Source organism: Coenobita brevimanus, chromosome 23 (genome assembly GCF_032717465.1).
Source record: "Coenobita brevimanus isolate Jiangsu-jjx chromosome 23, ASM3271746v2, whole genome shotgun sequence".
Classification (NCBI taxonomy): domain Eukaryota; kingdom Metazoa; phylum Arthropoda; class Malacostraca; order Decapoda; family Coenobitidae; genus Coenobita; species Coenobita brevimanus.
The window spans coordinates 19,369-91,457 of NC_136976.1; the positions used below are offsets into that span (position 1 = coordinate 19,369).

A 72,089-nucleotide genomic window follows, 5' to 3' on the forward strand; every position below is an offset into this window, starting at 1 on the left:
CTCCTTTCTTCTCCTTTGTCTTCCTTCCATCTCTTCCTCCTCCGTGAAAAGCACTCTTCCTCCTGTTCCTCTCCCTCCTTACATCCTCCCTTCCCTCCACCCCCACTAGTTCCCCCCCCCATCTTTCCTCCACCTCTCCTTTCTTTTTCATTTTTTCTTTCCTTCCTCTCTCCTCCTTCTCTCTCCATCTCTTGTCATCAATCTTCCTTCCCTCTTCCTCCTCCTTGAAAAACACTTCTCCTCCATCCCCCCTTACCTCCTCTCTCCCCTCCATCCCCCCCTTTCCTCCCCCTCCTTTCTCATTAGACACACACACACAAAGTAAAAAATAAAATACAATCCATTACGGACAAGGGAATCACCTATACACAAGAACATAAGGAGAGGATAACTGCAGTAGGCCGGTTGGCCCATGCTAGGCAGCTCCTAGAAGAGTAACTGAACTACTAGAATGAGATAAGGATAGCAAAGAAGAAGGCTCTCCCCCGCCCTCCAAGCCCTCCAGCCGAAGCCGGCAGTAAAAAGTCAGAAAGAACACCACGCCGTATAGAAAAACTGGCGTGGACATTTTACAGGAAAGTGTGAAAGGAAAGAAGGATATTTGTGAAGCACTAAAGAATTATACACTATATCAACCAACTCCAAGTCTCCATAAAGGCACCAGATACTAATAAATATACAGACATGATAATTACCGTAAAAATAAGCGAAGAAACACCATAAATAAATAATAATAAATGCAGTCATCGCTCACCTTCATCATCCCCAGCAGCTCCGTCTCATCTCCCACAATGCTCCTGTGACGTCACCCTCCACCCGTAAAATTATATACTTTTCAATGGCAAATTTTATGCACAGAAGCTCTTGAATATATTATCAGCTGTTCAAATAATAATTATTGTGCAAACTTTGTAATGAAGGAAATAGGAAGAGGTCTACAAAGCTTCCCAGGCCACGTAGATTCAGTTTCACCCGATGACGTAGCAATGTCCAAGGATGTTTCTTATCCTTGACTGGAACGCTGGGATAAACACTGTCTTGGGTGTTGGCTGGTTTGAGGATGGAGTATGGCTAGGGGTGTGACAGTGTGTGGGGGTGGCGATGGTCAGAGAGAAAAGGTGATGGTGGGAAAGGGAGTGAGTGGAGGGGTGGTAAAGTGAGGCAGAAAGGGGGGGGGGGAGAAAGGCTGCTGCTGGTGGAGGGAGTGTGAGAGGAAGCGGTTGGTGTTCTGGCAGAGGTAGACAGAGGCCCTTTAGACGAACCAGTCGCCACCTGAAAACACCACCACAACAACAACGTACTGATGGCTTTATCATCGATTTCCTGGACAAGGGCAGCTGAATTCGCCCTTATAGAGAAATTGAGGCAGTTCCGCGTGTACCAGTTTGTAAACAAAAGTTGCTTCTCCTTATTCTTTACCGAGTCAGCGACAGCGATCACTGTCCACAGTCGCGAGACGGGGCTCTGGCAAGTGTGAGAAGCATGTCCTTTGCCGAGGATACGAGGAACATGTGTGATAGCGTCCAAGTTTTGTTCCACTTATATCTTCCTCGGCCGTTCCTGGTACGAGGTACCGTGTGATAGGGCCTTAATGCGGAGATTGGGGTGTTGCCTCCATTGGTGTTATCCGGGACACTCAGAAGCACCAAGCTGTTCTCATAAAAGAGAAAAATTAACATGCAGTACTGTCTTGTTATAAGGATTCTGTTATTATTATTTTTTATTATTACTGCAACTCCGAGGCCCCATGATACACTTCGTTAATCTCTTCCTACCGACAGATTAAGTTTATCCCCCAACTCCAGACAGATATCTAACTGAAGGAGATGATGATGGCTATTCATTACCCCTCCAATTGGAAAAGTATGAATATATCAGGAAAGAGAAGAGTACAGTAGAAGAGAAACAAAGAGAGGGGAGGGGCATCCAGTAGAGGAAAGGAGAGGGAAAAACAGAAAAGTAGACAGAAGAGAAAACAGTATGGTACAAGAGAGAAGAAAAAAGGAAAGCACAAAGCAGAAGCAAGGAGACGAGAAAAATGTGTCATGCTTGTGATCATAACTGACCTCATTTGTTGCACTGCATCCTCACCAAATGGTGGAAGACCAGGATGGAAGGACCGTCAGAGCAGAATACCACTTTCTGTCCAGGCTCACTTACATACTGTGGCTGTGCTCCTTCACCGATATCTGGTGAAAACAACACAGAGTCTTTGTTATATGCTACCACTTTTTTTTCCCTCCCTAGATTAAAGCCAAAGCAAGACATGGAAAAGTTACCCCCTAAAATTTCATTGCTATCGCTACAGCTGATTTACTAGCACCTCCCAATGAACAGTATCAAATATATGGAAAAAAGATGTGATATTCTGAACTATCACTAGCCTTAAATTAGAACTTATGACCATTTTTCCCATCCACAGTTGGGTCTAGAAACAATTATGGTATGAAAGTAGGAGAATTATCAACTGCATACCCAGTGAAAAGACCCACACAATAATCCAAGCCCACAGAATCCTGGCACCATCTCAAATGTCTATCATCAGTACCAATACAATCAACACCATCATCCTATATCCTGACAACAATGATCACTATGCCTAGAGAGTCAGGATGTTGATGATGTGTCACTGCAAAAATATGGGTAAAATAAGTAGTGTGTACGTGTACAGTTGGTCCTATTCATGGGGATGCATCATCATACATTATATTCAACTTGTTTAAAACACATACTAGCAGTAGTTGCAATCCCAGGCTCATCTGAATGTGCACCCATTGGACTGTGACCTAAGCTGTCCACCTCCTTCACTCCACCATCCTCCTTTCAAGAGATGTGGAAGTTACATAGGGACATTTGTATAACCTAGCAGTGGAGATGCCTGGTTAAGGCAGTCACCATACGAAGGCAGTCTCCAGCACCAGCATACAATGAAATGGTTTAACAGCTCCATCCCAACACACAGCTTTTAACAATTGTGTTCAAGGTTGGTTAATTAACCTGTGAATACCCAAACATGTAAATACAGTGCTGTACTTACACACCACCCACCCACACCCACACAAAACTTACTTGTCTGGCATATGACAGGGTTGCTACCACCAACGGGGTGAAGGAGGGAGTAGAGGGTGTGCAAAGCAGCATCTGTGGTATGGCCCAGTCTTATTGCGTTGCCTCCAACCTGTCTCTCCACAACTCTAGTAATGAAGACGTGCTATGACGGCCAAAAAGTTGCAGTATCATCTTATTTTCCACTAACAGCTACATGACATAAGCAGCAAAAGGACATAAACCTTGACCACGTTATATGTCCGTCAAGACGAATGATACTAGAGATCAGTGGTAGAGACCCTATAGGTTCTTCAGGCCTGATTAGGTTAGGCTGGGTTGGATCAGGTTAGGAAAGAAGGAATAATGAAGAATTAGCACCATGCCAAAATATGGCTATATGGCACTGTAGTAGAAAGAAAATATAAGCTGGAAGAAACAGAAATCTAAAGAAGAGAAATAGGAAAGAAGAACAGTAAGGAGAGACTGGAGACAAAAAAGTTCCCATTTAGTCGCTTCTTACGACAAGCAGGGATACTGGGGAAGTATTCTTTCCCCCCCTCCCCAGGGGAAGTTGGATCTGGTTAGGTTGTTGTTCCATGTTGGATAGGATTAGCTTTGTTCAGATTAGTTTGCTTTTAGTTTAATTTGACTGTTAAATAGGATAATAGAGCACAGCACCAAGACTGTGTTGTTTTGGAAACAATCATGGTACACGTGATCTATGCACACCAGTGGAAAGCTTCTGAAAAATGTAATGTGTGTTACTTAGGTGACTTTTCAGAATTATCTACCATATTGCTAAACATGAAAAAAAGAAAGAAAGAAAAAAAAGGCTTGGATTTGTGGGGGACATATGCCTCCCTTTATTTCTGACAGACCAACACTTATTTGTAATAAAAGAACAATGCTATTAACCAAAATATATGCAATAAATATCTTGTAGCACTTGCTGTTGCCCATATTAACATACTCCTATGTCTAAAAGAAGCTATTGTTGTTGTGCTATCCAAATCTGTTTGACCAAGCAAACCCATCAACTGCAGGCAAACCAACCGCCCAAGCAGGGCTGTGCCGTGCTGTAAAACTGTGTTCTGTTATGGTTGACACCACCTCACCACAGCAAGGTGTGGGGATTACTGTGGATGTCTGGTTCCTGGGTGAATGCTGCACTTGTCTCTCCCCCCTTCCCCACTTAACAGGGGCGCCGTAGCTGGCTCCACATCACCCTGTTATATAGCTATAAGGTTAATTTTGTGAGGAATCATACCTCATCTTTTCCAAAGTGATGGGTCTAGTTCTGCACATAACTTGCATGTATCATTCTGTAACCTGGTGTTTCTTAACAGTGATCATTAGTTGCTCATGCCTGACCCTTAGTGCACTGAAAGAGTTACTGTGATGCAAGATTTTTATCAATATTAAGCATGAAAAGAGAAGGGGTATTGACAATCGCCTCGGACCACCATTGCCTTACACATCCATTAATACAGCGACAGTTTCACTTAATTATGCTAAGGATGATCTGTGCATTATACTACAGAACTAAAAGGTACTTCATATTGCCTTATTCAAGTCAAAACTTGTGAAAGACAATTATGTCAAACAATGTGGGCCCTGGCATGGCAACCTACATATACTGTAAATATGTTTCCAGCATCACCTTTCACATGTGGTAAAAAAAATTGTGACAGACTATGCTAAAGATAATGTGTACCTGATAAATTACTTTCAGGCAAATGCTAAGTCAGAATTTCTAATCTCACATTTTCTCTTTATTTTTTTGACACCCTCATCTCTATTATTATTAATTTCCACAAGAAATGGTATGAGGGAAATTTATTGCTACAGATGAAAGGAACCCCTGGAAAAAACATAGAACTGTGGATGCTGTATTTGCCCCTTAAAAAAAAATAATGATAATTAAAAAAAAAAAAAAAAAACTAAGATGGTGCTGCAGACAATAACATTACCTTTGCAATATAACTTTAACATGATGGCAGTGAAGGGCCCTTCGCCATCAAATGAGTGCCAGGCCTGGCTCAGTTAATCTAGTCATCAATCATCAAGAAGTCCTTGGAGATAAAGGCAGCAGCTCACCAACACTCACATCACCAGGAAGAGAGATCCAGTCATGGACAGGATGGAGGGGTTGCTCCAGCTCTGAATAGAACTCCAAATCCAGTGTCATGTGCCCAATTCACAACCATAATCATAGAAAAAGCTGCCAATTTGCTGAGGGTGGACCTGCAGCAGTGGAAGGAAGCAGCCGGTGACTGGCCCGGAATTGCTCCTATTGGTTTAACACTGGTGCAGGGTGGTTTGGGAGACTCTAAGACAAGACCATCTGCATATCCTAAAACCTGAAAGGGGAAGCAACAGGTACTGATGAACAGTGCCCAAAACTTTCATGGTGTGCTCTGGAAAGTGGTGAAGACAAAGGGATACAGCCCTGAGCAGATCATCTTTGATGAAACTGGCTAGTTCTAGAAAAAGATGCCTCCGAGAAACGTCATTGCCAAGGAAGAAATGCATATGCTGGGCTTCAAGGCAGCCAATGACTGGCTCATCCTGATTTTGAAGGCCAACACTGAGGATGATTTGATACTAAAACCACTGCTTGTGTATGACACACAAAACTCCCATGCACACCTCAGTTGCATTAAACAGTTCCTGAAAGTTATTTGGCATTATAATACGAAAGCCTGGATTATAACAATATTGCGTCACAAATACTTTGCTGGTTATCTCTCTTCTCAACTAACTGGATATGTCCCAGACAGCAACCTTGACGGTTGGTTTCCATCACTTGTGATAACGTATCTGAACATCCAACCATGATGGATGAGTGGGTTGGGAATACAGTACTGGGATTTAGTTCCTCCTACCCAACACCATCTCACTCATCCATGGGTTAATCACCACATTTGAGGCATATTATCTCTGACATGTGATGGCAGATATTCTAAGGGATACTGATGGGAAGCACAAGTTAACCATCAGAGGTTTGGCACAGTTAAATTGTCATGAATTATATGGACCACACTGTTACTGTGAGAATAAACGCACAAATGATTCTGAATGGTGTTTGGCACAAGTGGCTGGAGTGTGTGCACTCCTTCAAAGAGTTTTATTCCATACTAGATGTTCACCATGACACTGTTGATCTATTGAGGCAAGTTGGCTTTGCTGGGGTTAATCAGGACAGTGTGCAGGATTTTCTTCACAATCACAATGAGGAGCTTAGCAGTGATGATCAGAGCAACCTGGAACAAGAGAGGGAACTACACTTAGACACAGAATGAGACAGGAGACCAAGTCCCTCAAAGCTCTTATGGAAAACTTTTTCTAAAATAACAGAACAGAAGATGGAAAAAAGTGAATAAAAAAAATAATCCATACACCAAATTACTGACATCTTCCATTCATAAAAAATCTGTAACAGTTGGACTTGAACAGCTGAAGGTTGAAGTCTGGGGGGAAACAACTCCGGGGAAGCGAGTTCCAGAGCTATGCAGTTCGGGGAATAAAAGAATTTATGATAGGCAGAAGTTCTACAATAAGGATGTGTGACATTCAAGTCATGAGCGCTACCAGATGTCCATGTAGCATGAGGGAAGGCACGGAGAGGCGGCACAATGGACGCAACTTCATCTGAGCATCTGCCATAAAAGTATCTGTAAAATAATGCAAGCGAGGCAACATTCCTTCTTACTTGTTGGGGACGTAGTTTATTCGTAATTGCTGGATTATCAATTATTCCAACAGTTTTGTTCTGAATTTTGTCTAGTTGTTTTAGTGCAACCTCTCCATATCCATTCCACAAGAGTGAGCAATATTTGAGCTGAGAGTACACATGACTTAACTGCTTGTCAGTGAAGAAGTTAAGGACTATGTACAATAATCCAAATTTCTTTGAGGCAGTTTTAGTGAGTGATCTGACATGAGAGGTCCAGCTGAGGCCATTGTTAAGTGAAACACCAATAATTTCAATACTTTTAGAGATGGGAATATTAGTAGCATTGAGGGCTACGAGTTTCTCCATGCTGGTCATTTGACTGACGGCTCGTATGAGTCAGGAGACTGAGTATCTCAATGGTGGATCTTTTGTGATGAAAAGCATACTGTTTATCACTAATTAAGTTGTTGGATTCAACGTGTTTAACTATGTGCTTATTAATTACATTTTCAAATACTTTACCAAGAGAAGACGTGATAGCTATTTGTCTGTAATCAGGGGGGTCAGAGGAACTTCCTTTCTGATCTAATAATGAGCACTGATAATGATGGATGAAGCTGCTTGTCTCTTGCCAGAGAATGACCCAACTCCTAAAAGGAGTGTCATGGTGAAGTATTAAATGTTTGTAGTTACTGAGATTTCTACATCAAGGAAAACAGTCAGCAAATAACTGACTATCAGAAGCTTCTTTAAGTTGAATTTGGAGGCTAGGCCTACTCCTTATGACAGACAGACAACCTTGTCCTATGCATCCACCTCTTCCTCTGCCACAGTCGTCAGCTGTGGACACTGAATAACTCATGTCATGTGATACCCACAGAAACCTTCATGCCATATCCTTGAATCTGCTAATCCATGCTTTCATGTGTGTGGTGTGTCAAGGAGAGCAGGTGAAGATTGTCAGGGGTCAAAGGACTGAACTTGCTTGTGAGTCTCTTGAGTGTGTGGAAGAGTCTTGTTATTTGGAAGACATGTTATCTGCTGGAGGTGGGGCTGGAGCTAGCTCTGTGGTTAGAGTGAGGAGTGATTGGAAGATGTTCAGGGTGCTGTTGCCTCTCCTGACATTGAGAGGGCTCTCCCTTCGTGCTAAGGGATTTCTGTATGCAGCATTAGTCAGAAGTGTAATGCTGTATGGTTGTATGACTTGGACAGTAAAAGAAGAGGATATTCGCAGGTTCAAATGTACACAAATGACAATGATTAGGTGGATGTACAGTGTGTCCCTGAGTGTAAGGTCTGGGGAAGCTAGGTTAATGATGGAAGAGTTGAGGGGTAGGATGGGACTAGAGTGTATTGGTGTTGTGATGAGAAGAGGTAGACTGAGATGGTCTGAGCATATTGAAAGCATGGGGAATGAAGTGAGAAGTGTTAATGTTAGGGGCAGTGTTGCAAGAGGTAGACCGAACAGACACAAGGTCATTGAGTGTGACCACAGGGATAAGGGACTGAACAGGGAAGCTGCCAAAGATCGTGCAGCACGGAGAGCCGCCATTAGATGACCATGGCTGATGCATGCAAGCATGCTGAAGCCTTCAAAAATGAACGAACAAACGAAGAGTCCCCTCAAGCTGAACCAGAATTGTGAAATTTCTCTCCTGGTCTAAGTGGCAATGGTGACAGAAGAGCAAATGTGTGAGCAACCACCCCAACCTCAGGGAGGACAATGACAACATGGCCTGTTATCTGGTCTTGATGAATGTTGACAATACATGTATTAAGATTTCACTATGTTTTATGACTGATAATTTACATAAAATGGATTCTGGTGGCAGAATGTGGTGATGCAGGTACCTATGAACCATACTGATGCTGCTTTTGGACTAGTCATGGGTGAAAGTACCCCTAGCAGCAATGTATGTTCACTGAACTAGTCATGGGTGAAAGTACCCTCCAGCAGCAATCTATGTTCACTGAACCCATGTTATAACACCTTTGTTTAATGAAAAATCACCTAACATTGCAGTTTTGGGCAAAAGACCTCACTAACATCAATGAAGTGTATGCTATCTATCTATCTATCTATTGCCAGATGCCTCAATCCCGTTTGGGTTGGCCACAAACAAATCGCCTCCACGTCGCCCTGTCCCCGCCATTTCACTGCCCCGCTCCCAACTCACACCCCCCTCTCTCATATACCTCTCCACCCCATCACTCCATCTCATCCTCGGCCTCCCCTTCCCTCTTCCCCCCTCCACCCCACTCACATACACTCTCTTCGTCAGTTTTTCACCCTCCATCCTCTCCACATGGCATTTAACATTATATTACATGATGGTCTGACTGGCTTTGATGGCATAAGTGCCAGTAACACTTTTATTTGCACCAAAGTATGGCTTGACAGTTATGCTTAGATTATACTTATGCCATATCAGGGTTATTCCTATCAAGTGTAGGAAATGAACTGGTGGTTGTATGAAAGCTAATTTGATGAAAGAAGAGATGAAAAGAAGAAATGTATGAAAGGATGAAGAAGACAGATATACTTAGAAATGGTAGAATGAAAAGATGGGGGAATGCGATGTTTTGGTGGAGGAAGGATCACTACTGTTTTTTTCTGACTCAGGGCAAAGACTAGACATTCTGCACACTGCTAAAGCCCATCAGTCCTCCTATGTATCACACCTTCACAAATACCATTCAGGACAAGCTAAACATAGCTTGAATGAGTATAACAAAGTGTTTATCCATGTCAAGCATGTGCAAGACAGCCACTACAATACATACAGTTCATTTCACAGTGTGTGAACAAAGTTTCTTTCTTTCTTTCTTTCTTTTTTTTTCTATCTTTCAAAGGACACAGCACTGAGCATATATACAACAGACAGGTAGACTGTCATGTGACTGCAATTAGATTTTTGTCCCAGACAAGTGCATCCCAGAACTCACCTAGTCCAAGGATAATTCATGACTTAAAGTCAGATTTCAGTTTGTAACTCTCAAGGATTTGGACCCAAATGCATTTCCCATGTGCTTCATTCTTCCTCACCAGGAAAAATGAATAGATGCCAACCTACTGGTCTTTGGAAGATTTCCCTTAGATAAACAAAATATAGTAGTTTGTTATTAGCAAAAATATCTTCTAGTATTTGTTACAATAGTTATCTGCCATTAGTTAAATCAAAATGATTCAGCTGTTGTTGTTGTACCCCCAGGCTCATCTGGATGTGAATCCGGTGGAATGCAGGATGAAGTCGCCCTTTTTCAGATGTCCACCATTCTGCTTTCAGGGGACAGGGAGTCCAGGGGTATTCTACAACTGGGTGGTGGAGTTGTTTGGCTACATCTGTGTTACCATGTAAACACTTCCCTCAGAAGTGCACGACCACAAGCTAAAGGAGCATCATGAGTATGAGTAGCAGTCTGATGTTTACTAGGATGGTACCATACAATATTTTTACAACTTTGCAGTCTGTTCTTGCCTTAGATAGACACAAGTACAGTATAACACTGACTGACAACAATAAAACACACGTCTAAGTGTAAGTACAGACAGTGAATACATCTATTATAACATACAGACATCAGTTCATTCTGTTTCTAAACACTCAGAAGCTTCAACAGGACAGGACAGTCTACTACTTGCTATGAGTTCTACAAGAGACATGGGAAGAAATATGTTTGAAGGAAAATGTGATAATCAGGCTAAATGTGAAAGTGAACAGTTAGATCAATATTACATGTAGCACCATCAAAATAATGATAAAATTACAGCCAACTCCAACACTACAGTATGTATGCTTTTGAACTTAGGACAAACTCTGTTATGGAGCTGGTTTAGAAGCTAGCTTGATAATGCCCAGTCAAAGAACAATACACTTGCTGGGCCTCAGCATGGCTTAAAATTAAGTATCCTCATTGATCACTCCAGTTCAAAGGCAGAGTACAGCATTCCATTATGATGACAGTCTTCATCAATTTGCTGATGATCATCAGTCACATGCAGTCTCTTCAAACTTACATGATAAATGATGTATTGGTAACTCATTTCTATATTTCCATGATGTTATATCCTCTCATATTCAAATTAATACCATCACTGCTCAGAATGGGAGAATGCACATTCATTCCTGCCTTTTCTGAGTGCGAAAATTTATACATGAATGTAACTAGATGAAATGTGGTGTCTCATTACAAGTCATACCATGGTGATATAGCTTTTGATGAAGACCTGACAGTTCATCCACTGCAAAAAATTTTAATTAATTCATAAAAGAAAAACAACACGAAGTTCTGCTTATACTTTAGTGAGATTTTGGAATATACTGCATGTTAATACGGATAAGATAAATTTGAAGCACAGCAGTTTTCATGTACCGGTCTTCTACATGCTCAAACACTTGAACAAACAGGCAGTGGCTGGTATCTGTGCTTTAGAGTGTTCTTCATTTATGCAGGCTACTCCATGACACTAACACGAAACCATTATTTCTAATACATAGCTAAAGTTCAGTATCTCAGTCTGTCCATGGTTTGTGCTAAGGAACATGCAGAGTAGCATGTTAACTTTCTTACACGACACTTGAAAGGAAGATAATCACGTATTTCTATTTCTGAACACTGAGTAACTTTTCACCACTGTTCATAGTACAAATAGTATCAGTATTAAACAGTTAACTATTCAACTTTACGAAAATAAAGATAACAGCATTTTTTCTTAATTTAAATGTATGTTGTCAAAGAAAATGAGACTGTCTAAATGATATGGCTTTGCTCAACAGCCTCAGTTAAACAATGCATTTATCTCACATTCTCAGTTTTACCATTATTTTTTTCTTCTTCACACTGCAGTATCATTGCTTAAAGATGTTCATGATTGTAAGTCTGAAAATTGCAATCAGTCACCTTTCCTCTTCCATTTTCTAGTGTTTGCACCTTTGCATCATATATTAGCTGGTAGGTACACCAACAGTATTTCATGATCTAGCTATGGTAATTAATGAGGTATGTATGATGAGTAAAACTATATCAAAGTGAATTACAAAGGAGGACATGGTGAAAAGTAGTTTTCTACAAGTTATCACTAATAACAATATGTATGGGAACAAGAATAAACAAACCTAAAACTACTGAGAAAAATATTCACCTACTACGATACTTCTTTACCTGTACATCTAATAGTTTTGCTGCAAATTTCCTTTGGTATGATTGTTTGTAAACTTCATCTATTTTGCACTGAACACAATGGAACTGCAGGACAAACTAAATCCTCACTTAGCATTTACAGCACTTGAAACTAATGTATAGATGAACATAGTACTGTAATAAACTTCTGTTTTTACACTAGCCAGTCTGTCTTACTAGCAAGCTCTCCATATGCAAGATTACTTACAGGTATGTAAAAAGTTTCATCACTGCTGTGAACTAAGATACAGTTCACTTGGAATCATAATTTCATGAAAAATTTAGGTAACTTGAGCAGTGCTGAGATTCTGTTTTCATACAGTCTGGGTCAATCCAGATGTAAATTGTTACCAGACAGCTGTGACTCCCTGTGACTCATGAAGGTTGGTGATCCATGTCTTGTTAAACACTGCTACAGGTGCGGCAGCAGAGCTTGTTGTAGTACCTGAGGCGGCAAAGGCGGGCACGGAACACCAGGTGGCAGTTTTTTATGCGGTCAATGCAGGCTGTGAAAAAAAAAAAGCATACATTAGAAACATATGAAAATAATTTTCATATACATTATCAAAAAAAAATCCATGACTCCTGTGTCTGCATAGGAAAATCATAAATATCTGTATAGACAAACTAAGATGATAAGCAACTGCAGCATCATTCATTCATTCATTGCCAAATGCCATGTATCCCAAAAACGGGGTGGCCAAGGCTTAGAGTTGATTGTTTTACAGGGAGGGGCACTAATCCTCCACCAACCCCACTTAATATGTAGGGAGAACTGCAGTATCATATGAAAATAATTTTCACATACATTATAAAAAAAATGTCCATGACTGCATTGTCTACATACAAAAATCATAAATATAGACAAACTAAGCAACTGCAGTATCAGTACTCAAGTATGTGAACACAGTACTGTACTGATATACTATAATACAGTATACTTTGTGTACTGATTTCAACCAACTAGTAACTAATTTGAACTGAGCTGCTTGAACTTACAAATTTTTTCAGTGTTAGGCGCCTCTGTCTTAGAGATCTCAGTTGAATTATTCAAAACCTGCCTATCACGGTCTTTCTGACGATCCTTCTTTCTCTTTCTTTTCTTTTTCTTCTTCTCCTCCTCCTCTCTGTCATGGGTTTCCTCTTCGTCATGACCATTTTCATTGCTTGCAACTGACTCATCTCCCTGAGCATCCTTGTCTGGAATAACATTAAGTCCACTCCCTGTTGTCTCTTCCACCACCAGCTCATTCTCTAGCTCCAATCCTTCCTCCCTTCCTTCTTCTTCAGTGCTAACCTCAATCTGGGATGAAAATAAAGAATAACAGAAAATGAATGTAAAGAGTTAACAGTAAGTACAGTACACTCAACCCTCGGCTATCACGGGTTCCTCTATAGCGTATCTCTCTATCACGCCTATATAAAAAACTACCCAAATACCTTTATCATGCACTAAATGCCTGCTATCGCGCACCGCAAATGTTCGAAAATTTCAAAAAGCCCAGGCTCCAGTGCTCCGCCCAGCCAACAAAAGCTTCACTCCGTGATTGGTCGTGTGACGTCAGCACCAGCCGAGCGCTGATTGGCCGCCTGACCGAGTCTCCTGCCCGCCAAAACATTCAAATGCGCGCCCTCAGACAGTGAACAGTAATAGCGAGAACAATAACCCTTTTTATGATGTGACCATGGCCAACGTACCCCCTCCCTGTCCCCCTACCATCACCCAACATAATGCTGCGGCACCTGGCAGGGAAATAAAGAAGAGGAAGAACCTAAGTTATGCAGATAAACTGGAAATGTGAAACTTATAGAGGATGGTGAGACCAAACGAAGTGTGGGGAAGAAATATAACATCAATGAATCAACTGTGAGGTGTATTTATAAGAATCGTGATCACATCATAAAACATGCTCATTTTTAGACTATTATATATTAATATGTGGTACAAAAAGGGTATCTTAGGGGTAAATATTGAGGTCATGGCACCAATTAGAATTATTACCATAAGTTCTTCAATTCGGCTATCACGGTTTCAGCTATAGCGCAGCCATAGCGGGACCAATTGGGAGTGATAGCTGAGGGTTGAGTGTACTGAAAACAATAACTATAACATGTAAAATGCAGGATGACTGAACTAAAGAGAACAAGCTATGATGAAGTTTTGATTAATGCCCTGTGACTGGCAAGGAAAGCACCCAAAATATTGTGAGGTTTGTTGCCAATTCAGAAGGAAGCCCAGGGACAGAAGATGAATCAGTTAGCCTATCTATCTATTTATTGCCAGATGCCTCAGTCCCATAAGGGGTGGCCAAACAAATCACCCCCACGTCGCCATGTCCAACGCCATTTCACTGCCCTGCTCCCAGCTCACACACCCCTCTCTCTTATACCGCTCCACTCCATCCCTCCATCTCTTCCTCAGCCTCCCCCTCCTTCTCCCCCCTCCACCTCACTCACATATACTCTCCTCATTAGTCTCTCACTCTCCATCCTCTCCACATGGCCAAACCAATTCAATGTATTTCTTTCTATTACATCCACATCCACACCACAATGCTCCTTCACTTCCTCATTTGTCAGTCTCACCACATAACTCCACATACTCATCTCAAATAACTCATTTCCATTCCTCTCACTCTTAACCTGTGTCCTTTCAACAAGGTCCAAGCTTCACTTCCATACATTAGGCATGGTATCACAATACTGTCACACAGTGACTTTTTTACTTCCATGCTCACTTCCCTGTTCCTTATTCATCATCATCATCCGACCCTCCTTTCCCACCTTAGGGCAGAGTGAGGAGTAGCAATGTCCAGACACCCCAAATCTGCCCAATCTAATGGGCCATGCTTCCATTCACTTTCAAAGAACCAGCAACCTTTCTTCCCTGTTGTACCCTTTCAAGCACTTCATCCTCTAAACTTCCATCCTAACTCATCACACAACCCAAGTGCTTAAACAGACTCACATTTTCCATTTCCTCCTCATCCAGTCTCACTGTACATTCAGTGGCTTCATTTCTCTTGAAGACCATAACTTTACTCTTCCCTACATTTACCTTTTCTTTAGATTCCGATTCTTACACACTCCCTAACTCATTCACCTAACCTTGCAGCTCCCCTTTGTTTTCACTTAACAATACAGTATCATGCAAACAACAGTGCAGGAAGTGAATTTCAGGAATGGGAACAAATGTTGGAGCTTATCAAAACATACAATGGCTTCCTTTTTTTGGGTAAGGGCCAATCACAAACACACACAGGTACAACCATAGCAGGCAAGAAAAGCATCCAAAAAACACCAGCCCAGACTATGATATACAATCAGCACTGACAAAGAGCCTACACATGATGGCACCGTACACCCTGGATGGAGAAGCTGTGACATAGATACAAGAGCCAAACCTCATCATATTTCCCTGAACCTTGCTACAGATGGAGTGGCTGAGATATCCATATGGGAGCCAAACCTCATCATATTTCCACTTTGCCATGGAAACAAATTTGTTGTTATCATGGCCCTAGGTTCATCTACCTGTGAGCCTGGTGGACTGCAAACTGAAGCTGCCCTTCTTCTGCAGTCCACCAACCTCCTTTTGGGGGACAGGAATGGAAATGAGGGATAACTGTATAGCCCACCAACTCCATCCCTGATTTCGCTGATGCTACCACCAATGTAAAGAGAATATGCTTATTGGAGTGAGTGGTTCTGAAGTAATCTACAATGAGTTAAATGGACTACAGTACGATTCCTGTAACTGGGCTGGGATGGATGTGAAAGGCAGGACTGTGCCTGAGGTGGTCTGAATTGACATGAATAAACCAGTACTGGTATACCTGAGCTGGAATGGATGTGGGCTTTGATAAAACAGGCTTACATTACAACTAACAGGTCAGACTGGAGAAATTCAGATGTCTTTTTTTCTATAGCGAACTATGGTTAACCAGTACTTTGACTGATGACAATGATGATGATGCATTACAACTAACAGGTAAGACTGGAGAAATTTAAGTGTCTTTTTTCTGCAATGAACCATGGCTGACTAGTACTTTGATTGATGAGACTGATGACGATGATGGTGATGATGTTTGTAATGGTAATGATTATATCAAACACACCTCATCTGTGCTGATGCCTGTGTCTTGGCTCTCTGTAACCTGTAAACTGTCATCTCTGGTTCCTTGTAGACCTGCATCTTCTGTATCATCTGTGGCTGAAAGCAAACATGAAAATACATCTAGAGATATTACAGAAATCTGACGTACCATCATGTTCAAAATACATGCACTGCCCTTTACCACTACATTTCATGAAAAATATTCTGCATGTGTGCAGTACATAGCTGGAGGGTAACCATCATGCTTCAGGGGAAAGCACTACCTGATACATAAAGCAAAATCAAGAAGACCAGTTTAACTTGGGTGTCATGGCTGGTTTCAGACTTAACATGACATCAAAATAAAACCCAACAAGATTACAGTTATGGTTATTTGTTGGTACTGACAAGTATACATATCAGTCACTAAACAGTACATGGTTTTCACCAACAGCCTGTCTGCTTAAGATATAATGAATATTAATCAGACTGAGTATTCCCATTACATAAAAAATATGTAAATAACATCATATTCCTGATTCCTGAAACAGTTCATCAGCATGTAATGGCTTAACTTCCACGATCTCTCCTACAGCAACACTCAGAATTCATATTTCATGTTTCACACTCATTCCAATCAATTAGCAATTTAATTATAAACTGATGAATATTGTAATCAGGTACTCTATCCTTACTGGATGCCCTTCACCATTTCCCAGCTTGTATCAGCAGTTACCAACAGCCAGGATGTACATCGAAAACAGTAGAGATATTTCACTGAATGCATTACGGTATCTTAACCCCTCAATGGCCACCGGTGTCAACTGACGTTTAGCCGATAAATGGCCGCAGGTGTCGTTTGAGCGCAGCCTATAAAAACTGCAAAAATTTTTGGGAAGTGAACAAACACTCTGAATGTCTTCAAACTGACCTGTAATATGTACATGTACACCATGGGATTGATTTGGTTAATACATCCAGCTGTCCCCACCAGACTCTAATAATTCCCCAGTGATCAGTTTTTGCATATAGATAAAACACCAAGTACTGTATTTAGATTTCCACCAAATCACACAAATGCTCTTTTGAACTGTAATCATACTGACAAGCACCAAATATTACTGACCCTGTTCACAGGATATGCCCTTATGACTGGACTACACACTTCTTCTATCCATCTATCCATCATCCAATTCTTTATTGCCTGATTGGGAGCATATGGGCCCAGAACTAGGCTACTCTCTCCAGGCTGAGTGACCAGTTGCAGGCCTTTGAGTGGCATTATGTGAGCAGTAAACCCCAACCACTCTGAAATTACTCGTACACCAGTAGGGCAAATCCAGCTGAAATGCTGTAACTCACTACACCACCAGGCATCTATTTGCTGGCTATATGGTTACCATCAAAGTATTTCTGGTTTCCTGGATTCCTAGCAACCATCTGGCTTGTCATTCAGTGAAAGCAACTCTAATGAATGAATGGTGAGTGCCTCCAACCACTGTACCACTTACTGCCCATTTACTAACAGAGTGTAAAGTTAGCACAAGTTCAATTCACTGTTCTTTAGTTTTTCTATTGCACATATATCACTCACAGCAATTCCACAACACTTACTTAGCAGCTGCTATGCCACTGCTACTCCACAACAATGAACTATAACTTACTCTAACATACTGTATTAACTCTTTCTGTATGATGATGTCTGTTTCATTTCTTTGTTTGTTATCTCCAAATTATTTGATTAAGCTCAGGAGTGAAAGACTTTTTGAGATGGAAGGCCTAGCTATAGTCTTTGTTAGTACAGTACATTATTTCTACGGTGCTCTCTTAAGAAGAATAAATTATTCTGGTAGCAGAAAGAATATGATGAAAATGAAATTTCCACACTGAAGGGGTTAATGAGTGCTTCATACTGGTTCACACCTTGATGGTCATTATCTTCGATGAGTGTGGGTGATGCAGACTGTGAGAGAGCAGGCTGGGAGGTACAGGAGTGGAGATGACAGGACTGGCGGGCAGCAGGTCTTGTAGTATTGAGGCAGTCTGGTGAGGCACGAAAGGAAGTGTCCAAGCACGTCACTTCACGCTGCATCACACCACCATCACATGACACTGAACACTAAAAGGAGAAAGCAGACATACCAACTGTTAGTTTTCTTCTTTTAATTTCTAGGTACATGGTGTAAGATTTCACTGTTGCTAAAATTATTGCCAGTAAATTTCACTTAATCATAGTACTAATGTATGATCTGTAAGTCTTAAAATAATTTTTGTTTTGTGATGCATGCTATGCAGTAATTACAAATACATTACTTACTGATAATGTTTCATTTCTAAACTGAAGTCTTTGCAGAACAAGTTAAATCTTCTGACTCATCTGTTCAATATTATCTGCATAACTTACATGTCAATACTGTATTAACTGAAAGTGGTGGGGCAAAACTTGAGGCAAAATTCAGTTTAAAAATAAAATCACACTTTCAAGGATATAATGCAAACATATTCTATGAATATTTCTACTACAAGCTTGAGAACTAGAAGGGGATGTCTTCATCTGCTGGTACTGATGGACAAGGTGGATCTGTTGCCTGAGTACTGTACACTGTATAGATGTCCCACAACTTTCTTATCCCTAAAAGAAGGATGCTAGACTGCAGGAGAAAGGCAGCTTTAGCCTCCAAGTCACTGGGTTTACATTCAGATAAGCCTGGGACAACAACAACAATTCAGCAGAAAGCAGTTATTGTACCTGAGACCAGTCTGAGGTGAACCACTGAGGTGTACATGGATGGAGATTACAGTCCCGAGAGTCTTGGGGTCTGTCCTGGACATTACAGTTTACTTCCTGAGTGACCCGCCAGCGCCCACGGATTGATACCATACATGCCACTCCTCTTGTCTCTTGACCACCCCCACATGGCTCGCTGCACTCGCTCCAAACACCTGCATCACCAACACCAGTCACAGAAGAGTGTTTTGATACAAACATACACATACACACTCATGTAAATTCAATGTCAATAGTATTGTTGATGAACAGAATGACTTCTTCACCAATAACATCAACATCATTTGGTTCCTGCATCTTTCAGCCCATTGAAACATTCCATGGGGATATCCTTTAATATTCAACAATGCAATACTCAGTCCTCCATCTTCTCTAAACATCTTTGGAGACTCTTCTTCTCAGGACTTATCACAGAAAAACAATAATATTACTGCTTTTGCAAAATCCACTTCCAAGAGATTACATGTGTTATGCCAACTCAATGCTTTCTTCACCATGGCATTGCTGCTGACTTTGTACTGAGGTCTCATTCTCCTGCGCAGAGTACAACTTGCATGTGTGAAGGGGCTCCCCATATACAGCTCTTCTAAACAGAGTAGAGCTAATGGCAGCTAAGGCTATAGTGCATGTGGATAGTGAACTGAGTGGCTTTTCTACCTGAATGTTGGATTGAAAAAGGGATGTGTCATGTCTCCACAGTTGTTCAACCTGTATATGGATGGGGTTATAAAAGTGATACAAGGTAGGGCAGTGGATGTTGGAGTTACCATAATGCATGAGGGCAGCCTTTGGAAACTTCCTGTACTGTTGTTAGCAGATGATACTTTATTGTCAAGTGAAGATGAAGGGGGACTGCATGGCTTGGTGAATGAGTCTGGGAGACTGTGTAAGAAATGGAACCTAAAGGTGAATGCAGGGAAGAGTAATGTTATGGTCTTTGAGAGAAATGAAGTCACTGAATGTACAGTGAGGTTGGATAATGAGGAAATGGAAAATGTTATTGCATTTAAGTACAGTACTGTACTTAGTGTAATGAGTAAGAATGGAAGTTTGGAGGAAAGGGTACAACAAGGAAGAGAGATTGCTAGTTTGTTGAAAGCAATGATAACTAGAGAGAACTCAGAGAGCGCATACCTCCGCCAGTGCCATTAAAATGAATCTGGATCTCAAATTTAATAAATTCTTTCTTGGCCCATGGCCCACCCTTCCACAAAATTTCACTGAAATTCATTGAGAACTTTTGGGGAAGTCATCTGGACAAGAAGACAGACAGAGAGACAAACAGAGGTGATTATATAACCTCCAACTTTGTTGGCAGAGGTAAAGAAATAGGGACATGAGCATGGAAACAACAAGGCTGCTGCATGACAGTATCGTGATACCAACTCTAACGTATGGAAGTGAAGCTTGAACCTTGTTGCACTGACACAAGTCAGAGTGAGAGCAGTGGATATGAGTTACCTGAAAGGAGCATGTGGAATTACATGGAGAGACAGACTGACAAATAACAAATAAGGAAGTGAAGGAATGTTGTGGTGTGGAAGTAATAAAAAGTGTTAGGAGAAATACACTGAGGTGGTTTGGCCTTATGGAGAGGATGGAGAGTGACAGACTAAAAAGGAAAGTGAGTGAGGTGGAGGGAGGGCGAGAGAGGGGGAGACCAAGGATATAAGGGGATGGAGTGGAGAGGTATATGAATGATGGAGGTGTGAACTGGGGGCGAGGGCAGTGAAATGGCAGGGTAAAGGGCAACATGGAGGCAATTTGTTTGTGGCCACCTCTTACGGGATTAAGGCGTCTGAAAATAGAAAGATAGATCGACAGAACTCACCTCCTCTCACTGACTCCCAGCAACCTCCCTCTCTTTCCTGCTGTGTTGCATTTTTATGTCTTTACTATTACTGCTTCACTGGCCACTGCTCTTCTGAGCTGTCCATTTGCATCCCTCCTCCATTCCAGCAAGCATGTAGCATCTGTCTGGCAATAAACTCTCACCTTTCTTCGGTCCAATTCTCGAATGTAAGCGTTAGCCAATATTCTCAATCATGTATACAACAGGTCAGCTATGGAGCTGTCCCTTTCAATCTGCATTTTCCTCTGTGATGCCAATCTTTAAATCATGATGTACCCAGAAATCTCAAAATGAATGAACCTTAAATTTCGCTTGTTTCTTTTGTTATTTTTCTTGAAAAAAACAAACAAACAAACAAACAACTTCACGGGCTTACAGCCTTTGTTTTTGTAATAAAAAGGGAAAAGAAAGAAATATGGGGAAAAAAAAAGAAAAGAAAGAATATTCTCCACTACACCCTCTAGTGACAATGTTTTCATAACCACTCTTGTTAAACTGACATCAGAAAATTCTTAGACTTCCTCTTGGCACACACCAAACCTTTCCTCAGACCAAAAATGACACTGCAAGAATCTTTCACAAAATCTATACTCTGAATATATTCACAATCTGTTTTGGTTAATAAAAATAATCAATGAGAACAGTTTACAAACTGTTCATCTACACAAAATAAAATTATGCTAACTCGGGATGGGTTTCAACCACGCCAGTTACAAACACGGAAAAAAAAAAAAAAAAAAAAAAACTAAGAACAATTATAACACTCACTACACAGCCAAAAAACACAGATCATCTTAAAAGAGAAGCCCAAGTACCAGTACTGTATTTCCAGTCAAGAACCATATGACCCTAACAGAAGTACTGTACACAATCCAGTGTTCAGCACATTCCATCACTGTTATATTATGCTAGACTGCCTTTAACAAAAAGAAAAAATACAACATGGTACTTCTCTACAGTACAGATATCTTGAAAACATACCATCACTGTCATCACCACAACCATACACTATGATACACACACTTTATATACAAATTAAACAAATCCACTACATGACCACTACAGTCATCCCATCATCAACCAAACTGCATTCTTCACAAACACTCAAAGACAGACATAGATTCACTCTGCCAAAGTACGATGCAGACATTATCTTTCTCATCTTCACTACCAATACAAAATGCAATTTCCTCTGCTTTTGCTGTAATGTTACTTCTCATACAATAACACTTACCATATCTCATGCATCTCACTCACAACATGGACAACTCTTCAACATAACTCCAACTAAAGATTTCTTGGAATATTCAGGTACTGTGGTCAGACCATGTGGTAAAGTAGTTTTGTGAATGTTAAGCTAACTGCACTAACTCTATTTGTACCTTGTGGACCAATCCACATATTATGACATAAGGACTGCTTTCCTGTGCTCTTACCTACCTATGAACCACTGACCACCACAGCCACTTTCCCCAAGACAAGGTCGGGTAGTATCTGGACGAGAAGCAGCAGGACACATCTGGTCACCTCCTAAGCAGTGCACTCGCCTTGTCTGTATTCCTGTTCCACAAGACTCCGAGCACTGTTATGTGGAATAAGTGATGGATGAACAGCTCCACAAAGCAAATGAGAACAGCAATAGCATTCAACAATGCAGTGCAATACAATACTGAAATATTTTTCTTATCTCCTTGAAACTGAATTTACATATCAGGGTAGAAAAGTGAGATACAATAAACTGTGACCTTTACCTGGTTGGACCAGTCTGAAACAAACCAGATATTTGTGGCACAGGAACCCATATCACACACTTCCTCAGCAGTGGGTTTGACAGAGGTGCTGCACTGGTCCTCGTCCACTGGCACCCCTGCCATCACACACGATACTTGTCGGCCTCTTGTTCCCAAGCCACAGGGAGCAGAGCAGTTGGTCCAGGGGCCAGTCTCCCATATTGGCCCTGGATTACATGATCTAGTTTCACACACCTGTACAGACAGAAACCCAATGGTTATGATGAAGATGAAAAATGTTATGACTGGCGAGATTCACTGGTGGAGAAATGGACTTGACAGCACAGTTCAACTTTAAACAAGGTTGAAGATACTCCAATAATGATATAATGGCTAAGGACAATTCAACTGAACCTACCATAACACTGTCAAATATAATTTTGTTTACTGCCAAGGTACAATCATATGCTATGCTTTAAATCCCTAACGGAAGAAGTTTTTTCTCTCAATCAACATTATTCCTTGACTGACCTGGGAGGTTGGTACAGATGGTGGCGAAAGACAGGCCCCTTCTGGTACCATCATCGTGAGTGTAGGTGACACAACTTGTTTACACATCAATTTTCTCGTCTGTACTCCCATACCACACGTCACACTGCATGGACCCCACTCACCCGGCATCCACCTGAGCACAATGATACGTGGTGAGGGTGAACTAAGGGACTACACACGAGACAAAACCGAATGGAGAATAATGAGCAGCATGGTGTGGCATAGTCAGGTGAGGTGGGGGGGAGAGAGAGAGAGAGAGAGAGAGAGAGAGAAAATGGTAGTAGAGCAAAATAACCTAACCTTGCTCTGAAATTATTGTATGTAGTTTTACAAGGTCTTAATGGTTAATGCAGTTATATAAGACCTTATTGTTATTGTTGTTCCTTAACCTTAGTCTGTCAGGCTAAGCAAACTCATCAACCATGGGTAAGCAACTGGTTCTGTTGGGCTGTCCTATATGTACAGTACAGCACACACACTGTGCAGGGATCCCACGCCCTCTTGTGGCATACAGTGCCTTGTTAGGGTTGGACCAATGTCACTCCCCACAGTGACGTGCAGGGAAATGTGAAGAGGTTTGGCTACTAGGTGGACACTATAGCTACTTAGCTCCACCCTGGGTGCACAGTGTCATCACATATAGCCTCCTCATTTGCACCACCATGGACCTATACAGCCATGCCAAGCCACTGGGAAGTTGCCATGACCCGCATACGAATTGGTCATACGCACCTGATGCATTGCCATCTCACTGAAAGAAGACCCACTCCTTATGTGAAAACTGTCTGATCCTACTGACTGTGTAACACCTCTTACATGAATATCCCTATCTGAAGGATGTTCACTGTCAATACCTTTGCAGAAGATGGGTCTTACCTTCTCTCTTCAGTCACTGGAAAGGAGTTGTGTATGATGGGAGGAGCCACCTTCTCATTTGCTGAGGAAGCAGGCTTCCTTAGTCAGCTTTGGCTATCATGATTAGTTATAACTGTTGTTTTATACATAATTTTATGGTGTGTCCTCGATGCAGTTCATGTATATCTATATATGTATGAATCTATACATGTTTATACCTGTATATATTTAAGCAATTCTTGTTCTGCCATTACTCCTGTTGAATCACAGCAATGACCTCTCTCTTCAGTCACTGGAAAGGAGTTATGTATGATGGGAGGAACCACCTTCTCATTTGCTGAGGAAGCAGGCTTTCTTAGTCAGCTTTGGCTATCATGATTAGTTATAACTGTTTTATGCATAATTTTATGGAGTGTCCTCGATGTAGTTCATGTACATCTATATATGTATGTATCTATACATGTTTATATCTGTATATATTTAAGCAATTCTTGTTTTGCCTTTACTCCTGTTGAACCACAGCAATGACCTCTGTTGTCACGCTGCCACAATCTTTTTAGCATAATCAGTCAATCAATGAATCAGCATCACCACCTTACTGAACTTGGGGAGATGCTGGTGGAGCTGACAGTACAGCAGGCTGGGACTGTGAAATTGTGGATCTGAACCCAGATGTTGTTTACAAATCTGAATTCGGTACCATATTCTTTGTTCTTGTGTACTGCACTACTGAAATGTCATAAAAACATCCTGACTACTACTATGACACTACAGTGGATCTGCATATGATGTCGTTAAAATATCACAAGAGAGATGAAGACTCTTTGTGGCCAAATGCTATTTGATGTATCAGAGTTTCAGGGAATCAGCCATTTGTTGATATGTCACTAATAAACTATATAATGGACCTCAGGAATGGGTTCCTTGCCTAGGTGCATGACTTAACAAAAAAGCTGATTCTCAGGGATAATTATATTAATTACAAACACTAATATGTACTTTATTAAATTTTCCAATTTCTAAACTTCGGACTGTGAAATGAGAGGCAATCTAATTGTTTCTCATAAGTTTAGATTTCACCCAGTTTTGCATATGTATTCTGTTGCATCTGTCCGGATAATATTTCACCAATTAATTACTAAGTGAGCCTTTCAAACTCAGTACTGTACATAGGGAAGGATGAAGGGTCAAGGAGAGCTTAATATTAGCCAATATCAGTTTACTTCATAGGTGTGCATTAGAGCAGAGTCTTCAGTATCAGCTCAGCAGGTTCATTTAATTCAGTAATTCAGTACAGTAGTTGTGAAAACTGCATGAGATGTACGTCCAGAATCAATTTATCATAGTAACGTCACATGTGCCAAAGGCAACTGTTTGGATGAACATGACAAATTACTAACTGCAGTACAATACTTCTTCGCTTGTGTCAGCATACACAGCAAAAACCCCAGCCACAAGTGTCAGCGTACACAGCAAAAACCCTGGCCACATGCAAAACAGTAAAAGACTGGCTGAGTTACAGTACTATAAATGATGAAATTCTGTATGATTTGACATAGTAATAAGAGTCAACACACATGAAAAATCTTATATATCTTTTTTTTTCCCTCATACGGAACTAACACATGCAAAATTTTCATGTATTCTTCATCTATGCAAGTTCTTACGTTGCGGGGCATGGAGTGAGGTTGCAGAGGACGACACGAGCTTGTGGTCGCACAAGATGGGAACAGCGTCTGTCAGGCACAACCTTCTTCTTTCTCTTTCTCTCACAAGATAAGATGGCAGTCTGGTTTCCTTGGAAGGTTCAGAAGGAAGCAGGGTCAGGCAAAATGCTGGGTCAATCTCAGAAAAGTGGAGACACAGATAATATGATCAGCATGTGAAAATGTACAGTACCATTACTCACAGAACCTGATTGGGATTATAAGTTAGGAAGTAAAACCCTACAACATATCAGAAAGGGAGAAGGACCTAGGAGTAACTGTCAATGACAGACTATCTGCGGCTGACCACATCAGTGGGAAGGTAGGAAACATGTATACACTGCTTGCAAATATGAGAATAGCATTCACATACATAAATGAAGACATGCTAAGAAAGATAATAACATCATTCATCAGATCAACCCTGGAGTATGAATTAGTAGTCTGGAGTCCTCATCTCAAAAAACACATAGACAAGATTGAAAAAGTTCAAAGAGCAGCTACAAGATGGGCACCAAGAGTACGGGATCTAAGCTATGAAGAAAGACTAGAAAAACTGAATCTACCTACACTACAGGAGAGAAGGAAAAGAGAAGATATGATTATGCTATATAAATGCATATCAGGGAAAGAGAAAATAGACATAAATGATTACATAACCTATGGGGATGCATCAACAAGAGGATACTGCAAAAAATTGCATAAAGAGAGAGGCGATAAAGACGTAAGGAAATTTAGTTTCCCAAACAGGGCAACTGATCAGTGGACTGCAATACTGAATGAAATAGTGTGTGCCAAAACAATTAAAAAATTTAAGGATATGTATGATAAAAATGGTTAAAGACATGGGACAATATGAGTTTGACTCATTCCTGTAAAGATACAATTAGGTTAGAACACACACACACACACCTCCACCACATGGCCTGGAGCAGGGTGTGAGTCCTTTCTCAGCCCATTGGAACCTGGAGCGCCCTTTGCGCTGGTCCCTGTCCTTTCTCCGTCTCTTTCCACCTTCAGCACTGCCATCTTGCTGATGGTGGTGGCGTTGGCGTCCTTTCTTACCTCCACGCTGCCTAGAAGGTCTAGTAGAGACCTACAAGGAATGATACTGGGTCTGTGTAAGGGAAGAGATATGCTGAATATTTTATCTATGCTTGGAATTGAACTAGCAAGGGTGTTTGTGTATTGCTGTATCTGTTAACCCATTAACTGCAGCATTAGGTTTTGTGGTCGATCCCTCCATGCACAAAAAAATAAGATTTTTTTTTTTTTCCTCAAAAATAATTTGGCTCATAAATGAGAGAGTGCATGGAAAAGAATTGGAAAACCAAATATGAGTTCATTATTTACCTTAGTTTGGCTGTGGTATGCTATTTATGAACATTTGGATGAAAAACGTAGCATGGCTTAAAAAAAAAAAAAAAAAAAAAAAAAAGAGAGAGAGAGAGAGAGAGAGAGAGAGCTTGATCATATGATGTATGTAAGCAGTCACACGCTATTCTTCATATGATGTACGTAGCAGCTATTGGGTTAAGATGATGATTTTTGAAATCTTTGTTTTTTCAGTATCCATGATAATTCATTCTACCTGTCCTGGTTTATCATACCTGGTGTGAGTTTTCATACAAAATTTCTTGTTGAATCATATGTCGTCATTGTTTAAGGCAAACAGAGTAATAATAATCTCTACTAAAATCACAGTAATACAAGTAGATATACAACAGAAGTCTTTTTTTTTTGGTGTTTATCTGCAGACTTCAACCATCTGCATTTTAATGTAAACTGTACAATAACATGCAGAGCACCACTGGCTCACCGTCCTGTTGCCAGACGCTGACAGAGAAGTCTTTGGTTGAGTCAGCTGCACACCTGGATCAAAGCTGGCACGTTCAGGGGACTTTCCATGAATTTTTCGCTGACCTGTGAGCAACAGAACAGAAAAGCATTGATCAAGATATGGATCATATCACAAGATAGTGGTATACAGTAAACAAAACTCAGAAAGTAAAAAGTGCAATGTCAACTGTGCACTGTAAATTATCACCTTGCATGCCTTTGGAGCCATGATGGTGCCTGGTCCTGTGTGAGGTGGTGGAGGTGGATGGAGTGACAGGCCTGGCTAAAGGATGGTGGCGCTGATGGCCAGTGGTGGGGAAGGATGGTCGCCTAATTCCAGAAGTGCCAGGGAGAGGACTATCTCCAATGGTCCTACCCTGACCTGGAAATCTGGAATCTGGATACCCACTACCCCCTGTTGAAGTGGCCACTCCTGGCACTCTTGGGTACTGCTGGCCAGATATAAAAGATGTTCCAAGGGGAACCCCAATGCGACTTCCATCTTGACTGCCATAATTAGGATTCACAGGGAGTGGGAAGGAAGCAGAGCCAGGATTACCCAGGGGAGTGAGGGGTTGTCCATGCATATGGATTCTGGGAAGACCAGGTGAGCCTCGGGAACTCTGGCCTGAGGATGGGATTAGGGGGATAGTTGGGTAGGCTGGGTTTCTTCTAGAGGATCCAGGGGGATTTGTTCCCACACCACTTTGAGGGCTCAGTGAAGAAAGAGGAAGACTAGAATTGAATGTAGTGCCCTGCAATGTTGTGCCTACTGGCTGCAGCACTGGAGTTAGAGGTGCAAAACCACCTCCGTCCACATTTGGATATAGACCTGATCCACCAGGAGCTGGATTTCTCAGGCTGAAATTGGGATTCCTTGCACCAACATTTGTGTTTCCTTGTGGGATGGGCTGAAAGGAAGTCACATGGCTGGAGCTTGTCCGAACAGAACTTCTCCCTATGTTGCTTCCAGAGTTTCCTAAAACAGCAATGTTTGGCCTCACACCACCAGTGGGAGGACCCAACCCAGTTGAAGGCTGCAACCCACTTGAGGGAAGACCCAGACCATGTGTACTGCCACTTACATATTCCGGAAGAGGAACTCTGTATTCATACTTGATTCCTGGGTTGGGGCTCTGAGAGATCAACTGGTGAACGAGAGAAAGGACATGTTAGTATTACCAGTTAGAATACACTGTACAATTGCTGATCCTATAAATCATCAGCCAGTGATTTCATAGCTAGTACTGTATATGAAAAATGGATATTAATATTCAGTGGCAGACAGTATTTTGAAAATGTGGAATCTTCTCACAGTGAAAAGGTCTAGATATGTTCCCTGATTACCATGAAACATGAAATGGTTGCAAGAAACAGGATTTATATTATTTATATTATTTTGTTTTTGGCATGCCAGTGCCTTCCCGAACAATAAGAAACTACTGTATGTCACTGAAGGCCAAGCAAGAATGGGTAGAATATGAACTTTGAATATGAAACTGGCAAATTCAAGGTGAGGTCACAACAACATTATATACGTGCTGGAGAGAGAAATAACTATCGCTAACACAGTGGAATAAAGATCTAAGGACAATTGGATTCACACCAGCTGATCCTGGTAACGTAACATAAACGGGTTCATACTTAAGTACCTAGGAATGAAGGAATGGTGTAAGCAATGCACTAAAACAAATATCCTGGTGACATGGAGTCAAGAGAGAGGTAAGTATATCAGGAAATAGGGTGAAGAGAGGTTAGTATATCGGGAAATAGGGTGAAGCTGTCCTCTAAAACATTAGGATGAGCACTGAAGCACTGACACAAACTTGCAAACAATATACTGTGCCTGTCCAGTAGCCTTGTATGTGAATAACCCACAACAGACTCAAAGACCTAAGCTGAGATGAGCACTACAGCTAAGTGCATCATGCCCCATCCCCCCCTCACACACACACACAAAACCTATATGAATACATAATAGGGTACTGTACCTTAAAACCAGCATTAATGCTGCTACCTCCTGTGGCAGATTTTTCATCTAATATCCTGGGATACAAGGCTACTGCATCATCCAGAATACACAGTTACCTCCCCTAGGTGTTACCATTGGTATTCATTTTACCTACCAACCCATATGGGGTGGCTGGTCACCTGAGTCAAGTGACACTACGTGCCAGCACAAGGAATCAAACCCTGGTGGTACTGGGCTAGTAACCTTTCTCTTGTCAGATGATACAGGAACATGTGTGCAGAAAATTAAATTCTCCCTCTGTCACAGGCAAGTACCTATTTAGGATTATATGTCCAAAGACCTGGGATAGGGTACTTCAGTGCACAGTGCACTTTGTGCATGCATGGACCTGGAGCAAGTGGGAGGTGGGATAGTGGAAGGGATGCAAATGAATACAGTATACCCCTACTATTTTCAAACTGGGAAAAAAAAAAAACATACTCTTAAATTTTTCAGTGATACCAAATACAGTACATCATGCTCAAACCCTAATTCCGTGAGTGGCTGGCTGCGTGTTCGCGCGTGTATGTACAGTACTGTATTCACCTAGTTGTGATATACAGGAAATAAGCTATGCTCATGGGGTCCAGTATCTGTTTCTTAATAAGTCAAAATTTACTTTTGAACTCATTTAAGTTTTTAGGCTTGACGATCTCTTTGTCCAGGCTATTCCACAGGTCTATGCATCTATATGGAAACCTTGTATTTCTTGATATCCCTCAAAAACATTTTCAGTTTCATTCCTAGTCTTCTTGTTACTCTCCCATTCCATACAAACACACCTTCTCTGTCAATTTTTATTCCACTCCCATCATGGCCCTGAACACTGCAATCATGCCACCCCTCTCTCCTTTCTTTTGAGGGAGGCAGGTCTAGTTTTTCAAGCCTTTCCTGTACAACAGAAATGCCAGGCTAGGGGTCATCTTGGTCACTAATCTTTGTATTCTCTCAGTCCTTGTTTATATCTTTCTTTTTGTGCAGAGACCACACTACTGCTGCATATTCTAACTTGGGGCAGATCATCGCCACTATCATTTTTTTCATCATCTCCTCATCCATGTAATCACAGAACTCATCCACGAAGCCTTGCAGCTCCCCTTCGTTGTATCATCTGCTGTGTTGTTAAGTGAAGACTAAGGAGAGCTGCATACCATTTCTGACCATACCATTTTTAATTCCTGGGCATTCCTCTCAGTCATTTTCTCTACACCTGCTATTGCTTGGTTCAGTTTAATACTCCCTCCACTCCGGTCTTCACTGAAGAAACCATTGATATATACAAATACAGATGAGGCAACGGCTGAAGCAAGCAGCTGCCATCTTGATACTCGCAATAGAACAGTGACTAGTGCTGCAGTGTGCTTGGAACACAGATTTACGTATTTTGGGGATAAGATAATTCAGCACTATACCACAGTGTGCAGCGATCAACTGCACAAACAGACAGTCTAGGGAGTGTGGGAGAACTTTTCATCGGTAAGCAGGTATGATAAGGAGTATTTAGCTTGTGTTTTTGCATACTGAATAACTTCTCATGTGGTCTCAAGGCAGTATGCAGTACGTAAGGCACTGTTGCGATATGGTGGAATTTTGGTAGAATTTCAGTTCTTGGAATCTTCCCAACTACTATATGTGACACAAATAAATGGTGTGTCTGTTCTTTCATCTAGCAAACTTTACTAAGGGAAAGCACGGTTGGATTCTGTCCTATGATGATCGAGGTTTTAGAACACATCAGCTAGGATGGCCACATTGTGCCCATCGGATTCTGTCTTAGCCATATCTGTTTTAGCGATGGTTCTATTATTCAATGTTCTATAAAGTGGTTGCTATTATGAAACCAATACTGTCCTTCTGTGTTTGCAAGTCTTTCAAAGTATCTAACTGTTGTTTGTGCTTATAAAGGTACGACGTATCGCACTGCATGTTGGGGACAATATGCTCATAAGCACTCAAGGCACATTAGAATCAACACACGACAGTGTAGCGTGCAGGACACCCGAAATTTGAGTGTACATCGAGACCTTTGACTCGACCTCAGAGGTAGCTGGTCAGAGAGAGAGAAAAAAAATTGCTTAATGTAATGACCTGTGAGAACTGGAAGGCTATTAAATGAAGGTAAAATGGCTGTTCCCCGATAAATCGTATAGAAACTTTAAAAAGTGATCACATCAACCCTTTGATACATTTGCCCGCCATATAACCCCCCTTAAAAGCATCACCCAGGGATTTCACTGTGCCACGTCTTCAAGAGTGTTGCTACCGATGAGCCAATTTTCGGAGAAAACGGAAAAACGAGTTCTTCTTTTACGTGTATACACGCGTGTGTATGGATTAGATGAGAGTACAATGGCGGCTTCCGTCGCCGTGCGGTGGCTTCACAACTCGCACTGAGCCGAGCATAGCAAGCACTCTCCTTCTACAAGCGCACTCCATCTACAGAGCTCACAGGGTGAAACCCGCAAAATGCACCTTCATTGGATGTATGCAAAGGACTCTCTCTTTCCGCCATTATATAGCCGTACGAAATTGTTGAACTTCTACTGTGTCTTGTGCTCGTATCTGACCGAATCCTCCGGCTTTTACACTAATATCGGACAGAACCATCACTCACGCATTCAATTAATCACAATAGGCTGGCCTCCTTTTCGCTGCTGTTTTAGCGATATTTCTCCACAGTCAACACGGAGCTGCTCCTCTGTCAGCGACCTGTGTGTGTGTGTGTGTGTGTGTGTGTGTGTGTGTGTGTGTGTAATTCACCGGGTCGGTCAGGATCACTTGATGGTCGTGATCGTCAGCTTTTACCCTCCCGGAAGGGAGCTGAGAGCTCATATAGTCCGATCTAAGGGCAAGACTGTGACCTTCACACACTCACACACCCGTCCCCTTGCTCCAGGGGGACAGTAACCACCCGCTTCGTCAGTGAAACTTTTCGCAACCTGAGCGAGGCGCGAACTCCCGTCCACCAGTTGGCAAGCGAGAGCGTTACCACTGCACCAGCGAGCGGTGTGTGTGTGTGTGTGTGTGTGTGTGTGTGTGTGTGTGTGTGTGTGTGTGTGTGTGTGTGTGTGTGTGTGTGTGCGTGCGTGCGTGCGTGCGTGCGTGCGTGCGTGCGTGCGTGTGTGTGTGTGTGTGTGTGTGTGTGTGTGTGTGTGTGTGTGGAGATAAATATACTCGTATGCATGGACAAAATTTGTATGATTACTGTATTAGAATGGTGAATATGAAATATTTAAGTGGTTGTGTGGCTGTGTGAAGATATTCAGCAATACAGGACATTATGATTTACGCGGGTGGTACTTGTGGTAGTAGTAGTAGTGGTAGTGGTGGTAGTAGTAGTAGTGGTAGTGGTAGTAGTAGTAGCAGTAGTAGTTGTAGTAGCAGCAGTAGTAGTAGGAGTAGGAGTAGGAGTAGTTAGGAGTAGAAGTAGGAGTACTAACTGTAGTTGTAGCTAGTAGTAATCATCATCATTCTCAGCCGGCTGGCCAATGTTAGGAAACTGCTGTCAAGGTGTGTGACAAGCTTACGAGAATTAAACAAGGAGAGCAAAGAACAAATATAAGGTCTAATGAACCACACCTTCATTTATTATGGGGTGGGGGTGCTAGGGGGTGCCCAAGTACCTGTCCATTTTGCCCCACGTGTTCTAAGTGGCCCCTCTGCATGTACAGGTATACTTAATCGATCCAACAGTCAAGAGGTGATTTTTTTTTTTTCCAGCATCTACCCTAAATTAGTTCTGAGAGAGAGAGAGAGAGAGAGAGAGAGAGAGAGAGAGAGTGAGACAGATACATATACATAAGACAGACAACGGCAGAACTGGTGATGCAGAAGGTCCTTCTAATGACTGACCATGAAATCTATAGGTTCCATAAGAGGTCCTGGTGCTGAGAGCTGCTCTCCGTGGCCCTCCCCTGCGGGCGTGTACAGGAAGGTGGTGCCGCCAGCCTGGTACCGTCCCGCTGCCTGGATGTCCCAATTCCCGTTCAGGGCGTAGGTTCCATCGGACCGTCGTAGAGCTGTCAGACACACATGATAAAGTTTATTTTTATTATTATTATTATTTTGTATTTATTTATTTATTTTTTTTTTTTGGGGGGGGGATTTCTCTGTCCTGCTGCAGCACTGTCTGGTACACGTATAGTTTCTTCATTTTAACTATGCAGATTGTTTCGTCCTTCTGCCGCTATTTCCACAGTTCAGTGGTAGAATGAGACAGTACAACAGTTCTGCTTCCTTTCTTTGTACTTCTTCGTGATTAGCGCCACATTCTAGTGTTAATTGTTCCAGCAGTGCACTATTCACGATGGAGAGATGGCAATCTACAGTAGTTTATGTGAAGAGTATGGTTACTGTAGGTCCTCACTGTATCCCGGCATTTTCTTATGATATACAGTACAGTAGATACTCGATTTAACGAACACTGATTTAGCAGACGCCCATGATGGCAGAATCATTTTTTCCAGTATTTTTTGCCCAAAGGGAAATTTCCGTTAAGGAAATTCCATTCCAAAAACCACCAAATTACCGGAAAAAGTCCCGTAAATCAAGCACTTCATCGAGCCCATACCGGAAACACTTCCCTGACCGGCGGTGCACACATCCCAGTCAAGCTGCGGGGACTCGGCGACGTCGCTCGGACCATCTGAGCCCCCAGCTGTAAACAACTGCTCTACGCATGTGCTGCTTTGCCTTGGTATTGAAGCCTCCCCCCCCCCTCCCCCAGTGAACCAAACCTTTTATGAACCATGCCTAAGGTTCAGGGAAAGAAGGAGAAGGCGAGGCTTTCTCTTGCCCAGAATTTGGAAATAACTGAGATGGAGCGCCATCCCTGATGCTCCCCAGCCCCTTTGTCACCCCTGTACCACCTCGAGTGCTGATGGAGGTGTGTCTCTGACAGTAACTAAACCACCCCCAGGCATGACACAACTTTGGGGAGGGGGGCAGTATGGCTACCTGTGTCAAGCACATTTCTGCAACAAGTGCTGAACCCCTACTTTTGGAGGTACGCCTTACTGTAGTGTACAATCCCTATTTACTACACTATTTGGTACACTACTATCCTCACCTCATTCTTTATGTGTGAATATGTTAGTATAAGTCACTACTGTATGTATCTCTTAACATGTACACAATAATGTATTTAAGTGAGGGTATTAAGTATGGGTTCAGACTGCTATGTATAGGATTGAGAGTTGGCATAGTCTGTAGGTTTGGATGCGCATTGTCAGGAACTCAGCTTGACCGTTGCCTTCATGGATTTTGCGGAAAATGCCTCAAAAAACCAGAAAAGTTTCCCACGTATTGAACCTTAATTATGGAACTCGACTTTGCTGAAAATTTCAGAAAACGGAATAGGGATTGACTGAATGAATTAGTTTGTTAAATCGAGCATCTTCTGTAATTAGCTCTAAATCCACAGCAATTTCATGAAAATTGCCCCTCAAGTTTTCACTGCTACCTAGGCTATATAAGGATTATTTGTCCAGTTCCCAACTTAAAGTAGCTACCAAAGTGTCTGGAAAAAGTTGACATTTAATACAAAATCACTGGCTTATAATGGGGACTTACTGTATAAACAGGGTGTCCCGGGAAATGTGTGAGAAACTTCAGGAGGTTATCCTTGGATAAACTTAAAGTGAAATATGCTCTATCAACATGGGTCCAACTCAGTCATTGCAGAGCTTCAACTATTGATGACTATGAGCAAAAACGGTTTCCCAGTAACTACCCTATAGAAGTCATCAGTAACTGCATCTCCGTAACGCCTAAGAAATGTGCCCATGTTCGTATAGCAATTTTTTTCTACTCAATATTAGCCTAAGACTAACCTGAACTTACCACAAATTTCCCATGACGCCCTAGATATAAACCATACACTTGATAAAGCAGAATCGCACATTCATTTATCTATTCGTTATCCAATTACTTAATGCCACATCAGGAATGCAGGGGCCACTGACTGGTGTATTCTGTCCAGACATTCAATGCGACGGATCAACTGCTCTTCCCTGAGTGGCATTAGGTGTGGGAGAGAGAGAGAGAGAAAAAAAAAAACATTGCAGTGCCATAACCCACTATGCTGCAAACCTCTATTTGCTGGCTATATGGAAAGAACCCAAAATAGTAAATGATTTCCTGAATTTAAGGAAACAACAGTATTTGGCTTCTCACTCAGTGAAGAGTCACCTTAAAATAGCGTTACATCGTGAGTGGATGTGGATGGCCCCAATTACTATTTGCAAAATTTCCAAACTGGAAATTTCATGCTTATTACCGCAATTAAAAAGTGATGTGGAATATTTTTTAATTGTTTTATTTTATTTTTCAGCTTAATGGACCTACTGTAGAATTTTTCTCACCGAAAAAGTTTTTTGAAGGCTTCATCTCCGTGATGGTTAGGTTACACACCCCAGCAGGCACAGGCGTCACCAGCGAGTACCCATAAGGCAGTGGCGACCGGGTGAAGATCCCTGTAAAAAAAAAAAATCCATTAGGCCATGTCATGTATAGAAATATTATCCCTCTGACTACAGGTGATGTCATTTCTATACTCTTTTAACTCTAACTGGCCCAGATTTTTGTCATTTTGCAGCTTACTACACCAAACTTCACCAGTGGTAGAAAAAGACAATACTATGGTTCTACACTTTCACTGGAATTCTTCGAGACAAGCATCATAGCCTGGTGCTCATGTACTCCTAAAGCGTAGCATCCAGGATGGTGAAACGGCATTTTACGGCCGAACTTGAGGAAACAAAGGTCGTGTTTACTGCTGCTGCTACCAAATTCTTATCTTATATAACTCTGGAGAGGTCTCTCATACTGTCGAGGCTTATAAGCGCAATATCTAACAAAAATACTCCATCCTAAGTTAAGTGAAATTGTCAGATGTCACAAATAAAATTAAAGATATTCCCTGGTTCGAAGGGTGGATCAGCCAAAAACATTTAATTCATGGCTTTCTTTTTTCTTTTTTCTTTTTTTTTTGGGGGGGGAGGGGTACAAAAAAGGTAGATTTAACATTTAAGAACTGCTATTATATAAAGTCATGGTGTCCGTAGTTTGCACTATTAAGCGATGGAAAAAATAAATAGCTCAGCACAGCACAGCTCACCCGATATTATCCTACACAGATTCCTCTTGGTGGAGCAGAGGGCGCATGAGGGAGGGATCCTGCCGAGGTGGAGGCCCTGGAGCGTCTGGTGTGCCCCTAGAGCAGTGGCCTGGCCCGGGGTGAGGGGAGCACGACTCCCCTGCAGTGCCTCGGGTCGGGGTAGTCGTGCGGCCGCCAGCTGTCCAGCCGTCACTGCCTGACGCGGAAATACACTTTATTGAAGTCAGATGCATAAAATCAATTTCTTCTCGTATCTCAATTTTTCCCTTTTTTCCTTTTCCACCTCTTGAAAGGGAGGAGCGAGTTGCATGGGTAGATATTTTTTGCCCTCTCCGTTCATTGTTCTTCGTACACAAATAAATACGTCGTGACAGAGGATTGATTCAGGCCTTGTGTTGCTTGCTACAAGGCTTGGAGATTTCGTAACACCTACTCAGAGATTTATTTAAATACCTCAATATCCTCTTGAATGTTACTGACAAAAACTATGTCGATTTTAAAAAGGCATAAATAGCATCCAAGAAAATGCTACGGTGTACTAATATGCAAAATATTTCGAGAAGGAAGAGATGCTATGAAGCCTCATAGTTGCCGAGTATAAAACAATTTCAAATCCATCGTACAAAACACACACACACACACACAATCTATCTGCCTATCTATCTATCTGTGTGTGTGTGTGTGTGTGTGTGTGTGTGTGTGTGTGTGTGTGTGTGTGTGTGTGTGTGTGTGTGTGTGTGTGTGTGTGTGTGTGTGTGTGTGTGTTTACATGTGAAATTCTTCCACGATCGTCCACATACCTTTCGTTTCGTCGTGTCCTCAGCATTCTCCTCCTCCCCGGTACTGTCTATCCTACCCCCTGAGCCTGCCAGTACCTTCACGCTCTGACCCGCCTCGCCCGTCCGTCCATGAGTCTCTCTCCCCGCCTCCCCCAGCTCCTTCCCCTCCCCGGGCTGGTAGGAGGGGGTGGAGGAGGTGGAGGCAGCTGGAGAGTTAGACTTGTCGTCTGCTCTACTCCCGCTCATCTGAAAATTGAAGACATCATATGTGTCACTGCGCCATTAGAGAAAACAAAATCTGTGACATAGAACGTGTAAGCCGCTGTTCATGGTGTCCGTATCAACTGAATGAACACTCAGAAGTTGTCAGGAAACATTAAAAAAATAGGGAATAAGGAACGTCAAGAATTTTATTATATGCAGCGGCTAGGGCACACTTAAGCCCATATACAGGCTAACCTACCCTTTTAAACATTAAATGATAACTGTACAGCTAGGGGAAGATTCCCCCTCCCCCAAAAAAGAGCTATTACAGTGCTTAAAACTTAGGATTATTAGGCTGACTGGGGATGTTAATTTGGTTTCTCTCTCTCTGCATATATATATATATATATATATATATACATATATATATATATATATATATATATTCGGTTAACAGCCAGAAGCTGTTAACCGAAAGGTTAGTGGTTTGTGGTAGGTGGGGGTGCTCAACATCCACTCACTCGATATAGTGCTGCTCTCAGGTGACTGTCCTTTCCTCTCTTCTTTTCTTCGATCCCTCCTTCCTCTTCTGTCTTTTTTTCCTTCTTTCTTTCCTCTTCTGTCTGCGGGTAATTATACACTGAGTAACAAGCCAAATGGTTTCCGGTACACCAGGAAACCATTTACTACGCTGGGTGGTAACCAAATATCCAAACAATGGCGCCTGGTGGTTTAGTGGGTAATTAAGGCGCTCCAGCCGGATTAAGTCTGTGTAGGTTTATATCCAAGGGGTGGTTGGGGTTTACTGCTCACGTAATGCCACCCAGGGATGAATGAGGCTGGTCACTCATCTACAATGTCAGGACCAACTTGCCTAGCCCCGGGCTTGTACGCTCCGCATGGGGCAACACAGGATTAGATGATGATGACGATGATGATGATGATCATGATGATGATGAAATGATGATGATGATTATATATATATATATATATATATATATATATATATATATATATATATGAGAGAGAGAGAGAGAGAGGAGAATATATATCATCATCATGATCCGGACCTCCTTTCCCACCCTAGGGCAGGGTGAGGAGTAGCAATGTCCTGACAGCCCATATATATATATATATATATATATATATATATATATATATGAGAGAGAGAGAGAGATTGATTCAACTCTTCCTTTATATTTCTCATCTCCGTTTTTCCTCCCATATTCTCCTGAGTGTTTCTCATATGTGCCCAACTACTATAAATTCATGCTGAGAGAGGCAACGTTGTGCTGTCCGACCCACCACTGACAGCCAAGAAAGTAGATGACGGGTCACGCAGAGATTATATATATATATACTAACTTCCTGTGGCAATTCAGCCCTAACATACTTCTCCCGGGCCTCAGCATAGCATTTTCTCGTTCCAGCGCCCAAGCTTTCTATTCTTAAAGCTTAAAATCCCAGTGTTTTCAAATGGCAGTTTCGCCCTAATGGTTCACAGCTATATAATTCTGTCTTACTTCTTACTATACTTTTTTTTTCTTTTTTTTTTTTTAACTTGGCCCACATTTTCGTCCTTCTGCAGCTTATTTCACGTAGTTCAGTGGTAGAAATAGACATTACTACGGCTCTGCATCCTTTCCAAAGCGATTCTCTCTGACTAGCATCATTTTCCGGCGTTAATCTACTGTTGTAACTCTGCAGTCAAGAAGACTCAAGAAGAAGAGATGGATTTTAGTCTAAGTTAGAGTAAAAAGAGTATAGCACAGGCGGAACCTCACGGGAACTGCAGCCGTAAAGTGGGAGAGTGAAAATACTGGCCTGGGTATTACGATTGTGGGTCTTCCTGTCTCTAAGTCTATCTACAGACAGATATGTATGTATGTACCGTATGTATATACTGTATGTATGTATGTACGTATGTAATATTCTTAAACCTTATCTCTCACTCCTTTGTACATACATATCCTCTCTCTCTCTCTCTCTCTCTCTCTCTCTCTCTCTCTCTCTCTCTCTCTTTCTACACCAGGAATCATGTTGGCGGCTCGTTATCACTCTGTCTTCGGGACAAAAAAATACACACGCGCTCACATACTAGTTAACACACACACACACACACACACACACACACACACACACACACACACACACACAGCACCTAGATTAAAGGATTTTTAAGAAATAAGTGCGAGTCACTATAGAAAAGCACATAATAACCATTTTAGAAAATCTAAAATCATGATAAGCCAAAACACAAAGGCAATACAGGTGATTTAGAAATAGACAGATGGATGAAAATGTATGGTGTGTGTGTGTGTGTGTGTGTGTGTGTGTGTGTGTGTGTGTGTGTGTGTGTGTGTGTGTGTGTGTGTGTGTGTGTGTGTGTGTGTGTGTGTGTGTGTGTGTGTGTTTATTTTTACCTAAGTTATCAATATCACAGAGCAGCTTTATCTAAACACTTTCTTACAGGCCGGAAGCCTTACCTGGAAATGGCTAAGGTTTTAGGAACATTAAGGACTTCCTGATGTATGTGTCTACCATGCTCTGTGAACATAGGTTTGTTTCACATTCCTTTGTTTCCTTTCACTTCCACCTCTTCCACCCTCATACTCATCCTTCCATCCAAAATCATAACTTCCTGTCGTAATAAGAATGTAGTGTGGTTGTAGTAGTTAGCAGCAGCAGTAGCAGTAGTAATTGTAGTGGTGGTAGTTGTGGTTGCAACCCCTGGACGTCAACACGGTGGGCTGCAAGCTGATATTACCCGTCTTCGGTCCACCATCCTCCGTTCGCGGGGTTAGCAGGGAAATGAATGACATTTGTATAACCGGGCAGCGGAGCCACCCAGTTGCATAAGTGCCACTACATGAAGGCATCCCTCTCCAGCACCAGGACTGCAGTAAATCCTTATTAGTGTGTGTTTCCATCTATCAAATTGTTCCGTATATTTGGTTTTGTAAATTAAAGAAACGGGAGAGTCAGTGTTATATACTAGGTATCAGTGGGAGTTTAACAGATAAGTTTTATCTATTTACTGCTGACTTATTATCCTCGTTTTCCTCTAACTTGGCTTGCAATTGCCATCTCTCCACCTTGAAAGCTAACTGTTTCACTATATTCATACTAAAATACGATACTAATCATGAAGTAGTGGAACTGATACAGTGATGCGTTTTTTGCTACGTGAAATCAGATGCAAAAGGGCGAAAATCTGGGCGATGTTAAAGAAAACAGAATATTGCATTAAAAAAATAAATAAATAAAAGCGTCAGTAAAGGAGACATGTTAAATTTGGGTACGTGCCATTCGACTGGGATATTACCTCTCCTATCCTCGTTTGTCTTTCTTTCTCTCTTTTTATCCACCCACATAGTCTTCCACTCTTATATTCCATTCTTTCCCTTTTCCCATCGATCTCTTTGTTTCTCTTTTTTATAAGCTTTCATTCTTATACTTCGGAGTGTTCCATATCCTCGTTTCTCCCATATATTCACCATCATCGTATTTTCGAGAATTTTCCTGTACTGATCTATTTCCGCTCCTAGCCAATCAATTCCTCTCACATAATCTTACACTCTTATATTTCTTTGTGTTCCATCCTTCTCTCGAGTATATTCATCACCCACTTATCTTCCATCCTTTCCCTTTTCCCATCCATTAATCTGCTTCTTCGTTTCCATCATCTTCTATTTACTTTCGTTATTTTATTTCAGAGCGCTTTATCTCCTCTTTTTCCCTACGTATTTATCATCTTATTTTCTATCATTTCCCTATATTTATTCTCCTCCTCTCTTTACCCACCCTTTCCTCTCCCTTTCTCCCCCACCCATCCATTCATATGATCTAACAATCATATATTTTTGAGTGCTCTCTCTCTTTCCTCTTGTATATTCACCACTCTCTTATCATCCAACATCTCCCCCCCCCCTCTCTCTCTCTCATTCTCTCCCCTTCGTTTCACTATTATAATAATTCATTGATACATATGAGTGTTTGATCTCCCCCTCTTTCCTGTACATTTCTTAGTGTTCCATCTCCTCTTTCCTCCTATATATTCACCACCCGCTCATCTTCCATCCTTTCCCCTTATTTATACCCTGCGCTCTTCTCCCTCCGGCCTGCCCTCGCATCCACCCATCCATCTCCATCACTTCCTTTGTCCTCACCCTTCCTCCCCGCCTAGAAATTACGGGATATCACCGACCAATTAGTTGTACATCAGTCCTCAGTAAAATATTGAAGGGAATTATAGGATAAGCTAGGAAGTTGTAAAACAGATAGAGAGAGACAGAGAGACAGACAGACAGACAGAGACAGAGAGGCAGACAGACAGACAGAGGGGGGGCATATGAGAAATGATGGTAGACGAAGATGGTGGATAAGGAAAGAATAGGGAAGATAAGAAGATGAAGAGTAACATAAGGAGAAAGCTGGTAGGAGAGGAGGTTTAGGCCTACCTTCTTTAATCCTATGATGTATATGAAAAATTCTGGTACTTCTAAGCGATTATACACAGTTTTTAAAAGATTTTTCTTTTATATAATTTTGGGCTATTTTGCTACCTACAGACTATTTCTATTTTAGCTCAAAAAATTATCTTGCACTGGAAAGGATAAAGTTGTTTCTAACCTTCTGGTTTGAAGATTGTCACCTGTGCTAAATACAATACAACCATCTCTATCAATCTATCAGTTCGGTTCAGGTTCTGGCCACTGGTGAGGGTGTGTGTGCGTGTGTGGCGGAGTGAGCGGGATAAAATGATGCCTTTTTTTTTTTTTTGTAGCTTGCCATTTTTGTATTCAGCTCTGCAGTTTCCTTTTATTTTCTCTGTGGTTCTTTTTCTTTTTAGCTTCATTCATCCTCTCCTAGGTTTTTTCTTCCTCCTTTTCGCTTCTCCTCTCTCCCTGGTTCATTTCTTCCTCCTATTAGCTTTCTTTTATTCTCTACTTGGTTATTTTCTCCCTCCTTTTAGCTTCCTTTACTCTTTCCATGGTTATTTTCTTCCTTCTTTTAGTTTCCTTTTCTTCTCTGCTTAGTTATCGTCATCCTTCTTTTAGCTTTTACTCTCACCTTGCTACTTATCTTCCTCCTTTTCGTTTCCTTCAGTTCTCTCCTAAGCTCTTTTCTTCCTCCCTTTCGCTTCCTTGTATTCCCTCTCTGTTTCTTTTTTCTTTTTTCTTTTTTTACTATTTCTCAGTTACTATCTCCAGCTCACGTGTTCTTCTGCCGTAAAATGTAATCCTGGGACCTTTAATTTTTACGCAGCAAGTCATCTCAGCAATTTTCCCTTTACTTTAATTTTTTTACGTCACATCTTTGGTCTCTTTCCATATATATATTTTTTTCCCGGTCACAATTATTCTTACAGTTTCCTTGTACTCTCTGGCGCATCTGCAACCATTTTCTCTCAGGCTGCCTTTTCTCGGCATTCCTCTTTGACTCTTACCTACAGATTGTTCTTTTCACACATACTCTTACATTACACCTGGCGTTCCCATCTTTCCTCGTTTCGTGTGTCCACAGATATGTATACATTACAGCGAACGTGCTATAAATCTATCCATGACAGTTCTTCCTTCCATGAGTGTTCTTCCTTTTTCTTGATTGTCCTTCCCACGCCATCTCATCTTGTACTGTCCGTGTCTCACACTGCACTTCTACAAGCTATACTCGGTTCACTTTAAATGTACATCAAATTGCCACCTTCACTATGAATGATGAGTTGTAACAAGAAATTAATATTATATGGTAACAGTCATGAACAAACGTTACGTACAGGATGTAGAACGGCAGTATATTATCATTTTCTTCCAGTGAGCTACGGGAAATAAGCTGCAAGAAGACGAAAATCTCTCCCTAGTTAAACTGAATCAACTAGACAGTATACAGGGTACCCTCTTACTCATTCACTTTCAACTTCTTAACCACAAATCTAACTAAGTTCTCTCTCTCTCTCTCTCTCTCTCTCTCTCTCTCTCTCTCTCTCTCTCTCGCTTCACACGCCCTCAAATGTCTCCCTTTTCCACTCTCTAGCACCATTCCTTTTACACCGTTAAAGCCACACGTCCCTCCTCACTTCCTCTCCCTTTTCTCCTTTCTCCTCTCTGCCTCTCCCTTCTCCTCTCCCCTAGCCCTTCTCCCGTTTCTCCTCTCTCCTCTCCTCTTCTCTCTCTTCCCTCCCCCTCTCTCCAGCCTCTCCCTTCCCACTCTCTCCTCTCCGCTTTTCCTCCCTCTCTCCTATCTCCTCTCCTTTTTTCTCTTTTCTGCTTCTCCACTCATCCTCTCTCCTCCTTCCTCTCTGACCCCCCCCCTCTTCTCTTTACCTCTCTCCTCCCCATCTCTACACCTCCCAAGGAGAGGGCATGACACCCGAGCACCTATCTCAGTATTTCACCCCTTCTGTCTACCTCCCTCCGTCTATGCCCCTTACGGTGCTTTTGTGAGGCCTCGTCATATAAATCATACGGAAGGCTGCGTGTGGGGTGGAGGGAAGGAGCAAGGGTGGGAGTGGAGGATGTATGGTACCGGTAGTAGTAGTGAGAGAGGGAGTGAGGCGGAAGCGGGAGATATAGGGAGGTGTGTGTGTGTGTGTGTGTGTGTGTGTGTGTGTGTGTGTGTGTGTGTGTGTGTGTGTGTGTGTGTGTGTGTGTGTGTGTGTGTGTGTGTGTGTGTGTGTGTGTGTGTGTGTGTGTGTGTGTGTGTGTGTGTGTGTGTGTGTGAGAGAGAGAGAGAGAGAGAGAGAGAGAGAGAGAGAGAGAGAGAGAGAGAGAGAGAGAGAGGCAGGAGGGTAGAAGTGGGAGTGAAACATGTATGGGAGGAAGGGAAAAGGTGGGGTGGGAAAGGGAGATACGTGGGAGTGAAGGAACGTCTATCTGACTCGGTGGCTCGGTCGGTTTGCTACCAGTCTTACGTTCGGAGGACGTTCAATCGCGAGCTTGAATCCCATGAGTACCGCTGGGTTTGTGGGGTGGATGTTCACAAACTAACACCCGTCCGTATCAGCCAATAACCAACCCTACACCACAATCATCTGCTACACCATCTGTTTCTTGTACCTGCCCTACACTCCTGACCTACACCATACCATACCACTGTCTACTACCACTGCCTTCTCTTTCATCGCCTGTGCCTTGTATTTGTCCTGTGTAAGTGTGAGTGTAAGTGTAGATTAAGTATAGTGTAGGTATGGGTACGGGTGTGGGCATGGGTGTGTATGGGTGTGGACGTAGGAATGAGTGTGGGTGCAGGTTTGGGTATGGGAGTAAGAATGGATGTGAGTGCAGGTACGAGTGTGGGTGTACCGGAGGTATGACTATGCGTTTAGGCATAGGTGTGGGTGTATGTATAGGGATGGGTGTAGGTATGGGTATTGGTGTGGGTATAGGTATGAGTGTGCGTCTGGGAATGGGTGTGGGTATGGGTGTAGGTGTGGACAGGGGTGAAGGTATGGGTGTAGGTGAAGGCATGGGTGTTGGTGAAGGGATGGGTGTAGATGTAGGTTTGGGTGTGGGTGTAGGTATGGGTGTGGGTGTAGGTATGGGTAATGGGTATGGATGTGAGTGTGGGTGTAAGCGTACGTGTGTTATTGCAAGTGCGGCAGTGAGCCTAAATGCCAGGGTAAAAGTGTAATGTGCTGAGAAAGGACTGTTTTCTTTTAGGTTTAGGAGACTTCGTAACACCTCTTCCTAAGAGATTTATTCTACCTTCTACATCTAAATATCCTCTTTAAGTAGATAATGAAAAAATAAGAAATAACATTCAAAATCTACATCCAAATATCCTCTTATAAGTAGATAATGAAAAAATATGAAATAACATTCAATAGATGACAAAGATGAAACATGCAAATTCAATAGTAAACAGAACGCTACCAAGCTTCCATTATTAATAAGAACAGAGGTCGAAGTGTGGATGTGAGTATGATTGAGTGTGTTGAGTGTGAGTGAGTGTGTCTGTGTGTGAGAGTACTGGCGCCACAAGGGTTACTGCTTCAACACCTGACACTCACACTCACACATGCACACAGACACACGGGTACACACGCTGCGATAGGCTTACACACGTCATACATATACACACACACGCACACAAAGATTTAAACACATTCTTATGCAAGCGCACGCAGTCTTCAGAATGTTCTCATGCACAAACACACACACACACACACACACACACACACACACACACACACACAGGATCACCATCTCCATAATCCCTGTAACGTGATCCCTAAGTTCAGTCACGATTAACTCACTCCTGGTAACTGGGAAGAGGGGAAGAGGGGAGGGGAGGGGAGGGGAGGGGAGGGGAGGAGGAAGGAGGAGAGAGAGGAAGAATGGAGGAGGGGAGGGAGAAGAGAGTGGAAGAATGGAGGAGGGGAAGGAGGAGAGACAGGAAGGAAGGGGGAGGGAAAGTGGGAGAGGAGGGAGAAGAGAGTGGAAGAATGGAGGAGGGGAAAGAGGAGAGACAGGAAGGAAGGGGGAGGGGAAGTGGGAGAGGAGGGAGAAGAGAGTGGAAGAATGGAGGAGGGGAAGGAGGAGAGACAGGAAGGAAGGGGGAGGGAAAGTGGGAGAGGAGGGAAATGAGTGAAAGCGAAGTAATGGGTTGGTGGGAGGGGGGGGGAGGTGAAAGTGGAGTGAAGGAGATGGGAAGTGAAGAGGAAGTAAGGGAGGAAGGAAGGAGAGGAGGGGAAAGAAGAAAGATGGTTTCAACAGGGGAGAGGGAGTGCGGATGAGGAAGGAAGACTGGGGAGGAGGAATGAAGGTGGTGGTGGTAATGGAGGGGAGATAAGCAAAGAAGAAAAGGGAGATGGGTTCAAAAGGGTAGGGGGAGAGAGGCTGAGGAAGGGAGAAATGGATTGGGAAACGTTGGAGGGAGAAGGTGAAAGGAGAGGGAGTGAAGGAGGGGAAGGAGAGGAGAGAATGGTGATGGAGGAGAGAGTGTGAGGATCAGATGTGACAAGTTAGGGGAGTTGAGGACTGATTGACTGACTAGATTAGGACAGTGGCAAGGAGAAGTAGTAGTAGTAGTAGTAGTAGTAGTAATAATAATAATAATAATAATAATAATAATAATAATAATAATAATGTTGCCTGATCAGCCTGCATCCCACATTGCATAGACTACAGCCAGTAATGGGGCAACCAGACAAAAAGGCCGGACATTTTCTAACGTTATCACATCCTTTATTATTAACTTTAAAAAACTGGAGGTTTCCCCACACCTTCGCGTTCTCAGTTTTAAGAATACGGTTTTAGGATCCTTTCTGTTATATCTTCCTCAACCTATTCAATCCGATATTGTAATTTTAATTTCATTCTTTCCCTCTTCATTTTATTTTACTTAGGAGAAACTTGCCACACAATTGTCAATGTATTTGCACCTGACATTGATTCATTACTCATTTTAATTTAGTTCGTGGCCGGATTGGAGGATAAACGTGACTAGTAACCAAAGAGACTCATTCCTAACTTGGCTCATTTAATTTCATGAAACCACGATTTGATATTAAAGCTGAAAGTACCTAGTTCCATCAGATGAAAACACCCAGACCACAGTGGGGGTAGGTATAGTTTTCACGGACCCCTTCACTACAAAAGGTCTCCCCAGCTAACCGTATCCAATTTTCCATTCCAACCACCACACCGTCCTCTCGACCCCTGTTCATTATAACGTCAAGCTGCTCGGTTTACAAAGAGGTCGATGGAACATAACGAACTGTAGCTTTAGATCTACATTAGAATATGATACCAGTAAAGAAGAAGTACTATGGAAAGTAGAGCTGTAGTATGGCCTCATTCGGTCTCTAAGCTTGGAGAAACAGGTTCCATAATGACGAAAATTTCCACCAAGATGAAGTGAATGAACTAAGGTGGTAACAGATGCAGCTTTCTTCGATTCCTTAGCTATGCGAAAGGTCTTCCCAGCCAACATTACCCACCCTTAAATTCCAATTACATCTTAGAAAGTCGACACTGTTCACCAAAGTGTCAGACATCTCGGATTACAAAGAGGTCGACAGAACACAAGGAGCTTTTGATACCGTAACTTAGTCAGTTTGTTTTCATCTGACGGAAACGAGTCACCCCTTTAACTTTAATGCTAATCCATGGTTGCATAAAACTGGATAAGTCTTACTTATTAAGTAGAAACGAGTCTCCTTGGTTACTAGATAAAATGAAACCTCCTGTCTGATCACACCTGGGCAACAGCCGAGCTTAAAGGGGTTAGAGATCATTAGTAGCTTAGAGTAAATGAAGGAGGGTGGTGATAGGGGGAGGTATGCAAGGTAGGGAAAGGGGCAGGGTTCAAAAGGAGAGAGAGAGGGAGAGGTTGAGGAAGGGAGAAAAGGATGGGAAAGGTTGGAGGGGGAAGGTGAAGTGAGGGGGGGTGAAGGAGGGGGAATATGTGTAATTTATTAACGTACAATGAGGTGATAGGGTCAAGAAATAGTTTTACTGTAGCCATGCACTACTGATTACATTATATCAGAGGGAAATAATGGCGCATTAAGGGGACACATATCTCCCAGTCGCAAGATCACAGTGACTTTGGAGACTTCGTAATACCAGTTCTATCGCTGTTTAGTATGCATGTTACGCCTTGGTAATATCTTTCATATTATTTATATAGCTTTAATGGCGAAATTGTTTGCATCACCATATACAAGAGGATATTAAGGCGCAATGTCCAAAATAAATCGCTAAAGAAGAGGGATCGCGAAATCTGAGCTACCAGGGATACGACCCTAAGAGTTGCATAATCGCCAACCAAGGAGATCCCCTAGACATTTTTCTTTCGCGATTATTTCGCATATTATTCCTTACTTTTCTATTTCACACTGTTTAACTTTTGATATCGACACCAACTGAATAAGTGAAATACATTTTATTAATGCTCCTATGCGCGTCATCACATTCTGCACACCCCCCTCCTGATTTTTTTTTTTTTTTTTATACGATTCATGGGACAGATTAGATAGTTCATTCCCTAAAGTCCAACATACCTACGTGCCACCCACCTTAACATGTCACCAATGTGTGTGTGTGTGTGTGTGTGTGTGTGTGTGTGTGTGTGTGTGTGTGTGTGTGTGTGTGTGTGTGTGTGTGTGTGTGTGTGTGTGTGTGTGTGTGTGTGTGTGTGTGTGTGTGTGTGTGTGTGTGTGTGCGTGCGTGCGTGCGTGTGTGTGTGTGTGTGTGTGTGTGTGTGTGTGTGTGTGTGTGCATAGTATGAAAATCCGATCCCTAAGCCCCAGCAACCCAACTCCGTGCCACACACCTTCTTATGTCACAACTTGAGCGCTAATACCCATTAGTTTTGAACACATGCTTCGACTGTCTCGTTTATGGCAAGTGTAATGGTATTAGAGGGGATGTGTTTACAACAGGTCAATTGGACTTGTGCAAGACCAAAAAATTCTGTTTTAACAAAATTCAGATAAACTGTTCCCTGTCCCAGCTTGGGATCGAATCTCGTGTCTTTTCATACAGCAGATCACTTCTCTAACTAACTGATAACTCCTCCCAACTGCCATACTTGCCGTATCCTCTTTCATTCATCCATCCATCGGTTCGTCTTGTGGAGGATCCACTCATCCACCTACCCTGCCACCCATCGATCCATCCATCCATCCATCCAACCACCCATTCATCCATCCCTCCATCCATCCAATCCAATATTTTTTTTTTTTTCCTCAGCAGGCGAAAAGAGGATCGGGCCTAGGAATCTCAGTCCCGACATTAAAGGCGAGGGTGACCAGCTTCATTTACTCCTGAGTGGCTTTATGAGTACAATAAACACCTGCCCTCCTTGGATGCGACCTTTTGCGAGGGCCATCTAGTTTGAGCGCCTACACCCTGTAGACCACCAATCGTCACGTATTTATATGGTTACAATCCAACGTGGTCAATGGCTTCCCGGATTACAAGAAACAATATCAAATAAACGGATGGTGAGTGCTCCTTCCTACCACTGTTAAATAGTAACGAAAATAAACTACAAATTTCTACGTACTGTCATATTTAGAAGTACCGTCACAAAGCTCTTTAGGATATCCCATCACTCCAAGCTGACTGACATGGTTGGGTTGAATAGCACAGGAGGAAGCGTGTCTCCACATTGATTAGGGACACTGAACCAGGGATAATCGTTACACCTAGCTAATGAGTACTGGTTAACACCTTCAGACAGGGGACGTACAGTCAACAAAAAAAGTATCGGTCATCTTACCACACGTATCATTCTGAAGCATACACGAAGCACTGTGATATATGGGGCATCCTGTCATTATAAGTGCAAATATTGTTCTCGGTAATTATTAGGACTCTCAATCGCAAAAATCGTCACATACTGGGTGGTATATTTTTGGAGGCAACGTGTTAAGAGATTCATGTGCGTCTGCAAAACTCACTCACTTTTACAACCATCGATCCCCAAGGCTGTGATACTTTTTTTGGCTAGCTGTACCTTGTATCGTGTTCTTCTAACTCGATTCTGTTTAAATTAAGAGAGATCTACTTAACTGGAGGAACTAGAACTATATGGCTTTCATTAATCTCCTCACTACAGATGTCATCCTCAAACTGTATCAAACCATACTATGTTTCATAGCCTGAATAAACTATAAATGGTGTCATCTGGTTGAAGATATTAAAGGTATTACTCATGAATGAACTAAGCGAGATAGTGAACGTCCTACACGTATTAAAACATTAAATACTTTGCTTAACTAATCGAAGCACAGTTAAAAATTGCCCAAATAGCATAAGATTTTCAGTGTTCTTGAAAAAGTAACTCGTTGCAAACTTATACGGAAAACTGAAGTGTACTCGTTACACTTCTCTAATAAGAAGGCCACAGTTTCCGTAAGCAATGAAGTCAAGACATAGCCTCTGATGGTATAGAGAAAATCATGTTTGAGCATTCAGGCTTTGGTAGGGAGGGGAGGCGATAGTCAGGTAGGGAAGCTGGTGGTCATGTGGGGGTGATTATTATTTTTTTATTTATTTATTTTTTTAATGTGTCCGACTCTTGGACTGATGATAGGTTCAGGCTGAAGCAGTGAGCAGTTTTTGGACTTCCATTTTAGGTAAAAGTCTTTGGTGTTCTTCCACATGACCTACCAACATATGAAACACCCCTGCTAAGACCACCAATCATCATAACGGTTCTGAACAGCAGAGCTCTACCAAATTTCAGTGTATTATATCTGAACCCAAGTGGTGACGTGTGAAGGTTTTTGAAACCGTCTGTTCGAGCGTGGAAGGCCAACTAAGTTCCAGGGAACAGGCTATCTAGTCTGCGCCCAGATTTGGATAAATGCGCGCGTGCACACCCACCCACACACCCACCTACCCACACACACACACACAGACGAAAATAATGACACACGTGCAATCAAGTAAATCCACCTAGTGACACCCAGGACGCATTTACAGTCACCTACAAAAAGTCACACTGACAAAGAATCGGACACGGGAAAACAGGTCCTTTAGTCCGAATAATTGGCGCGCCACAGCAGGATGTGTCGCACTCCTGCAGTTTTGTTTTTTTTCCTTCTCATGGTCGGGACTAGTCGTGTATTCTGTTCCTGCTTATTATCAGATGCTTATATTTAGTTGCCTAAGGGTCATGCGCCAGACGATTCTTCTTCATCTTAATAATAATAATAATATTAATAATAATAATAATTACTACTACTATTGTATTATTATTAAGAGAGATTTTCCGAACTAGTGGGGAGGGACACAGCTTTCTTTGCCCTGTGTAAAAAAAAAAAAAAAATCTATCTATAATATATAAAATTGTACGGAGGAAGCGTAAGTTAATTGACAGATACGTTTCTTCATTAAGTGGGTTAAGAAAAGCTCCTTATCAAGTTGGGGACAATTGTTGTATTCTCTTTGCTGATCCCAAACTATTTTACTGATCTGACACTGTGTCACGGCAGTCTGACAGTTCAAAAGTAGAAGAAAGGGAAGCAATAGGGAAAGGAAGGGGAAAAAGAGAGAAAAACGGGAGGGGGACGTAAGAAAATGAACAAAATGCGCATAGGAAAAGGGTAATAGAACCGTGCCAATAAAATAAAATCAAAATGAAGAACGTAAAACTGACTGACCGTAGCATGAATGAAAAAAAAAAAAATACTGAGAGTAAATGGAGACTGTATCTAACCCTTCACTTCAAGAGGTTCTTCCAAAGGCTGCATTAAACAGACTGGCGGTAGCAAGAACGAAAGAAATATCTTACAGAGACGGAAAATGAGTGTGTATGAGACGTCTCCCCTAAGCTAAATATATCTATATGGCTAAATTATTTAGCTGAGAGCGAGTCCAGGAATCAAACTCTTAATTCTCGTATCATTAGCCATCCCACGGAGGGAACAACGAAAGTATTTTATAGCAGACGATATAATTCACCTAAGAGCCAGTCACAGGAGCCTGAGAGTGCTTAATGATTAAAAAAGAAAAAACAAAAAACAAAAACTTTAGTTCTCGAATGTTGTGAAATGAGAAGGGGCGAAAAAACAATAAAACCCTTCCAGCAGAGGAAACCTAAAAATACTGCAGAAAAAAGCATGAATTAAAAAAATAAAATGAAAGAATCTCTCTGGCCACCCTAGAGTGAGATTACAACAGGATGGGACTTGAAAAACACATTACAGGAGTGGATGACGACGGTAGGAGTGGATGGACATGGGTTAGCACTCCACCTCTGCCCTATCTTGCTCTCAGCTGCTGCTCTTCTGTCTCACTATATATTTCTCTCAGTCCACCTCTGCCGCGGTTCATTCTCGCAATTTTTCCTTATATATTACTTATCGTTATCTCTTTCTCACCCTAATTCGCTCTCACCTCTCTTTCAATCATTTCTGCCTAACCTTCTCTGGTCCTTCAGATCTGTTTCTTGTCTCTACTACTGCTTCTGGACTTTACCACATACCTCCTACCACCTATTTTCGTCTCATCTTCCGCTGCTACTCTTTCTTTTACCTTATCAATACTCTCTGTCACTTCACCTTTGTCTCACTTTCTCTCTGACGCTCCTCCTCTGTTTTACTGTGTATCTCTGTGTCACTCATTATTTCTCTCATCATCTTTCTTCCGCCACTTCTCTGTCTTACTAGCTATCCATCTGTCCCTACACATTCGTTTCACCTCTCTCGACACGCCTCTATTTTGCTACCTGTATCTGTCACTCCACAGTTGTCTTCCACCGTTTCTCTGTCTCATCAAGTGACACTCGGTCATTCAACGTTTGTCTCACCTTATCTCTGGCACTCCTTTGTCGCCTTACTTATCTCTCTCCAACTCCATCTTAGCCTCACCTCTCTGCCACTTCTTTTCTGTCATGCCACCTCTCTGTCATTCCATCTTCCTATTACTCTACCTATCTTTCCCCTTCCCATTCTGTGTGTGTGTGTGTGTGTGTGTGTGTGTGTGTGTGTGTGTGTGTGTGTGTGTGTGTGTGTGTGTGTGTGTGTGTGTGTGTGTGTGTGTGTGTGTGTGTGTGTGTGTGTGTGTGTGTGTGTGTGTGTGTGTGTGTGTGTGTGTGTGTGTGTGTGTTTTACACTTTACAGTCTTTAGTTCATCATCTCTACGCATTTCGGTCACGTTTCCTCCTCCTCTTCCGTCTTTGTCTGCGTGTTTCTCTCTCTCTCTCTCTCTCTCTCTCTCTCTCTCTCTCTCTCTCTCTCTCTCTCTCCAATGCAACTCCAGGGCGTCTCATAAAGGCGTGTAATAAGGTCTTGGCCACCTTTGGCCTTGTAACTACTCGCATTACTGTACTTCTCTTCTTCCTATCACGTCCATTCTCCATTAGCCCTTTAGCCTCGGATTTATTACTTATTTTGTTCTTCCATTCTCATGGCGATTTTATACAACTCAAGACAGACTTTTCAAGCTGGAGGTATGGGAAACAGCCTTTACTAACCCCTTCACAACTAAGGATCTGTCCTAAACTTACCAGAATCGTATAGTTGCAGCAGGAAAAAACTAATAAAGAGCTAATCGTTTCTTTATATTGATTCCACTGCTATCAAAATTATTTAACTCAGCTTAGGGGAGACTTCTTGTGGGGTATGGTTTAATAACAAGCTGTGAAAATTCATTCTGTTTGAAAATGTCTCTGTCTAAGAAAACTCCTTCTGTTTGACAAAGTCTCACTCTAACATGAAAAATAAAATAATATAAAAACAGCAATCAACAAAGCAGAAAAGACTTCTCTTTTACACAGTTGTCTTCTTTTTTTTCCCTGTCTTCTTCCTCGCTCACCCGATTTCCAAACTTAACCCATACATTTCCTCTCATTTTTTCTCTACATTTTTTCTTCCCATTCTCCGTTCCTCTCTCTCTCTCTTTCTCTCTCTCTCTCTCTCTCTCTCTCTCTCTCTCTCTCATCTCTGGCTCACATTTTCCAAGACCCCATTATTATTAATCAGCCTCCTGCAGCCCTACATGTCTAATATCTCCACTCAATGAATGGATCAACTTCGTGTCGGGCCCGCTGTGTGTGTGTGTGTGTGTGTGTGTGTGTGTGTGTGTGTGTGTGTGTGTGTGTGTGTGTGTGTGTGTGTGTGTGTGTGTGTGTGTGTGTGTGTGTGTGTGTGTGTGTGTGTGTGTGTGTGTGTGTGTGTGTGTGTGTGTGTGTGTGTGTGTGTGTGTGTGTGTGTGTGTGTGTGTGTGTGTGTGTGTGTGTGTGTGTGTGTGTGTGTGTGTGTGTGTGTGTGTGTGTGTGTGTGTGTGTGTGTGTGTGTGTGTGTGTGTGTGTGTGTGTGTGTGTGTGTGTGTGTGTGTGTGTGTGTGTGTGTGTGTGTGTGTGTGTGTGTGTGTGTGTGTGTGTGTGTGTGTGTGTGTGTGTGTGTGTGTGTGTGTGTGTGTGTGTGTGTGTGTGTGTGTGTGTGTGTGTGTGTGTGTGTGTGTGTGTGTGTGTGTGTGTGTGTGTGTGTGTGTGTGTGTGTGTGTGTGTGTGTGTGTGTGTGTGTGTGTGTGTGTGTGTGTGTGTGTGTGTGTGTGTGTGTGTGTGTGTGTGTGTGTGTGTGTGTGTGTGTGTGTGTGTGTGTGTGTGTGTGTGTGTGTGTGTGTGTGTGTGTGTGTGTGTGTGTGTGTGTGTGTGTGTGTGTGTGTGAGAGAGAGAGAGAGAGAGAGAGAATGGTAAAACACAAAAACGATGCAATGGGATGCACTGCGAAGGAAAAGTCAAATGAGGAGGACTGAGAAAGGAAAGAGTAAAAAGAATGACAGTGATGGAAGAGTAAGTACTGTAGAGCAGTAGGAAAAATGGTTAAGAAATGGGGGAAAATAATGCGGAAGAAATGGGGAAGCATAGGATGAAGAATGGGGGAAAGAAAGGGGATGAAAAAGGAGAGAAGTGCAGGAGGAAGGGGGGGGTGAAGAGGGATTAAAATAAGGTGAAGACTCTCAGGTAGGCTATTAACAGAGAAGGACTTTTAATCCATCACGCTCCTTAATTGAGAAAATATGCAAATCTGGCGACAGAAATAGACCTGCAACCATATCCTCACGACCCTCTCGCCCAGTCATCGTGTGTGTGTGTGTGTGTGTGTGTGTGTGTGAAAATGGTGAAGATTAAAATCGATTTAGGTATCATTATGATCATCATTACAAGAGGATCATCATGATCACGATTGTGATCATTTTACTATCAACAATACGACGGGTATGACCCAGAAATGACAGCAAAGTATAACTGCAAGATAACTCTTTAATTTTCACCACTTCACTCCGATGATGTAGGGTTTACTTTATTCTTATTGTAGTTTTTCACAGGCTTTTATTCAGGTTACTAACTTTTTTATTAATTTATCTTGCTTTTTTTTTCTTTCTTTCTTTACCCATACGAGTGCACGAGCATTCATTAACCCTTCCACCAGCAGGAAATTCTCCTAAAGTGAGGAAAATGTTTGCAAGGATCAAGGAATATTATACAAAAGACGTCACCGTATCGAGAGGATCAATACTGTTTAGATGGAATGGTATGAAAAGGGACTCAGAGAGCTGTGGTTGTTGCTGTGACCCCTGAAACTTGAACCCAGTGGATTGCAAGCTGACATGCATCCCTCTCCTGCTGTCTTCCATCATCCTTTCGGGGGACAAAGAGAAAGCTGAGGGATGTTGGTATAACCAGGCAGAGGAACCGCCCTGATATACTGGTGTCACAACATGAAGGCGTTCCTCTCCGGCACCACATCTGTAAGTAGCTCCCTGTGATAACCTTGCCATGTTTACATTCACAGACAAAACGGAAGAGTCTACTGGCCATGTACGAGTAAACAGATAGTCTACTGGTAGTCATCCCCCTAGCGTCCTTATGGGTTACGTAGACTTTCTAAACCTGTTGCTACAGTTTCCCCCTAAGTTCATAGAGTTGTCTGAAAATGGCAATAATAAAATACACTCGTTCCTGTGGTGAAGTGATCAATGGCACTGACGGTCGTTCATCTCTCTCTCTCACTGCTGTTTCCAATTTATTCTATCTCCCTATGATAAAAGTGGAGTTGGGAATCAACGTTCGCTTAATATACCACTAATTTTACTTCTGATTTCCTTCTCCGGCTAATGTACAGTCGGCCCATGAAGTGGTGACAGTGTATCCAGAAGTTATCGTTCAGCGATAAGGCACACACAGTACAGAGTGACCGACGCATTCTGAAACTCTGCTATCACTTCTAGGAGGAACTATATTTAATCTGAGTGTCTTCGTATGTTTCTCTGCCCATAGCGACTCTTGTCTCATGATGCGCCTTTGTGGAAAGTGACGGACATGCCCGAAATGCGAAGCAAAGGCAGTGGAACTGTAGACGAACTTTTCGATCTCAAGTGTACGCTAAACAGGCGTAAACAGAACTGGAGGATGAGGATGAGAAAAAGGATGAGGATGGGGAGGATGAAAATGAGGATGAGGAGTGTAACTAGCTGAAAAAATCTATAGGTCCTTCAAACTGTCACTTGGATGGATTTTATCGGCAACCCCACTGTCACAATCTTCTCTCATGCCCTTAACTGGCAGAGGGAATTACAGAAACGGACTCGAGAGGTGAATATAAAGTAGGGGCAACTGAAACAAATCAATCAGGCTGGCGTTTGTGTTGGTGCCTTGTCGGTAGGGGAGCGTATCAGTGGTCCGCCTAATATGGAAACGCCAACTCCTTCCCTCCGATTACGTATTTCAAAATTCTATTTTTGTTTCCTTCAGACGATTTTGTTCAGCTTAAGACAGACCTCTTGCAGTGAAGGAGTTAATGAAGGCTGTAGTGAACCATTTCGCTCCGATGTCGTATTTTCATTATATTCTTGCTTCCTTCAGACGATTTTGTTCAGCTAGGGAGAGACTTATCGATCTGAGGGGAGCTTAGATACAGCCTTCAGAAACCCGTCCAATACGCGAGATCTTTTAAGAAAATCGTCTGGAGGCGGCGAGAATAAACAATAAACGATCTCACCAAACTGAAGAGGTTATTGTAGGCTACCCAACTCCTGCAGGTCAAAAAGTCTCGCCAAAAGCTGAATAAAATCGTCTGGAGACAGCAAGAATAGAATACAAGAGACGCCACTGGATTCTAAGAGTTAAAGTGTAAGCACCCCCCAAAAAAAGTCTCCAAAGCAGAATAAAATCGTCTGGATGCTGCAAGAATACAAACAAGACGATTTTGCGACACCATTTTAGTGACCGGATTGGAAACAGCCTCCATCAACCCCTCCGTAACCTGATCTGTCTTCCTCAGCTGAGTAAAAGCGTCTGAGGCCAGCGAAAATAATACGTCATAGAGGTGAAGGGGCTAAAATGAAACGGGCAAAACCCCGCAAGGAATCCCTAGTGACAACATCAAGACCTCTCTTAGTCATTGTCAAGGCCTCTCTCTCTCTCTCTCTCTCTATTCACCGTACCATAAAACGAACCAACACCACCACCACCACCAATACTATTACTATTACTGCACTGGCTATAGAGCTTAGAGAATTTATCAAACCTGAGTACCCCAACATGTAGCAAGTCCCAATATCTGATGATAATTTCCAAAGCATGTGATGATAATGATAAAACTGTGTGCATTTTTTTTTCTTGGTATTATTACTGACTACACTCTGTTCACTTCTAACAATGACAGGTATTCCGTTAATGACCGTTCATAATTAAGGGCGTTCTTACACCTTCGTGCTCTCAGTTTTAACCATACGGCCATAATTATACCCTCTCGACAGCAGGTACTACGCTTTACTCGATGTGTGTGTGTGTGTGTGTGTGTGTGTGTGTGTGTGTGTGTGTGTGTGTGTGTGTGTGTGTGTGTGTGTGTGTGTGTGTGTGTGTGTGTGTGTGTGTGTGTGTGTGTGTGTGTGTGTGTGTGTGTGTGTGTGTGTGTGTGTGAAGCCAATGAGAATGAATAAATATGAGAGTGAGGTGCGAGTGGTGGGGAAGCTGAAAATCCTTCGGTACAGTACTCTGCAGCGAGATGGAGAGAGTCCGTGACGGGGATGAGAGAGACGGAGAGTCCCTGAGGGTAGAAGGGAATAGGGATAGACAAGCAAATACATAAAAAGGTAATTATTTTTATATATATATATATATATATATATATATATATATATATATATATATATATATATATATATATATATATATAAGGAGCCTCTGTGGTACAATGGTAAAGTGTGCGTTTTCGTACACTGAAGAACAAGGGTTCGCGCCCCGCCAGGGTAATAAACTTTGCGAGCGTTCTTCTGGCCACGTACTGCATTGGCGGACATCAGGGGTGCTGTGGTTGAACCAGTGTCGCATACTACAGTACAAAGTATGCTTGCACCCAATCGGCTTGCGCGGGCCGATTACACTTGGTTCGCAGACTACACACACATCCAAAGCCACTCCAACACTACAATTACACTCACAAGCACTTCTCACCCTACATACAATCTCTACCAAACAGCCTAAGCCACTTGGTAGCGATACATTGGCTGTATCGTCCCCGCTTCGGTTGGGATAGGTCGGTCCTGCAGTGGACACTCAAACGGCTGATGAGATGATATATATATATATATATATATATATATATATATATATATATATATATATATATATAAAATGTGTCCGACTCTGGGCAAGGCTTCAGGACCTATCCCATGGCCCTGTAGTCCTCCTACACACCTCCATATCTCACCACTTCGGCGCTAACACCCTCCGTCCATATTGAATACATGCTAGGGCTGTCTCATACAAGACTGGTATACTCATATTAGCGGGGGTATTTTTACATGTCGGTGGGTCTTCTGACAGATTAGTAGAGTCTACTTTTAAGAAATTCAAATTCTTAAACTTTTCCCTGCCCCTGCCGGGATTCGATCCTGGGTACATTACGACTGCAGGCCGCCTTTCTACCGATTGAGAGAGAGAGGGGGGGGGGTGTTGGTGAAAGATACGAGAGAATATGGACTGATGAAGGGGAAGAGGGAGGTAGGGGGAAAGGGAGGTAGGGGGAGATGAAGGTAGAGGGACGGGAGGTAGGATAGAAGACTTGGAGAAAAATGGAAGTGAGAGGTCAACGAGGAATGGGGAGAGAATGAGTGTGTGGAGAGGAATGGGGGAAGGAATGGAGAGAGAATGGAGTTTTGGAGGGGGGGAATGGAAAGAGAGAAAATGAGATGGGCGAAGGAGTAGGGAAGAGGAGGGAACGGGGGGTGGGGGAAAGGATAAAAGGAGAGAGTAAGGGGGGTGGGAAGGGAGACATGAAGAGGGAGGGAGAGACAAGGGAGGGTGGGGGAGGAGGGGAAAAAAAAAAGACTTAAACAACATGGCTTTTGAAAGCTGGCGGGGAGAAGAAGAATGGACTGGTGCAAAACAGCGAATAAAAAAAACACGAAAAAGAAAAAAGGGAGGACAATATTGATGCAGGGGGGTGTGAAAAAAAATCAGGAAAAAAGAGGAAAAAAATGTCTGGTGTGGAGGAAATGAGGCGCGAAGTGAAACGTTGACTGATTTTAGGAAGGATGAGTGAGTGAGATAATGAGATAAAAGGGAACTGATGAGGGCTGGGTGGGAGGTGTGATGGAGTGATGAGGGTGATGATGAAGGGGTGGAGGAGGGTGATGTGTGGTGATGAGGGCGGAGGCGGCCAAGTTAATTACTGGAGAGAGAGAGAGAGAGAGAGAGAAAGGGGGGAAGGATAGTACTCGTGGTGGTGATGGTATTGGTGTCAGTGGTGGTGTGGTGGGGGTGACAGTGATGGGTGGTGATAATGATAACGATGGTAGTAGTAGCAGCAGTAGTTGTATCAATGGTGGTAGCTGTGGCAGTGATAGTGGTACAGGTGGTTACTATTAGACTGGAATTAGTGATTATAAGAGGGTGAATAAGAAATCGTCATACAGTGAGAGGTGAACAGGCTTTTGGAGATAATATAGAAGATGATGATGATGATGATGATGATGATGATGATGATGATGATGATGATGATGATGATGAGGAGGAGGAGGAGGAGGAGGATGACGAACATAAATGGAAGTATAGGACCTGGGCTCGTATTCTCGTCGGTTAAAGAAGCTCCCAAACACCTTCTCCTCTGTGCTTTATTTTCGGAAACGGCTCGTTAATATCGATTTGTACGTTACTTAGGCAGCGTACGGAGATGTTAGCTTAATTTAAGCCACACTGAAGAGGACAGCAAAAAGGAAAGAGCAAAATAAATCGCTTAGGATGAAGTGTTAGGGAGCTTTCTTAACTCACGTGAACACAGACCCTGGAAGCATGATTCTGATGTATGAATGGAGAATAGCACCTCTCTCTCTTACCCATCTACTTTTGCATATAGCACGTTAATATTTTCTTGTGCGCTATGTAAGCAGTCTATGTTGATATCAAACCCTTGAAACCAATGACGAATTTTTATTTCTATTGCTATCACTCTTGTACTTTTAATCGACTTGGAAAGAATGCGTAACTGTGAATGAAATAACTAAATTTATGTCTAACCCCTCCTGTTCAAAATCTCTCTCTTAAGACTAGTAAAATCGTCGGGACAGAAAAAAAAAAAAAAATACGACATTGGACTGAAAGGTTCAATATGATAAAACCAGACGAGGGGACAATACTGAAATGTAATATTCAAGATAAATCGCGACGAGGGAGCTTGAAACCTCCTAGGCTCAAGAGAATAAGAGCCTTGAAGTAGTGATGGTGAGACAGGTGGTGGTGAAAGCAGTTGCCTTATACTGTTATTCTACTAGTTTACACAATTAACAAAGCAAGAGTATACCCAGTGGTAATCATTGCTAATCTGTTGTTATACAAGCCACTGAATTTGCACACTGATTACATCTCTGCACACAGTGAAGGATGTGCAAGTTTTTTATTAGACGTCTATGCATTCAGATGTAAAGATATTTCCCTGAGACAGGCCTCTTGTTCTTGGGTCGTGGCCAGTGTGTGGAAGTAGCAGGACCACAAGTACTGAAGCAAAGTAGTGAAAAAATTTTCTTTATTTTTAATAGTACCGAGCAGTTGTAGTGCACTACTTTTTATCAGGAACAGTGAGACAGTAGCCGTGCTACATTTCTGAGGTATTACAATCGCTACTTGCTACTCGGTACTTTTTTTTAGTCGTGTGCGTGTCAGACATGAATCTGACAATTTCTACCTGTTAAGCGCCAGACGCCAACGGACCCTTGGTGGTTTTGCCGTCTGGTATTAATCGTATCCAAATTGTGGCAAATTAGGTAATGAAAAATATCTTCGGTAATGAAGTTGCATGATTTTAGTATTAGCTTCAAATTTGTTAATGAATTTGAAAGTGTATTGTTTATAATCTTTATCAATTTGAATTACTTCGGTATACTTCCTGCGGATATTACTAACATTTGCGGTAAACGAGAACTTCTGCCTAATGTATATAACATATTTAACTTTGTAAACTTCGGTAACGGGGAAACTAATTTGGTATTAATTTTCTTAAGGCTTACTTTTTTTACGTCCATGTGTTTCTTGTGAATAAAATTACTATACAATTAATATATAATTAATGTTATTTAAGTTTAAGGAAATGAAAGCCCTTAGGCCTACCTGCACCTGGGAAGTACTTTACTGATACGGCCTCAATACAAAGTTCCTGTATATAATTACTCTAGAAATCTTATACGTATTTAAAGTAGCGGTAACGGTTAGAATAGTTGTAGTGCATTATCTTAAAAAAAAAAAATGTAACTGAAGTGCCAATGGCATTACATTTTAATCCCAGTGGTGGCAGATGTAGTGTCCCTATTTTCAGCAGGTAGTACCCACAACACCGGCTGTGGCTTGGTTTCTGATGCGACGCTGGATATAGTCCTACTAATGTACTACCAAACTACAAATAGTCCGCGTCTTGCTTTTTCATGCAGGGTGAACTATTGATGTATCTCGGTTCATGATATTCAGGTGCCCTAATTCTGGGAAATACCTCGAAGACTCCGCTGGGGGGATGAGAACGAGAGGCTGTGTGGGGATGTCTAGGTGACAAATGATAGGCCGCAGTGGAGTAAGAATGAGGAAAAGGGTGTAGGGTGACAATGAATAGTTTCTACGGTGCATTTATGCAAACACGACAAACATCCCTAATCCCATTCAGCTCAATTGATTGCCAAATGTAATGAGACTGGAGGAGTGTTTTGACTAACAATACAGGAGATCCTTCCTGTCATTTACCAAGGCCTATCGAATTTCATTCAACCACGACACATTATTTTTTATGTGTCCGACTCTGGACATTGGCTTCACAGCCTGTTCCCAAAGCTCAGTAGTCCTCCAACATAGCATACACCTCCATATGTCACCACTTTGGTGCTAACACCTACCGTCCATACTGAATACATGATAAGGCTGCCTCATACACGACTGGTGTATTAGTATTAGAGGGGTATTTTTGTGACATGTTAGCGGATCTTCTGGTATATTAGTAAAGTATGCTTTATAAAATTCAAATCCTTAAACTGTTCCCTGCCCAAACCGGGATTCGAACCTGGACCCATTAGGACTGAAGATCACCTCTCTACCGATTTAGCCATATGTACGAGCGGCTCAATTTCGTCAAATGAAAACAAACGAATTATAGTGACAATGAGGTGAAAATGAGACGATAATGAGGCACAGATGAAGGTAACAGTGAAAGAGTAGTGAGTAGGTAGGTGAATTAAGTGATAAATGACGAGTCACAATGTAGTGGTAAGGGAGAGGTAAGAGGTACGACTGACAACGAAGGTTTGCTATGCCCTTTTCACTACAATTTGGCCAAGATGTTCGTCCTTTTGCGGCTTATTTCATGTAGCTAAGAGGCAGAATACGAATTGCCAGAGTTCTACACCATTTCCAAAGTACTGCTTCGTGAACAGCATCATATTCTAGTGTTCATCATCCGTTACAGCTCAGCATTCAAAATGGAGAGATGATAATTTTGTACCAGGTGAGAATAAGGCTACATAAGTGAGAATGAGGTGACCGCAACAGTGAGCGTCAGTGAGTGGGTAACTAACAAAAATGAGTCCCAGTGGAGTGACGATGAAGACATACTAGAGGTGAAAAGAAGTGACAATGATGCCCAGATGAAGGTGACATTGAAGGAGCAATGAGTGACAGGCTTTACAGTGGTGACAAAACTGACAAATTACGAATCGCAGTAAAACGACAATGACCTAAACGACAGAGGTGACTAAGAAGATTTTCTAAAGGTGAAAAGAGGCGACAATGAAGCCCAAATGAAGACGACAGTGAAGGAGTGTAGTGAGTGGGTAAGTAGGGGATGATTTAGGTGACAAATAGCGAGTCACACTGGATTGGTAAGAGCGAGGAAAAACTTACTAGAAGTGAGAATGAGGTGAATGCAACAGTAAGTGAGTGAGTGAGTGAGTTTGCGGATGGGTGTCTAAGTGGACGAGTGAGTGAGTGAGTAAGTCAGAGGGTGAGTGGGTACTGGGGTGACTGAGGTAACAAAATGAGCAACTTTGGAGTGACGGTCAGATAAATGGCAAGGGTGACGATGAAGACTTCCTAGAGGTGAAAAGAGGTGATAAGGATGGCCGGATGAAGCCTACAATAAAGGAGCTGTGAACGAGAGGCTTGGGGGGGAGGGGGCGAGGACTGAGGTGACAAATGACGAATCGCCATGAAGTGGCAGTGACTACAAGATAGGGGCTACAACAAGGATTTACTAAAGGTGAGGTGGCAAGTGGCGGCAAGTATCATCCACTCCCTTGATGTTGTGCTGCTTACTTTTTCCTTCACTTTCATCGTTCTTTTTCTGGGTATTCCCTTTCCTCTTCCTATTTTTTCCATTCTTCCTGTTACATTACCTTCTTTCCACTTCAGGTGACTATAAGCTACGCGACAAACCTAATGGTTTCCTGTACTCCATGAAACCATATACAACGCTGGGTGGTAACCATAACTAAATAACGAGGAGATGTGGACCCTACTATGGTGCCCCTGTTGAGTGGGTGGACAGCCTTATATGCGGCGGCGTCCGGGAACCAAACCTCCACGCTCTTCCCCGCGCCTCGCTGTGACGAGGCGCTGTCTATCACAGGCACATCGCTGCATTGCACGGGACGGCCCTGCAGGGGCGGTTGCTCGCTTACGGTTGATGGGTCTGCTCGACCACAGACCAGGGTTACTCAGCAACAGCAACAAAGGATGAAAAGGGGTGACATGGAAGCCCAAATGAAGATGACAGTCAAGGAGTGGTGAATGAGTAGGCAGACGGTGGCTCCGGTGACAAATGCGTCGCTATAGAGTGACAGTGAGGCAAAAGGTAGGGATGACAATGAAACACTGGGGCTCAGAGTACAATTTTTGGTGGATAAGATGTCTCGTATCACCCTTTCCTTGGCGATTTATGCTGCATACTATACCTTGGTATTCTCATTCTATCCGTGCTCACGAAGGGAGAGCGGATGTCATGTTTTCTTCACGCTGTGTGTGTGTGTGTGTGTGTGTGTGTGTGTGTGTGTGTGTGTGTGTGTGTGTGTGTGTGTGTGTGTGTGTGTGTGTGTGTGTGTGTGTGTGTGTGTGTGTGTGTGTGTGAACAAAATAACTGAAAGTTTTCATCTGATTCTGACCAAAATTTGTAGATGGGTAAAAAGACAGTCAGGGGTTGTCCTACCTTTTTTTTTTTTTTTTTTTAATATATAGAAAAACAGGTCAAAGGTCAAGGTCACTGGGCTAGGACAGATTTTGATTTGCAAAGATCAACTTAGCTGTTTTTCGATTTAAACCGAACTTAATGAAAGAGCCATGAGTAATGCAAGAACAACGGGATTCGGTTTTGAGAACATGCTGTCACAAGTCGAGATCGCTGGACAAAGCCAGAGTATGAATCGTGTGTCTGTGCGGACAAAATAACTAAAACAGTTTTGATCTGATCTGAATTATATTCGGTGCATGGCTTGATCATTAGCCACGGGGTTGATGTGCTATTTTTGAGAACAATTGGTCAAATATCAATGTCACATGACAATGCTAATATACACAGTTTTTATCCGACTTTGACCAAATTTTGTAAATGGGTTAAAAGTAAGATAAGGATAAGGCGATTCGATGTTGAAAACAACGAAAAGGTCAAGGTAAAAAAGTAAGGTCAAACGTTAAGGTCACAGGACATGGTCAACTGTAGCAGCTTTGATCAGACTTGGATCAAATTTGGCGGTGGGGATAATGGGCAGGCAAGAATGATATAATTCGATTATGACAGCAATCGATTATTGGTCAAGGTCACAAGGCAAAACCAACTGTTTGGTCCTTAGACCATTAAAATGGTAGGGCTGGTGTTGCACTCTCCAAATCCTCCTCCTAGTATGGTATTTATATAGCTTTGACAATGATATGCCAAATGAAAATACAAATGAAGGAAGAGGTGGTATGAGAGCTTCAAATACACTTACAGTACGATCTTTGAGAAGGTAATGGCGAAGTGAAGGAGCAGGGCGGACGGAAGAGATGTTGCGAGAGCTTCTAATACACTTACAGTACGATCTTAGAAGAAGGTAATGGCGAAGAAGTGAAGGAGTAGGGCGGGAAGGAATAAGGAATACGGTGGAGAAGGTGACACTGACGAAGGAAACAGGATTATGATGGTGAGGAAGGAGTAATGAGGAGGGGAAGATGAAGGTGGCAGAAAAGGAGGAGTCAGTGTGAGAGGAGAGGAGCCAGCCACATCTGAAGAACGTCCCTCACCTGTGCCAATTACCTCTCATTCACACCACACACGGGGAGGTCCCAGGTGCCCTCTCTCTCTCTCTCTCTCTCTCTCTCTCTCTCTCTCTCTCTCTCTCTCTCTCTCTCTCTCTCTCAACATTAGTGTCCAGTCCTGAATCTATTGTCCCCTCACACCACCCAGGCTCCGAGTCGGTCAAGGCTTTTAACACTGTAATCCCGGGGTATTTCACTGGGATTTATGACCTGGAGCTGGAGGACCTTATTTTTACACCTGCCACTCGCAATGCTAGAGCGGGTGTTATGTGTGTGTGTGTGTGTGTGTGTGTGTGTGTGTGTGTGTGTGTGTGTGTGTGTGTGTGTGAGAATAAAATAACTCGAGCAGTTCTATATCGGATTAAAGAACTTGGTGGAATGGTTGAGGGGCAGTCGCTGAGGAAACTTGTTTGTTCAGCACACTGTGTCAAAGGTCAGGGTCACTGGGATATTTCAAACGTTGACTCAGCAATATTAACTTCTGCAGTTTTAATTTCTGATCAAAAGTGGGGAAAACTCTGACGATATGGCAGAAATGAAGTAATTCGACTTTGCGAACAATCAAACGTCAAAGTCACAGGACAAAGTTCAAGAACGATTTAAGTGTGTACTGTTAATAAAATAACTCAGAGTTGATCCGAATTTAACCAAACTTGGTGGAATCGTTGAGGATCACTGAAGGAGTAAACTTACTGCTTTCGAGAACGACAGGTCAAATGTAAAGGCTGCAGGGTAAGGTCAACTTAAAAGTTTTGATTCTATTTATATTAAAATTTGTAGATGCATGAATAAAAGGGTACGATTTTGAGAACAGTCGGTCACGGGTCATCGTCACAGAGAAATTTGAAAGGTCAAGGTTACAAGGCAGGGTCAACTCAAACAGCTCTGAACTGATGTGAACCAAATTTAGTGAAGGGTTAAGGGTCAGGCAAGAATATAGGTATTCAATTTTGAGAACAATCAGCCTGTGGCTAAGGTCGCAAGGTAAGGGTAAACTTCAGCCAGTGTGTCTGTGTAAGGTAAATTACTAAAACCCAGTTCTGATCTGATGGGAATTAATTTAGTGGAAGAGCTGAGTTTCACCAAAAAGGTTGACGTATTGTTTCTGAGAACAATAGGGCAAAGGTCAAGATCATAACGACAAGGTCAACTTAAACAGTTTTTATTCGGTGTAGACTAAACTCCGTGAAGGGGTCAGGTTAATACAGAGATAAAAATGTCTATTAAAAAAAATATCAAAGTTCAAGGTCGTAGGGAAAGGTCAAATGTCAAAGCCACTGGGCAAAGTCAACCTAAACAGTTCTGATCTACCTTGAACCAATGTTGGTGGAAGGGTTATGGGTTAGACAAAAATGAAGTAATTCAATTATGAGAGTAATTTGCCGACTGTCAAGGCCACAAGGCAAGGTCATATATGGTATACAACCCTAAGACCAACTGGAGGTAGAGGGTGAGGCACTCTCTAAGTACTTCCTGTTTATTTCATCCTTGCTGCTATACGACTTTCCCCTTAACTTGGCCCTGATTTTCATCCTTCTGCAGCTTAATTCGCGTACCTCCATAGCACAAGATAAGCTAAGGCGCTTTATCATTTTCACAGCACTTCTCCGTGACCAGCACCGTATTCTAGGGTTAATTTATTGCTACAGTACATCTCAGCATCCAAGAAGGAAAGATGAATTTTAGGCAAAGTTGGAGTATAATGAGTATACCAGACGATTTCATTCAGCTTAAGGAGGATTCTTTTGAGCTGGAGGAGATAGGTATAGACTTCATTAACCCTCGAATGAGCTTTCACTGAGTTGAAAAAATCGTCCGGTATAGGAAAAATAAAGGGATATAATAAGTTATCTGACTAAAAACATTAAGACCTTCAGGCTTGCATATGGAAGATGAAAGAGCATAATTGATGCAGCAAAAATTGCTTGTGATGCACAGACTCTGTCGATCACACACACACACACACACACACACACACACACACACACACACACACACACAAACTAAAAGGAAAACACGAAATGCACAGATTATCTGAATACACACAGGGGCACACACACACACACACACACACACACACACACACACACACACAAACTAAAAGGAAAACACGAAATGCACAGATTATCTGAATACACACAGGGGCACACACACACACACACACACACACACACACACACACACACACACACACACACACACACACACGAGCTCTCAAAGGCATATATGCATAGCATTGGATATCTTCACACGTGCACATGCAAACACAGGCACGCACACTCTGAAAGGAACACACGAATAGCATAGTACCTCCACCAACACACACACACACACACACACACACACACACACACACACACACACACACAACACACAACACACACACATCAGCCCCCTCACACACACAGACACACATGAACATCTCCCTCTCATCCAAAAACTATGTAGTTAAGAAAGTGTGCTACATATCTCTCCCTCATCGCAGTGAATGTCTGTGTAAACTCCTGGAACATGAAGGAGGAGTGACCGGGGGTGGAGGGAAGGGGGAAGATCAAGGAAGCTGGGGGCAAGGAGGTGAAGGGAGGGTGAAAGAGAGAGATAGGGGTGAGGGAGGGGATGGTATGACTGTATGGATGTGGAGAGTGGATGCGGTCACACACACACACACACACACACACACACACACACACACACACACACACACACACACTCGTATATTTTACCAGGATATACGATAAACCATTGTTATATCTCTACAGTCTCCACCTATTACCTTCCCCCAACTCTCTCTCTCTCTCTCTCTCTCTCTCTCTCTCTCTCTCAAGAGGTAGCGCTGCATTAAACATGATGGGGGTTGGCTGGAACGTAGGAGAGAGAGAGAGAGGTGGCAGGGGGGGGGGGGAACACTCCAGCGAACAAACACTCCAGCAGAAGGAAACTTTAGACTCTCTCCGATATTCTCTGTGTGATGAGATGCGCCGCCTTAGACACACAAAAATATCTCCGCCTGCAAAATACTTGGCCTTGTGATAGTCGCTGTTTTAATTCATCATCATCATCATTATCATCGTCTTCATCATCTCATCCTCCTCCCTGCCATTATCATTATCATCATCATCTACCTGATCATTACCATTATCTAGTTGTCATCACCATCGTCATTATAATTATCATCCTGATCAACACCGTTATCTAGTGATCATCACTATCATCATCTACTGTCCTGCCGTCAGCCTTATCGTCTTCCTTATCACTCCATGGTCATCAGTATCGTCACCATCATCATCAATTTCTTCGTCAACCTTTTTGTTATTCTCCTCAACGTCATCCTCGTGGCATTCACTGTCTTCAGTTTTTCTTCTCGTCGTCACCATCATTATTATTACCATTACCGTCGTCATTTCCATCATCATCCTATGTCAAATTTCCCACTACTTTAATTACTCCACCCAGATGACGTCTTTCTTACTTTCAGAGTATTCTCCGTAGAAGATAATTTTCATCAGGAGGGGTTACATTCGGCCTTCAGTAAACCCTTTGGTACGAGGAAACTTCCCATATATGAAAGAAAATCATCTGGAAATAGCAATAACATAACACTACATCACTGGAATCACGGGGTTAACACTCAGGCTCCAATGACTCGGTCAGCTGAATAAAATCGTATGTCGTTGGCTGGCGTGGAGCACCATAGCTGTTTCGAACACAATAAAATGAGCTTACATGAGTTACATTTTGTGGATGTTTTCTTTCACTCAGCAGGGATCGTAGTAATATTCACAGGGTCATATGACGCACTCTCAGCTGATTAAAATCGTTTGGCATTAAAATGGAATAAAATGCTGAGGAAGACGCAACCATGAGGGCCTTAATGGGGACGGTAGGATCTATACACACGATAAGAAATACAAAGGTTTAAAAGAAAAAAAAATTAAGAACGATAGTTTGAAGTTGCTCTCCTTTCAATACTGAGAAAACTGAACATAAAGAATGCCTAATTCTAGACCCAATGATATCGAGATGCCTGGACACATTATTTTATTTAAAAAAAATAAAATAAATAAACGAATTAGAAGCAACAGGCAGTGGAAATGACGAAATGAGGAACACAAGCTCAGAACCGAACACTATACTCGTTCAGGGTATAATTCTACCTAATTATACCCAGGGCCTTACTACATTCCTGTCTAGTACTTTATGTTAAACTGGGGGGCGCCGTAGTCAGTGATAGGAGATGCTCACCCAGCGTTCCTTCGGAAATGGATCTTTTGGCTTAAAATATGGCTATGGTCCTCGCTCTGATATGTGATGATTGTAATAGCTGGAGGGAAAGATATGGAAGTGAAGATGGCTCGTGAATGGCAAGACATGGAGGTGAAGATGGTTGGTAAATGGCAAGATACGGAAGTGTAGACAGCAAGTAGAATGCAATGATTTGACAAGGAAGTCAAGACTGTAAGCGAAATGCAAGACATGAAAGTGGAGACAGCAAGTGGAAAGAAAGCAAGCAATGGAAATGAAACTCCACGTGGACTGGAAGAGACAGAAACAATTGAAAAGCAAGTGATCGAGATGGAAGCAAAATCTGCAAGTGGACAGCAAGACACGGAAGAGTAGAAACCAAGTGGCATGAAAGACATAAAAAAATGTAGACAGCAAGTAGATGCACGACATGGAAGTATAGATAACAAGTGGATTGCAAGTGAAATGCAAGAAAATGAAAATGAACTGTTGATAAGAGGAACGTAAAACACCGTCCAAAGGCTAAGGTAATTATTATTCTGACGAGATACGTGAGCATGAGGGTGAGTAAGAGCGATACAAGTGGGCGTAGTGAGGGTAAGTGAGTGAGAAGGGAAGGGAGTTAATGCTAAAATGAGAAGTATGCAAGAAAATATAGGTGGGCAAAGTGGGGGTGAGTGAGAGAGATGGGAATGAGAGAGAGGGCGAAGATGTGGGGGGGAATGGACATGGCCAACTCTAGCGTCATAAATATGGATGCAGCAGTCTGCGTGAGAGAGGACACGCCATCAAGTTTGCAAGGATACAGCGGAGGTCAGAAATGGATGTACTGTAAATCCTGAGAATAACCCAGGCATATACGACACCAAGCAAAGCCTGGGATATTCATGTCTGGCCGAACACGTCCAGGACGACAAGGAACTGGTATGATGCAATATATTAACGACGTATGAAAACAAAACACACTGCTTATAGGTATCTGCTGACATGTTACGTAACAATTACCAAGTAGGTATTTTACTGAGCATAGATAGATAGATAGATAGATAGATAGATAGAGACCTCTTGACTGGCGACCAATTTATTATATCTGTGTAAATCTGAATCCCCGGAAACTGCTACCGCCTGGTAAGGAGAGGAAAAAGCGTTAGTGTGCATATTTTTTTACTTTCTAATTTATCCATAAAACATATTACATTTAGGGATACTGCATCATTCTAGCAATTTGGTTAAGCTGAGACGAACCTTACCGTTCATCGTGTTAATGACTGCTGTAAAATTCATTAAAATATCCAGACTAATAACGTCTGTTGAGAAGTTGACTAAGTCTCGTTAAAGGATACAGGGGATACAGGGTATTTTGGATTATATATATCTATCTAGATAGACAGATAGATAGATATCGACAGACAGACAGGTGGACAGATAGAAAGATAGATAAACTGATACAGGTATATATATATAAATGTGCTTACTTAATTTCGTGGACATTTACTTTCACTCAGCAGGGATCGCAGCCATATTTCTCGTTTCACCCTCTCTCTCTCCCCTGACACCTTACAGAGTCCAACATCAACACACCAACACTCCAATATCTTGTGTTTTCACACGAACCAGCCAGGTTATTAGGAAGTGATGCTTAATTTACGGTAATGCTTATTTATTTATTTTTTGAGGATGTTTTATGGAACTGCCGGGGCGTCTGAGCGAAATACTGTCAGGCGTGGTGATACAAGGAAGAGTCGGCGCAGGAGTTGCCAATAATACATCTTCACAAAGGTCGTTAATCTTGTAGTAGTTGTTGCTCTAGTAACGGTTGCCCCAGCTTTATCTGAATGTGAACCTAGTGAACTGCAAGCTGAAGTTGTTCTACGGTCCAACATTCTTCTTCTGGGAGACACGTAAGGAAATGAGGGGCGCCTCTACCAAGTATACCCAGGTAGTAGAGCCATCTAGCTATATCGTTGCACAACGTGAAGACGTCCTCTTTACCACCGCGATAATCTTGCATACGGATGATACAAAAGTCGCTAAGCAGAAAACTTGCCAGGAAAAAAGCTAAAATTCCTAAAATATTGCTAAATTTGATTAAAAATCCCCCAAAACTATTGCTAAATAAACTAAGCACCTCAGGTCTGGCGACAAAAATAGCTAAATCGGCCAATCATATAGGTTCACCTCCGTTTACA

The 72,089-nt window shown here is 42.2% G+C and overlaps 1 protein-coding gene across 1 annotated transcript; it reads right to left on the minus strand.

Annotated features, from left to right (window-relative positions):
* Positions 1-10,145: 10,145 nt before the first annotated feature.
* Positions 10,146-44,557, minus strand: LOC145393044 (uncharacterized). Its single transcript, XM_080267382.1, has 17 exons — positions 44,522-44,557; positions 37,252-37,476; positions 36,452-36,647; positions 35,697-35,807; positions 33,187-33,353; positions 27,532-28,471; positions 27,296-27,407; positions 26,397-26,569; positions 25,446-25,575; positions 22,903-23,056; positions 22,393-22,626; positions 22,082-22,223; positions 18,751-18,944; positions 17,925-18,120; positions 16,024-16,118; positions 12,905-13,208; positions 10,146-12,411 (listed from the first exon to the last, which is right to left on the minus strand). The coding sequence occupies exons 1-17, from the start codon at positions 44,555-44,557 to the stop codon at positions 12,308-12,310; spliced, it is 3,513 nt and encodes a 1,170-aa protein (XP_080123508.1). The 3' UTR covers positions 10,146-12,307.
* Positions 44,558-72,089: the final 27,532 nt, after the last annotated feature.

Bases quoted from the DNA above. Each gene is read 5' to 3' on its own strand.
- LOC145393044 (XM_080267382.1), bottom strand. From the start codon at position 44,557: ATGAAAGAGAAGGCAGTGGTAGTAGACAGTGGTATG. The intron at 36,648-37,251 runs GTATGTGGACGA...TTTCCGCGTCAG, and splicing joins AGGACACGACGAAACGAAAG to GCAGTGACGGCTGGACAGCT. The intron at 33,354-35,696 runs GTGAGAAAAATT...TGTGTCTGACAG, and splicing joins GCCTTCAAAAAACTTTTTCG to CTCTACGACGGTCCGATGGA.